This window comes from Erythrolamprus reginae, chromosome 2 (assembly GCF_031021105.1).
Source record: "Erythrolamprus reginae isolate rEryReg1 chromosome 2, rEryReg1.hap1, whole genome shotgun sequence".
Lineage (NCBI taxonomy): Eukaryota > Metazoa > Chordata > Lepidosauria > Squamata > Dipsadidae > Erythrolamprus > Erythrolamprus reginae.
The window spans coordinates 233,317,365-233,389,453 of NC_091951.1; the positions used below are offsets into that span (position 1 = coordinate 233,317,365).

The 72,089-nt window shown below is 42.6% G+C and overlaps 1 protein-coding gene across 1 annotated transcript; it reads left to right on the top strand.

Moving 5' to 3' along the window:
* The first annotated feature begins 14,767 nt into the window (after positions 1-14,767).
* Positions 14,768-54,220, top strand: LOC139159532 (uncharacterized). The gene is made up of 7 exons (XM_070736844.1): positions 14,768-15,620; positions 23,508-23,630; positions 27,620-27,696; positions 29,754-30,006; positions 33,731-33,918; positions 41,635-41,763; positions 53,804-54,220. The coding sequence occupies exons 1-7, from the start codon at positions 14,768-14,770 to the stop codon at positions 54,155-54,157; spliced, it is 1,977 nt and encodes a 658-aa protein (XP_070592945.1). The 3' UTR covers positions 54,158-54,220.
* The last annotated feature ends 17,869 nt before the right edge of the window (positions 54,221-72,089 follow it).

Below are 72,089 nucleotides of genomic sequence, written 5' to 3' on the forward strand. Positions count from 1 at the left end.
ATGGTCAGGATGAAGCCAGAGTCAGCACCCAGTTAAGGGTTTTTCAGTTGTTAGGAATCTTTGAATTATACTTTTTTCCATCTGTTTGCCAATCAGATATTTAAGAATTGCTACTAATCCATTTGAACACTTTTAATTATTCAATTTTTTCTAGTTTTTTTCTTACAATGCTTATAAACTCTTCGTTCTCATTATAAACCGTAGAACTATTTCTTTTTTTAATGGTAATTTCATTTAAGATTACAATTTGCAACAAAGTAACAATTTACAAAGTAGTGTATCTGTAGAGGAAGAAACTCTTAAAGTTAATTTCTAGGTTCATTGTTCAAAATATTTTTAGTATGTGCAATGTTAAAATATTTTGCTTCATTCTATATTTATAAATTGAGGGTGAGTGATTTTTTTATAATTGTAATATTTCATCTATTTTCCTTTAATGCCCAAATTTTAGACTTTTTTATTTTTTTATTTTTTAAATAATTCAAAATTATATTTTCCTATGAGAATGGGTCTTTATAATTAACTCCAAAATGTTATTTCAAATTTATCTGAACCCATAGCCATTTGAAACTTTTTAAAATAAAAAATTTAATACTCTTTCGCTATTTATTCCTTAAAGTTTGTCCTTCGTAACTTATTTCAGTAAGGATTGAAGGAAACTTCTTCAGTTCTGTAGAACATATTGATTTGTTACTTTGTTGTAAAATTGTAATCTTAAATGAAATTACCATTAAAAAAAGAAATAGTTCTATGGATTATAACGAGAACTAAGAGTTTATAAGCATTGTAAGAAAAAACGAGAAAAAATTGAATAATTAAAAGTGTTCAAATGGATTAGTAGCAGCGGGAGAAGAATCCTCGTCCCAGCACCCTGAGAAGCGAAACGTTTTATTCACTCTGGGCAGTCGAGAGAAAGGAAAATCAGGACTTTATTTACTTTATTTAAAAGGTGCCACCAAATCCCTGGTGTTTCCAAATCCCCAGTGGCTCGCTGAGCGCAGTTGTCCATGAGCGGCTGTAGGAGAGCGGCGGTGGCAGGGGAGGGTCAGGAGGGAAATAAACTTGGACAATGGCAGCATCTCCGTTTGGATGGGCCTGTGAGGGGGATGGCTGTTGCTTTGCAATTCTCTGCCTCTCATCGACAACTGCGGGAAAAAGCAATCACCTCCAGCGCTCCCACTCCAGCCTGTACTTTATTCATAAGGCAGTAAACCTGGACAATGAGGGAGTTTTCCAGCTGAAAGTGGTTGCTGCCCATCCCTAGGCACTGCTGAAGGTCTGCAGAGTCTGTAAGATCCTCTCCCCAAAATGACTTTCTGTGCATAGGGGCCTTCAGGGGCAAAAAGATGGGCAGGCTGACAGGCAAGGCTGAGAAAGGAGAGGCTCAGCTAGAGATGGATGTTTTTGACATGCCACCTTCTTCTTTTGGGCAGGACTGAAGGAGGAGGAAGAGGAGGAGAAGAGACACCTCCTGGAGTAAGTATGCTTCTGCAACGTGGCCAGTGGGTGGCCATTCCTCAAATCTGGGTGGGGAAAGGGTGGAAATCCCACTGGGGGGAACTTGGCCAGCCTAGAAAACTTAAGAAGAGCTCTTTGGATTTTTTTTACTTGCAGGTATCGATGGCTGGGGCTGCCAGGACCCCAAATACATCGAAGTCTGGCAGGGACCTGCCCTTCGTGGGGTGAGTGTCCTCTCATCCGAGGGACTCTGAAGCCCCCAAGAAGGTGGCTAGGAGTAAGGTTTACAAGAGGGGAGGCATCTCTACCCTCTGCCTCTACTTTGGCTAACAGAAGAATGACTCAGGCCCTTCGTTCTCTCCCCAGGATGGAGATCCCCAGAAGATGGACTCCAGGGCTCTCCTCTATTAAGGAACTGGTAAGGCCACTGGTAAGACCCCCTCCCCACTGTAATGGCAGACATCCTGCCAAGAAATTATGCCAATAGATTTAATATTTGCCTTCTTATTTCAGGAGCCACAAGATGAAGAAAATAGCCAGGGTTCAGGGTAGGTAAAAAAACGTGCAGAGGGGAGGCGTCTCTGCTTCTGCTGCTGCTGCTTGTGTCACAGGACAGGTGGCACAGGGCAGTCCCACTGGCAGGCCAAACCCCTTGTCAGGCCAGCTGGAAGGGCTCTTGGAGCGTCTACATGGCCACTTTTGCAAAATGGGCCATGGCTGATTTTGATCTTTGTCCCCTTTGTTTTCTTCCCCCAGAGACACCACCTATACGATCTGGCAGCGAGAGCCCTCGGAGGTAAGAAACCCTTGGCAGGGGGGCAGAGGGTGAGAGGGTTAGGGCGATGCCTTGACTCCTGATGGAAGGGGGAAAAATTATGGTAGATATCCTTCTAAGCTTAAGGCTTGGAAAGCTTTCTCCCCCTCCCATCAGGACTGAAGGCATCGCCCTAACCTTAAGGCTTGCTGTTGGCCCCTAGGGCCTGATGCGCCCTCTCCTTTCTCAATCTTACTGGGACGCAGAAAGCTTAGGATTTAGCCTCCATATCTTCATTTGCAGGATTCGATGACAGCTCAAATGGGGTCAGGGAGCAGCCTGGACCTGGCCTCATTTTTGGGATCCTCCAGCCCTTGGGTAAGTAAGACAAAGTGTTCTCAGTTGGGGAGGGGTGGAGTCCCCCTAGTTAGTTCTCCTAACCTGACCGAGCTGTGCTGGAGCGTTCTGGGCAGCGGAGCAGGGGGACACCCGGCCCTTGGGAGATGGTACTTAGGTTAGCCACATGCCCCCAAGCTCTGGTGCCAATGGCTCCTTTGCCACAAATCAGCAGGGACTGGTGTCCTTAATGGAGAATGGGATTATTGTCATCCACAGGATTCTCAGGACAGTTTCACTGATTTGGGCAGCCTGGACGAAGACACCCCGGACAGCTTGGAACGCCTCATCCAGGAATTGGAGGTATGTATTCTTTTTTCTTTTTTTTTAATAATTTTTATTTACATACAGTGGTACCTCGGTACTCGAACGCTTTGGTTCTCGTACATTTCGGATAACGAATAAAATTTTCAGCAAAAATTTGCTTCGGTATCTGAACCCACCCTTCCTGCAGCTTGGAGCTCTTATACAGCTCCTCGGCCCCCTGAAGCTGCTGGGATTGCAGCAGCCCCCACACTTCCTGCAGCTTGGAGTACCGAATTTATTTATCCCATTGGAAATAAAGAAAATAGATTTAATTGGTTCTTAGAGAGTTAACAGGGGCTGGGAACCAATTAAATCCATTTCCATTATTTCCTATGGGATAAATAAATTCGGTACTCGACCAAATCGGTTCTCGACCACACTTTTGGAACGAATTGTGGTCGAGTACCGTGATACCACTGTGTATATAATAAGACAATAACGACAAACAGTACATTTACATAAAATACAGAGAACAGAAAAAACAAGCAAGAGATATATTTCTTCTCTTCTCCTGTAGTAGAGACTGTTGACAGCGTCCTCTCTTTAAAAAAAAAAAAAAATTCTTGGCGGTGTTAAGACCAGTGGTTTGAGTTGTATGTTGTTATAGTTGAACTCTTATGTCGTAAGTTCTTATCAAATAAACCAAGCAAAAAACTATATGGACTTTTTAAAAAAAGATTGTTCTTTAAGTTGTTTCTTTATCTCGTAGCACTATAAAGACTTAAAGAGGAAGGCATAGTAATAGATTGGCTTCCATATTACCAAATTCAAAGCAGATATAAAAGGGACTTGGTAAAATTTGGAATATGTAATAAACAAAATGAAATAGACAAAATATTGACAGGATCTGACAAAAAATTTATAACCAAAATGTATATTTATCTATTAAACTACGAAAACATCGAAGAAATTGTTAAACCTAACATGATATCTTGGATGACTAACTTTGGATATGCAATTCAGCTAGAAGACTGGGAAAAACTATGGTCAGTTAATTATAAGATGACTTTGTCAACACCATATAAAGAAAATCTTTATAAAATGTTCTTCCGATGGCATTATGCGCCAGCACGCCTAGCCAAAATGAATGTAAATGTTGGAAGTGTAAAAAAGAAGTGGGAACATACTACCACATATGGTGGCAATGTAACAAAGCAAAAAAAATTTGGATTCAAATTAGGGCATGGATGGAAGAAATATTGGGCTATAAAATTGAAATAAAACCGGAAATGTATTTATTAGGCATAATTAGAGGCAAACATAGCAAAGAAAATTACTACTTAATAAATCACTTACTTACTGCTGCAAGATTAACATATGCACAAGTCTGGAAACAAGATAAGATTCCAAACAAAGAAACGGTAATTAAAAAAATATTAGACTGCGCCAAATTTAGCAAATTAACATACGAAATTCAAAACCAACAAAATAAGGACTATTACAAAATGTGGGAAAAAATTTACAACTGGGTGGAAATTAAGAAAAAGGTATAGTAAATAGAATTGTTAAAAAATAAATCTTGTAAATATATCAAGTGTAAATGTTTAATGTTGTATTGTTTGATGTCTAAATGTTTGTAAGTCATATAAAATAAAATAAAATATATATATATAAATATATATATATATATATAAAGGGGTGTTCTTTTATTTAACCAAATGTAAAATTATTCCCATATTTGGTAGTATTTTGTTTTTTCTTTTTCTTTTAGTTCCATTGTTAGTTTATCTGCTTCAGCACAATCTAACATTTTTTTAATTAAATTCCTTTCATTTGGCATGTTTTCATTCTTCCAAAATTGTGCGATAGCTATTCTCGTTGATGTTATTAGATGTTGTATTAGGTAATAATGTTCCTTATTCATCTGATTTTCAATAATGCCAAGCAAAAATATTTCAGGTTTCATTTCTAGTTCAATCTTAGTTATTTCCTTTATCCATTTCTGAAGTTTCTGCCAGATTCCTTTAACTTGTCTGCAGGTTCACCACATATGAAAATATGAACCTTGTTTCTCACCACACTTCCAACAGTTAGGCTTGAGGTTGGTGTACATTTTTGCTAGCCTTTCAGGGGGCACATGCCACCTATAAAACATTTTTATTGCATTTTCTTTGTATGCGGTGGATTTTGTGATTTTGTAATTGGTATGCCATATTTTTTCCCATTGGTCCAATTGTATTGTGTGACCTATATTCTTTGCCCAAGCAATCATATTCCCTTTTACTATTTCTTCCACGTTTTGGTGTTCTTGGAGTATTTTGTAAATGTTTCTTGTGGGGTCCTGATAAGATTTTATCTAATGGAGTGTAGTTTTTCTGTATTCCATATTTCTTTATGTCTACATGGAATCTAGATGATATTTGGTGATAACACCACCAATCCACTTTTATTCCTTCTTCATTTAGCTGTGTTCGTGTTTTTAATTTTGAGTCTTTATCTAATAAGTGTGAATAGTTTAATAGTTTTTGTCGACTTATAGTGTTTGGGTAAATTATTGCTTCTATGCTTGAGAACCATAGTGGTATTTTAAAATAATGTTGCTTCCTAATTAAGTTCCAGTTGTCTATTAATGACTTCCTTATCAGATGGTGTTTAAAATATGAGTGTGTAGTAGATTTGCTGTCCCAAATGAAACTGTGCCATCCGGACTGGATATCATATCCTTCCAAAGCTAGTAGTCTTGTATTTTGAAGTTTAACCCATGTTAGGGCTGCTGCTCGGTAATAGAGTTTGAAGTCGGGTAAGCCAAGTCCGCCTTGCATAGGGCTATCTTGTGTCCATTTAAGTCTAATTCTGGTCTCTTTTTTCCCCATATAAATTTGGATATTAATTTGTCTAATTTTTTTTAAAAAAGGTTCCTTCTAATTTAATTGGGATTGTTTGGAAGTAATATAGAAATTTGGGTAATATGGTCATTTTTATTGTGGCAATTCTTCCTAGTAATGAGATTGGTAATTTAGAATGGGATCATTGTCGTCCACAGGATTCTCCAGAGAACAGTCCGGCGAATTTGGGCAGCCTGGAAGGAAACACCTCGGACAGCTTGGAGCGCCTCCTCCAGGAGTTAGAGGTATGTATTCTACCCTGTTCAGGGATCAATGCCTTGCTTTGCGAAGCTCAATGAAGCAATGAGCTATGCTGTGCAGGGCCACCCAATCAGACAGGTCCTAGTGGGGGATGCTGGCACAATGTGGTCTACTGGAGAAGGAAATGGCAGCCTTCTCCAGTATCCTTAGTAAGAAAACCCCAAGAAAAGCATCAAAACAATGCCAGAAGATGAGCCCCTCAGATAGGAAGGAGTCCAATATGCTACATGGGAAGAGCAGAGGGCAAGTACAGAAAGAGCAAACTGGTACTAACAACAGCCTTTCCTTCCTTCCCCAGGAGCTGCAACAGAAGGAGGAAGAACCAGCTCCAGGCACCTCCAGAGGTGAGTTGGTAGTTGGCTGGGAAAAGCCTGCAGGGAATGCGGAACTCCAAAAGACTGCGCTACGTAGTAATGGGCAGGACCCAGAATGGTTGGAAACGCTATTCCGGCAGCGGCAATGGAGTGCATAGTCTCGCTCCACTGCCGCCGGTCTTGCAGGCGCAATGCACGCACAACCTAAGCAATTCTGGCAGCTAAAATCACTTGGGTTTTGATTCCATGCGTGCACAGAATTTTTGCTGCTGGAAGAACGTCTGCGCACGAGATTACGGTTGCTCCACATGCGCAGCATCCGGAATCTCACAGCAAGAAGATACAGCAATGATAAATAGCCAACCTACATAACACTAAAGAAAGATACAGCAATGATAAATAGCTAAGCTGCATAACACTAAAGAAACAAAGGCACAAAGAAATCTAATAGGATAATGAAATACTAATGAAATAGGACGGTCAGTAGTCCAAAATTTACAACTATAATAAGGATCTGAATATCAGTTGTTAAGGTACCACAGTCATAAGTTGAGTCACTATTTGATAAGATTTAATGTTACAACTGTTTTTATGACCATCCGTAAGCAAGTCATTGTGATTATTAAGCAAAACAAGTGGTCGTAAGTGCAAATCCGTTTTAACCAGTGGGCGGTTTTGCCATTGGCAAAAAGTGTTGCAAATGTGATGACATGACCATGGGCCATTGCAAGCTGTCATAAATGCAAGTTTGGCTGCCAGGCACACAAAATGCAATCATCTGACCATGCGATAACTGAGTACATTATAATTTTGAATGGCTATTAAACTGGTTGTAAATCAGAGACGACCTACACCAGGAAAGGAACCTACACCTTGGAAAAAAATAAAGTATAATCCCCAAAAGGGATAAATCTGAAAGAGGTTCATAAGAATACAAACATTTAATTCTTTGTGTTTACAACTCTGTAGAATGAAGAAAAATAAAAGAGCAAGACCTAGAATAATGATTAATTTTTTAATAAATCTAAAGGACAGGGTTTTTTTAAAAAAATAAAAGATTGCCCTTTTTAATAAAGGACAGATATGGTTACTATAAATTTATAGCTACCTTTTCTAGCATCGGCTTCTCTGGATGTTTTTAATTCTAGTTAACATAATTCTTAATCAACCTGATTGTGGGTTGTTAAAACCATTGTCTTTCCTAACACAATTTTCCTTATCTCCCATTCAGCAGTGGAAGAAGCTTTTGATTGCTTTTCGGAACTGTCAGTCAATGATAGCCCGCCTCTGCCTTTTCATGTTTTCATAGGTATATAAAGACCACTGAGGCCAGAAGTGGCTTTATCCTTGGCTTTGAGGTATGTATGACTAACCTGAGTTGCTTTCCTAACCCCCCCCCCCCCCGAAATGTGGTTTAAAGTTGGTCTTTCTGTTTTGTTTTTAAGTGACTCTGCAAAGCAAAACTAATAATTTAAGGGCGATCCGGAAGGGACCTCCGCATTGCGGCAATTGGAGCGAACACCCGCCCACCCTCCGCTATCAACAGTGTGTCATAAGGAGGTCGCCTTTGGGGCCGAATAGGAATTTTTTGCGGCCTCCCCTTTAGAGGCGGCCGTTTTTTCGCCTATTCCACACTGACGGTGCGGACTGGATTGGTTAGGGGGTGTGGCGCAATTAGTTATTTAGGAATTTCCGCCCCGTTAGTTTGGCTCTGCAGGTCCTTAGTTTGTTTTGAATTAAATATTCAAAGTTACGTATTTAAATTTATTTAAAGTTATTTAAATTTATGCTAATTAATAAATGACCCTTAATTAATCCACAATATATGTCTCAGCGTCTTTACTCCGCCTCCGGGGGGCAATTATATATAAGACAGCCCTAAACATGTCTTTTTCAAAGCCTGCAGTGAAGAAAAAAGGTTGGTGATGAGCACGTGTCTTATTTGCACAAGGAATACAATTTGAAATGTCATTACCCAACTAAACATGCTGAGGAGTATCAGATCCAGGGGCTTAAAGCACAGGTTTCAGTCTTCTTTAGAGGAAATGGAGTCAGAATATGGGGATGTGCTCTACTTCACCGAGGTACGTTGGCTCAGCAGGGGAAACATATTGAAGAGATTTTTTGAGTTGAGAGCGGAAGTGGAGAAAGATGGGATTGCTATTCCTGCGCCAAGTGATACAAAATGGCTTATGGACTTAGCTTTTTTTGTTGATATCAATACATGAGCTTACTGTACTGAACAAAAAGTTACAAGGCCAGGGGCAACTTGTCAGTGCTGCCTATGACAATGTGAGAGCATTCTCTACAAAACGTATGTTATGGAAAGCCCAGCTTTCTCAGACAAACATTTGCCATTTCCCAGCATGCAAGGCACTCATGGATGCAGGCACACCATTCAGTGGTGAGGAGTATGTGGATGTCATTTTGAAGCTACAGGAGGAATTTGATCACACATTTGCAGACTTCAAGATGCACAGAGCAACATTTCAAATTTTTGGGAACCCCTTCTCCTTTGATGTGCAGGATACCCCTCCTGTGCTTCAAATGGCGCTCATTGACCTGCAGTGCAACTCTGAACTCAAAGCCAAGTTCAGGGAGGTGAGTGGAAAAGCAGACAAGCTCGGGCAATATTTGACAGAATCGCCCCCCCAGCTTCCCTGAGCTTTCCCAAATGTTCAAGTGGACCATGTGTCTTTTTGGGAGCACATACTTGTGCGAAAAGCTCTTCTCTACCTTGAACTTCAATAAATCCTGTTATGTTTGTACTTTTAAATAAAGGTAACCGCTGATTGGCTTAAGTCACGGCCAAGGGAAACCTTGTTGCGAAAGTTTAAAAAAGAGGAACTCACGTCTGTTTTCCCTGCGCAGATGCCCCATTTGCGTTTTATTCTAAAACCCTTTCACCTGCAGAAAGGAATTACTCTCAATTAGATAAGGAGGCATTAGCTTTAGTTGCAGGCGTTAAACGCTTCCATGGATATTGGTTTGGCCACTCTTTTACATTGATTACGGACCACAAGCCATTGTTAGGCATTTTAGCAGGAGATAAGCAGACCCCCACATTTCTGTCTCCGAGAATAACCCGCTGGACGATCTTTTTAGCTGCTTATAATTATGTACTTAAGCACAGGGAGGGGAAAGGAAATTGGGCACGCAGACATGTTAAGTAGGTGTCCTCAGGCAGAATTAGTACACGACCCAACCCCAGCGTCCAATGTATTGCTGATAGAAATGCAAGAAAACCCATTAATAACGGCAGCGGAAATAGCCAGAGAGACAGAAATAGACCCTGTGTTATCCCGAGTAAAGCAATGGGTACTTAAAGGGTGGCCGGAGGGGGGGGGGAATTCCAAAAGAGACATGCCAGGTATTCAAGAACAGACAAACTGAATTAAATGTATTAAGAGATTGCATATTGTGGGGTGACAGGGTGGTAATTCCTAAACAGCTACAGAAGAAAGCATTGAAATTGTTACACCAGGGTCACCCAGGCATGGTAAAGATGAAAAGCCTGGCCAGGAGCCACCTTTGGTGGCCAGGTTTAGACCAGGACATAGAAATCTGGGTAGCCACATGTCACCCATGCCAACAAACTCGCCCAAACCCACCAAAGACCAAACCAACGGAGTGGGAGACACCAAAGGGACCATGGTCCCGCATACACATAGACTTCGCAGGACCTCTAGCGGGACAATCATTCCTCATTGTGGTCGAAGCATACTCCAAGCGGCTGGAGGTTGTCTTAATGACCTCAACTACAACAGCAGCTACAATAAAGGGGCTGCGGAGACTTTTCTTAACACATGGACTGCCGGATGTGCTCGTCTCAGACAACGGTCCACAACTAACCTCCAGGCAAATGGAGGTCTTCCTGGCCGAAAGGGGGATCCAACATGCATTAATATCTCCCCATTTCCCGGCCGCTAGTGGCCGGGTTGAACGCATGGTGAGGTTCACAAAAGAAGCCCTGCACCGGTCAGCACCTGGAGAATGGCAACAGCAGTTGGACGAATTCCTATTAGTCCAGCACATCACCCCGTTGGCCAGCACAAACAAAAGTCCAGCAGATCTTCTCATGGGGAGGAAACTCCGTTCCCAGCTGGACAGAATTAACCCAGAGTATTCCGAAAGGAAAGACAAGCATACAACGGAACCAGAACGGACTTTTAAAACGGGTGACCCAGCAAAAGACTTTGACTCAAATCTCCGCTGGAGAGAGGGGACAATTGAATCAAAAACCGGCCCCAAATCATACACGATCCAATCAGCCAATGGGAAAATCTGGCGCAGACACATAGACCAAATCAGAAAACGACACCCAAGTGAGTTAACACAAAGTAACAATGACATTTTTCCCATAGATAAAACGCTTGGGAATTACCAAAACCAACCAGACTACTCACCGCATCCTCTTCTGGCATCCAGCGGTGGCTGCCCTGGAACCCAGGCGGCTGGCGTTGGAAAGACCACTTCTACGTCCATAGGGCAAGACAATCTTTACCAGGACGGAGCAGCACAGGACCCAGCCGACCAGGAGGACAATTCCCTGCAAACTGAACTGCGCAGGTCTGTGCGAGTCGGCAAGCCACCAATCAGGCTACAAGACTACATCACATATCTAAATGATTGAGTTTGTTCAACCTATGGGGGAAAGTGTATTATGTTTGTATTTTTAAATAAAGGTAACCGCTGATTGGCTTAAGTCACGGCCAAGGGAAACCTTGGCGCGAAAGTTTTAAAAAGATGAACTCACGGCTGTTTTCCCCACGCCAGCAAGGTATATAAGGCGCGGCTTTAGCCGGTAGCCAGCAGTCACTTCCTACCTGCGAGCTGGTCACTTCAACTGTTCCTGATTGCCAATAAAGAGCTGTTAACCTTCCTCGGCCTCCAGCTTCTCATTTAACAAATCCAAGTACAGGTCCAGACTTACTGGTGAGCATCTTCAAGCCCTATGGAGGGTCTCAACTGCTTCCTCCCTTAAACCAAATGTGGCTTAGTTATGCAAGAGTAAGAGCTGCCAGATCTCTAGCAGCAAGAAGTAGGGAGAAGAAGCCACGTTCAAAACAGTTCATGTTCAATGTTCCATTCATGTTCAGAAAGTTAAGTATTAAAGAACTATTAATACAGACATTTGAATCTCAATAATACTAATTACATTTCTCTAGTCAGCAATTACAATATATGTGGCTTCTTCAGTCTTCTATATGTGCTGTATTATTGTTGTTGTTGTTGTTGTTATTATCATTTTGTTATCATGTTGTTATCATTTTCATTTAATTTATTTATTACTGATTTATTTTTATTTTTTGTATGAATTTGTTAATTTATTTTTATTTTTTAACATAAAACAAGATGAAAAAATAAAGACATTTGATAACATTGGAATGTTTTTGTAAGAGCTTTTTGGGGGGAAAACCTGATGTGGCCCAGCCTCACCCAGCCTCTACCTCCAGCGGCCCCCAGGTAAATTGAATTTGAGACTCCTGGTTTAAAACAATGCGTTGAGGTAGGACCAAATGTCTATACATCTATAATAATTTAAAACAAATGTTAAGCTAGACCTTTCAGATAAATAAGAATAAGATGGAGCAGCCACATCTATGTTAAACTCCTAATGAAATGTATAGTCTTTTAAGCCCATCAAATTTCCACAGAAACTGATTTTTAAAAGATTTTGACTTCTAAGCCCATATAATATGAAAAATCAAAATTAAGTTAAGAAAGTCCATAACTTTGTATTGAGAATCTGGATTTGCATGTCCAGCTGGTCTAACTAATCTAGCATCATGTGATGCTGCAGGTGAAACTTGAAAAATTAGAATATCCATGTATATGCCATGTATATGATATAGACCAGTCTAAATAAATAAAATTTGCTCCCAAATGGAAATATCTGGCGTAATCATTCCTTCCTGTTGCCTTGCTTTTTTTTGCCTTGGTATTTTATTGCCATCATAAACCTACTCATAGTTAATTATGGGCTTTTGTGTTTCTGTGTCTCTCTTCACTGCAAAAAGTGTACAAACCAGAGGTGAGTTTCTCCCAGTTCGTACTGGCTCACAAGAACCGGTAGCCACCCACTGGTGCCGTCATGATAATGTCACAAAATCGGATTGGTCAGTGCCGGTCCATGGGCACCACCATCTTTAAAAATAAAAAGGAATTCCCACCACATTTCAAAAATGTTTTTCCTCCTGAGCATGTGCAGAAGCCAAGTTCCTGTACTGTGCATATGGAGGCCATCTTTTTTTTTTTGGCTTTGGGGTTTTGGGGGGGAGGGGATTTTTTTCTTACTGTGCATGTGTGCCCACAAAGAACTGGCCCTCCCACGAAGCGCACCCATGCGCACCAGCAGCGAGGGAAGTTGGAACCTACCCCTGATGCAAACCATTGAAAACACTGGCTGTCTCATCCTGGGGGGAATTACAGGAGGACAAACAGCATGGACCACATCTCAACATCTCTCATCTCAGGCCTGATTTGGAGGCCTTGTGTTGGGAAAGGCCATTTCCTATTACCCACAAATTCAGTGAATGCTGATTGGCTCTTATAACCATCAATCAATAACACAGGGGTCCTCCTTCCTGTTTATATTGTTGGCTGGAAGAGAAGTTGGAAATTTGGGAGCTGGGAGTGGAAGGACAGACGGGAGGGAAAGCCTGGAATCTTAGCCCTAGGAAAGCTAATATGAGTTATAGAGGTGGTTCTCAACCTATGACCAGAATTGAACCCAAACTTTCAGTTCTTACCTGAGACATTTGTTAAGTGAGTTTTGCCCCATTTTACTATGGTTTTTTTGCCATTGTTGTTAACTGTAGGTGATAAGTTAGGGGCTTGAGCAAGTTTGCTAGCTCAAGAGCTACATTGAAATGCTTCTTGTCAAAAGTTGGAGGTATTGAGTCTGCCACAGGAAGAGTGAACTGCTTCTGAATGTTATCAATGAACAGCTGAGGAGCTGGAATAAGGGCCACTGTCTGGACTTGTTCAGCAATATATGGAATGGGAAGTAGAAGCTTTGTTTCCAGTTCCTGTGATAGGAGGCGTGGCCAGGCCAGAGGCCTTCTGGAGAAGTGATTTAAATAAGGCTGGTGGGAAAAGGCCTGCAGGAGTAGGCTGCTCTATTGGTAAAGCTTCATCAGGAGAGAGGGCCTCATCCTCTGCCTCTTCCATTGCTGAGGCTTGGCTCTCATTATCTGAGGTAGCTGAATAATTATGATCCTCTAATCCTCCAAAGATTTGTGTTGCAAAGAAGGCTGGTTCAGCAGAGGCTGGGCCTGGTTTTGTGGGTGACTAGAGCAAGCTCCGGTAATCACCATGTAGAGTGGAAAAACAGCCATTTGCTGAAAAGCAGCCATACACTGTTGTATAGTATTGGGCAATAATATTTTGAATATTGTTAGGATCCAATATTGGTGCCTGGGCTGTTTGGACAGTCCTTGGTTGTTGCCCTACCTGAATGCCAGGTGTAGTAGGCAAGGCTGTTATATTACTAACTAGCAGTAGTAACTGTGAAGCAGTTGCCATAGGTGGATTATTGGATCCAAAGGCTGAAGCCACCTGAGTGGGGGCACTTGCTGAGCTGGGGCTTTAAAACCTGCCTCCCACCAAACATTTGTGTTAATTAGAGACACACTCTCATAATCCAAAGCTGACTCACCTTGCTTGTTGAAGTTGAGGAAAAGTGAGGTGGTAAAGATGACCACTTTTCCACATTATTGTCAGGCTTGTGCAGTGTTCCCTCTAATTTTTTTTCGGTGTGGGCGGAAAAGTATAGTGTCTGAGCAGCAGTCCCTTCGGGACTGGGCGGCATAGAAAAATAAATAAATAAATAAATAAATAAATCCCTTCTTTTTTATTAAAAGAACCTCTTTATTTCTTCCTCTCTCTCACTCTCTTTCTTTCTTCCTCTCTCTCACTCTCTTCCTTCCTCTCTCATCTCTCTCTCTCTTTCTTCCTCTCACTCTCTTCCTTCCTCTCTCATCTCTCTCTCTTTCTTCCTCTCACTCTCTTCCTTCCTCTCTCATCTCTCTCTCTTTCTTCCTCTCTCTCTCTCTCTTCCTTCCTCTCTCATCTCTCTCTCTGTTTCTTTGTTCCACTCTTCCTTCCTGTTGTGTTTGTTTAAAAATATTCACAGAAATTCGGTGATTGGTTAAGATGCGGCTATTCGGAAAATTGCCGCGAAAGTTAAATTGTTGTCAGTTGAAAAAGCCCGCCGTTTTTAAGCGTATAAATAGGGCAACGGACTAGCCGTTGCATTCATTCGGATGACTACCGTTCCACTGCTTGTATTTTACCTCGTTATGAATAAACCAGTTCTGATTTAAGCTACCGGAGTCCTGACTTTTCAGTGGCGACGAGGAGGTCGAACACCCGCGAACGCAGCCATGAACTCGGCCATGGCTCCACCGCCGCCAGTATTCAACTCCGAGACAGAAGCCTGGACCTCTTACATGTCCAAATTCACATTTTTCCTCAAAGCCAGCAATCTACATGACGCCGATGATGAGAGGAAGAAAGCCATATTCCTCGCCTATTGCGGCACAGAAGTCTACAGCTTGGCCTCTACCCTCGTTGACCCAGACACTCTGGAAACCATTGCCTGGTCAGCCCTACAAGCAAAACTCGCCGCGCATTACCAGCCGACAACTCCTGTCCGTGTATACCGCCACCAATTTGCACAAATGCGGCAAGCAGACGGAGAATCTACCAACGACTTCATTACTCGCCTGCGCGCACTCCTTCCAAAATGCAAATACAAGGATCCGGAGGAACAGTTGATTGACCGCCTTATTTTCGGACTCACTAATATCACGCTACAGAAGAAATACTTAGTAGATGAGGCTGCCTCCCTCCAAGACATTCTCAAGGCAGCAAAAGCCTCCGAGGTATCTGAAACATCTGTTGCCGAGATTAAACGCGCAACCCCAACCGTTCATCACATCCCCGATGAATCCACTTGGCTCGCCTGCCCTCCAGATGAGAAACACTCGGAATCCACTACTCCAGATGACACCTGCCTCCAAATCCGAAGAGCTCCCGACCACGACGCCAGAGAGACACCCCGTTCAGACAGATGCGCCGGCTGCAACGGAAATCACCCACGTTTTCGCTGCCACTTCAAGGATGCCTATTGTTGCCGTTGCCAGTGCCGCGGCCACATCGCTGAAGTCTGCCGCGCCGCCAACCCAACTCCAGCAAACCCACAAAACCAGCGACCCTACTTTCCACCAAGGAATCGACGACCGCCGTTTTCACGCAACGTTTCCCGCCCGGCTGACAACTCTAACTCTTCGAACCAACGAGGTAACTGCCATTCTTCTGTAAACTTCAATTTCCCCACTGCGGAAAACAAACTATTTGTTTCTCTTTTCCTCAACGGCCGCCCCTGCGAAATGGAATTGGACACTGGCTCCAGACATTCCATAATGCCTTGGGAAAAACTTAAATTATATTTACCTCATGTAAAAGTGACTGACTTAGAACCGTGGGAACCGGGCTTGAGTGATTTTCAGGGACATAAGATTCCAGTAGTAGGATGTTTAAATGTGCCTATTGCGTTTAAGAAATTTCAAGGGTTTTTACCGCTCATTGACGGTCCTAAACACACACTATTGGGACTTAGATGGTTGCAACCCCTAGGCATTGAAATCTCAGGGTTTAACAATGTTTGTGACTCTTTTGACCCAACTGATTTAGTGAAAGAGTTTTCCGAAGTTTTTTCTAGTACACTGGGTAAATATACAGGCAGCCCCATTTCATTTAATCTGGACCCAAACATTTCTCCCATCCGTCTAAAGCCCTGCAGAATTCCCATCCCGCTTTTGCCTAAAGTGGATGAACAATTAGATAAATTAATAGCTCAGGGCATCTTGATTCCCACTGATCATGCTAAATGGGAAACTCCAATCGTAACCCCTGTTAAACCGGATGGATCTATTAGAATTTGCGCAGATTATAAAGCAACAATAAATAAAGCCTTACAGCATAATGCCTACCCAATCCCAGTTGTGCAACAGCTCCTGCACACATTAGGAAATGGGTCCATTTTCGCGAAATTGGACCTGGCCCAGGCATATCAGCAGCTCCCCGTTGATCAAGACACATCTGAAGCCCAGACCATTGTAACGCACAGAGGTGCCTTTAAATGCACCCGACTCCAGTTTGGAGTCTCCACCGCCCCCGGCATTTTTCAGGGTCTCATGGAACGAATTTTAAATAATATTCCGGGGGTCGTCCCATATTTTGACGACGTATTAATATCGGCCACATCCAAATCAGAATTGTGGGAGAGAATTAGGCGCGTTTTAACTAAATTTAAAGAAACAGGACTCCATTTAAAAGCGGACAAATGTTCCTGGGCAGTTCCCAAAGTAGAATTTTTAGGCTTCACCATAGACAAATTCGGAATTCACCCCACAAACGACAAAGTTGATGCTATAAGAAATGCTCCCACTCCTTCAAACAAGACAGATTTACAAGCATTCCTGGGACTCCTTAACTTTTATTCCGTCTTTCTTAAACAGAAAGCGACGGTGGCAGAACCGCTCCATAACCTTCTAAAGAAAGACTCTGCCTGGACGTGGGGACAAAAAGAACAAGCCGCTTTTACCGCAGTAAAAAATTTACTTTCATCCAACAGTGTTTTAGTACAATATAATGTAACCCTGCCCTTATCCCTGACTTGCGATGCCTCTCCATTCGGCATAGGAGCTGTCCTCAGCCATACCTTCCCAGACGGCACGGAAGCCCCAATAGCCTATTACTCTAAAACTCTCTCTTCAGCTGAAAGAAATTATTCCCAACTCGACAAAGAGGCGTTAGCCCTTGTAGCTGGAGTTAAACGATTTCATTATTATTTATGTGGCCGCTCCTTCACCCTCATTACAGACCATAAACCTCTTTTAGGTATTTTGGCGGGAAACAAACAAACTCCCGCCTTTCTTTCCCCTCGCATGATTAGATGGGCTATTTTCCTAGCCGCTTACAATTATACTTTAATCCACAGGGGGGGGAAGGATATTGGAAATGCCGATGCATTAAGCAGGTGCCCCCAAACAGAATTGGTCAGTGATCCTGCCCCTGCGTCAAGTATTTTATTAATAGAAACTAGTAAACAACAGTTATTAACAGCAATAGACATAGCCAATCAGACACAAATAGACCCAATTTTAAAAAATATTAAACAATGGATATTAAAAGGTTGGCCAAATGAACAGTATTCAAACCAATATCAACCCTTTAAGAACAGACAGCTTGAATTAAATGTGTTAAAAGATTGTATATTATGGGGAGACAGGGTTGTTATTCCCAAATCCTTACAAAAACAAGCATTGCAGTTATTGCATATAGGTCACCCAGGAATAGTCAAAATGAAAACTATTGCTAGAAGTCATTTATGGTGGCCTGGGTTGGATAAGGACATAGATGCATGGGTTGGTGGTTGTGCACCCTGCCAGAGAACAAGACCCAACCCACCAAAAGCCACACCATCTGAGTGGCCAACACCAAGAGGGCCCTGGTCTAGAATACATATTGACTTTGCGGGACCAATCAGGGGCCAATCCTTTCTACTAGTTGTGGATGCATACTCCAAATGGTTGGAAGTTGAACTCATGGCATCTAAAACTACTAGTGCAACCATAAAAGCACTAAGGAAAATGTTTGCCACACATGGCATCCCAGATATTGTGGTTTCTGACAACGGGCCTCAGCTAACAGCCCGTCAAATGGAACTATTTTTTTCGGACCAGGGCATAAAACATGTGCTCACCCCTCCTCACTTTCCCCAAGCGAATGGACAAGCAGAACGAATGGTTAGAACCACAAAAGAAGCATTAAACAAAGCACCATTAGGAGATTGGCAACAACAAATCGACGAATTTCTAACCATTCAGCACATAACACCATCAGCGTCCACAAACAAAAGCCCGGCGGAACTTTTAATGGGCCGGAATCTCCGCTCCAAACTAGACAGAATTCACCCTAATTACCAAAACGACCAAAAAGAAATTAAACTACAAAATGAGAGACAGTTTAATATCGGGGATTTAATTTACGCCAAAGACTATGATTCAAATGATAAGTGGAAAGAAGGAACTGTATTAGAGAAAACCGGGTTTAAAACATATATTATACTATTAACTGATGGGCGTAGTTGGCATCGGCACATCGATCAACTACGCAAAATAATTAAATCTAACTCAGACATTTTGCCTACTATAGAAAAACCAATACAGGACTTACCAGAACCACTTCGAGACTCCAGCGAAGGCTGCCTGATGCCCCTGGCGGCCGGCGGAGATCAAAATGCATCAACGCAACCAGGCCCGTCAGAGATTAGCTTTAGCGGAGCAACGGAGCCGGCCGTCCAGGCAAGCAGCTCCCAGCAAAATGAACTGCGCAGGTCCCAGAGAACTGTAAAGCCACCAATCCGCTTGCAGGACTACGTGACGTGGATTAACACGTAATCATGATCTCATCTAAAGAGGGAGGGGTGTTGTGTTTGTTTAAAAATATTCACAGAAATTCGGTGATTGGTTAAAGACGCGGCTATTCGGAAAATAGCCGCGAAAGTTAAATTGTTGTCAGTTGAAAAAGCCCGCCGTTTTTAAGCGTATGAATAGGGCAACGGACTAGCCATTGCATTCATTCGGATGACTACCGTTCCACTGCTTGTATTTTACCTCGTTATGAATAAACCAGTTCTGATTTAAGCTACCGGAGTCCTGACTTTTCACTTCCTCTCTCATCTCTCTTTCTTTCTTCCTCACTCTCACTCTCTTCCTTCCTCTCTCATCTCTCTTTCTTTCTTCCTCTCTCTTTTCCTTCCTCTCTCATCTCTCTCTCTCTTCCTTCCTCACTCTTCCTTCCTCTCTCATCTCTTTCTTTCTTCCTCTCTCACTCTTTTCTTTCCTCTCTCATCTCTCTTTTTCTTTCTTACTCTCTCTTACTCTCTCTCACTCTTTCCCTCTCTTGTTCTCTCTCTCTTGCTATCTCTCTTTCTCTCCCCCTCTTTCTCTCTCTCTCTTATTCTTACTTTCTCTCTATTTTACTCTGTCTGTTGCTCTCACTCTCTCTCGTTCTCTCTCCGTTTTTCTCACATCAGAGGCAGGTGAAGGGGATTTTCAATATCGGGCACGTGCGCTCCCCATCCCCTGCCAGCCCGCCCGGAACATTTAAAATAAGAAAAACCTTCGCCAGCTCTAAGTTCTCATGCTCGAGGAGGGGGTTCGACTATAGGACCGCCAATGTATTTTTCTATATTCTGGTTGCTTCTCTGCTTCCTGGCTGCGGAGGAAATCAAGCACCCTTTCTTGCTTCCAGCCGCTCCTCCGACCCGTCCTCAACTCACCCACCAGCTGCTGCTGCGACTCTCAGAAGCGCCCAGAAGATACTCGGTGATCCTCCCGTTCTCTCCCCTTTCTAGGAATGCAGTACTTGATGGTTTTAACCCCTTAAAGGTTAAAAAAAAATAAGGACACTCGGCGCGGCGAGGCGAAGCGACGTTAAGGGGATGACTCGAGCCCCCGCCCCCAGGACACTTGGCGAGGTGAAGTGGCGTTAAGGGGATGGCTCGAGCCCCCCCACACGCACTTAGCCATGGCGCACTTAGCTGCGTCTTTCAGTTTTTGAACCTGGCCCAGGAGCCAATCGCCAAATGTAGGCTTTTGCAAAAAGTAGGTGATTGGCTCCTGGGCAGGGTTAAAAAAAATGCGCGCTGACAGCTGCAGCTAAGCGCGCTATGGCGCATAACTCAGCTTACAGGGATCTATGGGCTTGTGCACTCATTCACGCTTTTTGTCACTCCACTCTCCCACTCTGGGTGACAACAGGCAAAGAAGCCTTCCACTCAAAATGTGATGCCTTTGCTTTTGTTGTTGTTTTGTTTTGTTCTCCTTGCATGGCATCGGCTGCTGGGAAATCTCCTGTGAATCCGCCGTAGAGACTCTCCTCAGCCCAGTAAGTGAGGGAATCTGCTGACAGGCTGGATAACACAGTCTGAAGCCATTGTTTTTGTTTTTTGGAGGGTTTTTTTGGCACGGCTGCAAGCCCCAGCGCCTGTAATATGGTGGACAAGAGCAGGAAATTTAAAATCTGGTGACTGTAGCAAGCTCTTGTAATCACCTTGTAGAGCAGAAAAACAAATACCAGCTAGAAGATAGTATAAAATGATCGGGCAAGCCCTTTGTGATCAGCATGGCTGGATTACTGTCCTGAGCTGACTTTGAGAAATACAGTATGTGACAAGCGGTCCGGTTACAGAGGTAAAATATTGCAGCCAAGTTAAAAATACAGTAAATTTTGATGAGATAACAGCAGAAGAAACTCTTGTAGTGTTAAATTTTCTTTTCTACCTATTAATCAGCAGTCAGATAGGAATTCCACGACCTCCCTCATGACGGACTGAGTGACAAACTGGAGATATTACATCGTAGGCGGATATGTATATCAGTCCTCAATGTGATTGGACAAGGAAAACCCTACCTGAAGTCTGACTCCAATTATCATGGAGAATTGTATGGCGCCCCTCTCCAAAGACTCGGAGCAGATCACAACATGCAATATACAGAGTACAAATCCAATATTAAAAACAGTATTTAAACCCCTTATAATAAAACAACAACCATGCAACCCACATAAACCATACATAAATCATAATAGCTGAGGGGAAAGGCAAGGAGGGTGGGGGCAGTCCTGATCTCCGGGGGGAGTTGATTCCAGAGGACTGGGGCCGCCACAGAGAAGGCTCTTCCCCTGGGTCCTGCCAGACGGCATTGCTTAGTCGATGGGACCCGGAGAACGCCAACTCTGTGGGGAAAAATTGGCCGCTGCGATTCGTGCAGCAGAAGGCGGTCCCAGAGGTAGTCTGCTCTGATGCCATGTAAGGCTTTATAGATCATAACCAACACTTTGAATTGTGACCGGAAACTGGTCGGCAGTCAGTGCAAGCGGTGGTGTATTGATGAAACATGGGCATACCTAGGGAAGTCCACGACTGCTCTCGCGGCCGCATTCTGCACGATCTGAAGTTTCCGAACACTTTTCAAAGATAGCCCCATGTAGAGAGCATTGCAGTAGTCGAACCTCGAGGTGATGAGGGCATGGGTGATTGTGAGCAATGACTCCCTGTCCAAATAGGGCCGCAACTGGTGCACCAGGCGAACCTGGGCAAACGCCCTCCTCGCCACAGCTGAAAGATGGTTCTCTAATGTGAGCTGTGGATCAAGGAGGACACCCAAGTTGCGAACCATCTCTGAGAGGGTCAATAATCCCCCCCCCCCCCAGGGTAATGGACAGACTGATGGAATTGTCCTTGGGAGGCAAAACCCACAGCCACTCCATCTTGTCAGGGTTGGTCCTTTTTTCAGTGCCATTGTAACTTTCAACAGTCACTAAATGAACTCTAAATTAACCCTAATGACTACTTGTCCTAGGTCTACCCAATCCAATTTCCAATATTTTGAATTCTCCCATTGCAGGAAGGGAAAAAATATAGTTATATAAAACAATTAATATTTTAGAACTAAAAATGCAAACTTGGATTTAAAAGAAAGTAAGAAATAGTTGGGTTTCCATGAAGCATGTGGTTTAATATTTCATTGTTTCTGACTTTGTACAAGTTGTGAAACTGGTTATTTTGAACTGGATGTCTGTTTTTGTTTTTATTTTGTTCCTAGGGTATATTTGGAAATTTAAAATAGAATATATTTGCTACTATCAAACCCATTCCTAAAGAAAGAAGAAATGTCTATATTTATTAGGGCAGTGAATGCTTCAAAATTTATTTGGAAGATATTTCAGTACAGCATTTCTCTAATGTGAAGTCACATTATCGGTAAGAGTGGTCCTTGTAAGTTGTTGCAGTCCTAAATAGAGGCATCACATGGATTCCAGAATGCTGCAAACAGTGACAAATGTAAGGCAATGGCCGAGCATCCAAATGTCGTCATGTAACCATAGAGGTAGGGGTATGCAGCCACCATAACTCATAAAATAAGTGGAGGGAGAGAGTTGGACTAAAAGTCACTTCTGCCATAGGATGCCATGATTCCCTCTGTGCTTTGTGCCACAATGATGGTGCTTCTCTGTTGTTCATGAACAGACAACTACCCACAGAAAACATAGAGGCCAAATGTCACCAAAAGAGTCAGCCACCAGCCACCCTTAGACCCAGGTGAGCTGCCCTCCTTGTGTAGGCATAGATAATGACCATTGTTTACCTGGATGTTGACAGTTGCCCTGAAAAGCCACTACCCGGAGCTTAGCTGCCCATTCTCACTGGGTGAAGTCTCTAGACTGCTACCTTTCACGATGGCAGTGAGAAAGTGGTTTAGGGTAAGTGTGGCTATCTCAAATGCGAAGAAACTGGCAGTAGGGGAGAAAGTTCATGCTTCCCAACTCTTCTGCCATGTCTTTTTTTCTTCACAGAGAATTTGGAAAAGATTGCAGATATTTTTTTGCTGTGCAAGCGAAGAAGAAGACCTTCCCAGGACTCCTCGTTCTTCTGCTCCCAGGTACCACCTCCCCCTTCTCCTTAAACCCTGGGCATGGTGGGACACCACCAATATAGGGCAGCCAAAATTTTTACTGGCTTATTTTGTGGGTGGGGCTTGATGGTCATGTGACTGGTAGGAGTGGCTTGCTGGCCATGTGACCAGGTGGGAGTGGATTGATTATCATGTGACTTGGGACTGGCTTAAAGCTCATGCTACCGGATGGGAGTGCCTTACCTACCATAGTGGCTTGCCAGCCATGTGATGAGATGTCATGTGACCGGATGGGAATGGTTTGAAGGTCATCTGACGGGGTGGGCGTGGCAAGTCATGTGATTGATTACCAAGTGGGGTCCCCAGAGGCAAATCAAACCTAGGTAGTCCAGAGGAGCACTCAGAACAATAAAAAAATAATTTTTTATTAACTTTTTAACCGCATCATCACGGGGGGGCCACACCCCACAGGGGGGCAATTTGATTTTTAATGGGAGTGATTGGAACCTTGTCTAAACCAAGTTAATGTCCTTTTAGGCTTCCTTTGGCTGAGGAGTTCTCTTTTGAATAGACTACCACCTTTCACGATGGCAGAAAGAAAGTGGTGCAGGGTAAGTGTGGCTATCTCAAATGCGAAGAATCTGGCAGTAGGGGAGAATTTCATGCTTCCCAAGTCTTCTGCCATGTCTATTTTTCTTCATAGAGAATTTGGAAAAGAGTACAGGTTATTTTTTGCTGTACAAGCGAAGAAGAAGACCTTCTCAGGACTCCTCGCTCTTCTGCCCCCAGGTGACCACCTCCCCCTTCTCCTTAAACCCTGGGAATGGTGGGATTTTGTGGGAAAACACACGACAATATTTATGTAATCTAAAAGCTTAGAGATAATTTCTACTTCAAGGGAAATGGGGGACTTCTCTGAAGAGTTGGAGTCACCAATTATCAAACAGGAACCGAGCCCTATATTGTCTTCAGACTTGCCTGGGCCATCCCACGAGGTTCCACAGATATATATAAAAAGGTAATGATTTTGTGCACTTACTACTTAAATAAGAATAACATAAGTACAGAAAACAATAAACAAGCCACTTACAAAAGGAAGATGAAAGTCCTGCTGGTCTCCACTGCTGGTCTTGAACAGTTGGCCACTCCAATGATCTGCGAGTTTAGAGCTCAGGGAGATGAGGGAATTACCATCTTGATCAAACCAGAGACAGCACCTTTGAAACAATATGTACTTTCTATTTAATCACTTTTGAAAAGTCCCTGTAAAGAGTTTTTCAGTTGTTAGGAATCTTTGAATCAATATGTTTTACAGAACTCAAGGAGTTTCCTTCAGTCCTTACCGAAGGAAGTTATTAAGGACAAAAATTAAGGAATAAATAGCAAAAGAGAAATTAAATTTTTTATTTTAAAAAGTTTCAAATGGCTATGGGTTCAGATAAATTTGAAATAACATTTTGGAGTTAATTATAAAGACCCATTCTTGTAGGAAAATATAATTTTGAATTATTTAAAAAATAAAAAATAAAAAAGCCTAAAATTTGAGCATTAAAGGAAAATAGATGAAATATTACAATTATAAAAAATCACTCACACTCAAATTATAAATATAGAATGAAGCAAAATATTTTAACATTGCACATACCAAAAATATTTTGAACAATGCACCCAGAAATTAACTTTAAGAGTTTCTTCCTCTACAGATACACTACTTTGTAAATTGTTGCTTTGTTGTAAATTGTAATCTTAAATGAAATTACCATTAAAAAAATAGTTCTACGAATTACAAAGAGAACTAAGAGTTTATAAACATTGTAATAAAAAACTAAAAAAAATTGAATAATTAAAAGTGTTCAAATGGATTAGTAGCAATTGTTAAATATCTGATTGGCAAACAGATGGAAAAAAGTATATTTCCAAGCACATCTAGTTTGCTGTTCTGAGATCATACACAAACACACAAACATACAAATGTACATAATACAAAAGCTACTGAAGTAGTAATTCTTAAAGAACATCTAAACAGCTACCAATTTTACAGAGTTTTTTAAAAAAAATATTTCCTCATGTCAGGGATAAAAGCTGTATTATCTCATTTCAAACATTCTATACCAATGATGGTGAACATATGGCACAGGTGGCACACGGAGTCATATCTGCTGGCACACGAGCCCTTACCCTAGCTCAGCTCTAGCACACAGGCACGCATCGGCCAGCTGATTTTTGCCCCATACAGAGGCTCTGGGAGGACATTTTTGGCTTCCGGAAAGCTTCGGAGGGGAATCGGGTAGGGCAAAATTGCCCTCCCCAGGCTCCGGGGAAGAATCTGGAACCTGGGGAGGGTGACAAACGGGCCTACCGGGCCCAGAAGAAGTTGGGAAATGGGCCTCCAGAGGGCCTCCAGGGGGGCAGGCAAGGCAATTTCTGAACTCTCCAGGCATTGAATTATGGGTGTGGGCACTCACACAGGTGCAATAGCACTATCGGCACCAAAGGGAAAAAAGGTTTGACATCACAGTTCTATATGATTTCTTCAAACGGAATGACAAAGAACCAGTTCCAGGCACCTCCAGAGGTGAGTTGGTAGGTGGCTGTGAAAAGCCTGCAGGGAATGCGGAACTCCAAGAGACCGCTACGTAGGGATGGGCAGGACCCAGAATGGGTGGAAACACTATTCCGGCAGCAGCAATGAAGCGCGTAGTCTCGCTCCATTGCCGCCGGTCTTGCACGCTCCCCCCTTGGAAAAAAATAAAGTATAATCCCCAAAAGGGATAAATCTGAAAGAGGTTCATAAGAATACAAACATTTAATTCTTTGTGTTTATAACTCTGTAGTATGAACAAAAATGAAATAGCAAAACCCAAAATAAGAATTAATTTTTAAAAAAATCTAAAGGACAGGGTTTTTTTTAAAAAAGTAAAAGATTGCCCTTTTTAATAAAGGACAGATATGGTCACTGTAAATTTATGACAAATTTCTCATTTAGCAACATAAATTTTGGGTTCAATTGTGGTAAGTTGAGGCCCACCTGTAATTCTCAGAAATGCCAACAATTTCTGATTACTTTGAAAGAAAGTTATGCTGATAACTGTAGAATCAGGATTAAAACATTTGCTTTGTTGAGGGTGTAAGTCTTTTGTTGAAAACACCCGAGCTATTGACTTGTAAATAATAAGAATCAAAATCTGAATAATTTGTACAAACACAGCTAGTTGGCAAAAGTGCAAGAATAAAGATCAGCCCAAAGCAAACAAATCACATTACAGTAAGCTAAATGTATGGAATCAAATACTGTAATACCTCATGATACGCACTTATTTGGTGCAAGGAGGAGGTTCGTAAGACGAAAGGTTCGTAAGACGAAACATTGTTTCCATAGGAAACAATGTAAAGTCAATTAATCCGTGCAACGAACCCCCCCCCCACATACACACACAAAAAACCGGCTTTCGGCGACTGCTGGGAAGCCGCGCGGCTGTTTTAAAAGGTGACAGCTGGCCTGGGGGGCTTCCCAGCTCCCCCCCGAACCCGGGTTCGGCGTTCGGGGGGGTGCTGGGAAGCCCCCCAGGCCGGCTGTCATCTTTTAAAACAGCCACGCGGCTTCCCAGCTGTCTCCTGAAGCCGAACGCCAAAGCCGAACTTCCGCGTTCGGCTTCAAGAGACAGCTGGGAAGCCGCGCGGCTGTTTTAAAAGGTGACAGCCGGGCTGGGGGGCTTCCCAGCAACATCCCGAACCGAACCCGGGGTTCAGAAAAATTTTGCCTCTTCTTACGAACTTTTTTCGAGTTACGAACCGGCGTTGGGAGACTGCTGGGAAGCCGCGCGGCTGTTTTAAAAGGTGATAGCCGGGCGGCAGGGATTCCCAGAAGCCTCCCGAATGCCGGTTCGTAACTCGAACAAAGTTCGTAAGAAGAGGCAAAAATTTTCTGAACCCCGGGTTCGGTTCGGGAGGTTGCTGGGAAGCCCCCCAGCCCGGCTGTCACCTTTTAAAACAGCCGCACGGCTTCCCAGCTGTCTCCCGAAGCTGAACGTGGAACCACTTTTCGTGGGAAGGTAACGGTGTGCCTCTGGTGTTTAGTCATGCCGGCCACATGACCACGGAGACATCTTTGAATAGTGCCTGGTCCTTGTTTGCAATATAGTTTCTGATCTTTATTAATTGAGAGTGGGCGGGAGAGGGGAGAGAATCTTCTATTACTGATTAACAAAATTCTCCCCTTTCGTGTGTATCTTGCAATTTACGGTATCTCAAAATCCAAGAGAAACCAGAACTTTTCCGAGACTGAGTTCCCTACTTTCTACTCTCTGGGATTAAAGTTCCGGGGTGGGTGGGTGTGAAGAACAATACAGACCTATTACAAGACCATGGACAAAACAGATGAATTACTGTAGCTTAGTACAATTAAAAAAAATTAAAACGTTCCAGAGATTGTGATGTCTATTGCTTTCCGCAGAAGCCAAGTTTCCGGCACTGCGCATGAGCCGCCATCTTGTTTTTGGCTTTAAAAAAAATATATTTTGCAAATTTTGGGCCCCTGCGCTTTGCGCGCACACGCCCACATGGCGCAGGAGGAAGCGAATGGCAACGAGGTAAGTTAGAACCCACCCTTTACCTAAATGAGTGCATAGCATTGCAATCCCACCTTTATGTGATTGCTTTCCTTTATCATTACACTTCAGCATAAAACAATATAGGCCTTTTGTAAATTCTAAGTAGCATAAAAACCAAATGCAACTAGAATCCAGTTGTTGAACATAACTGGGAATCTTTTAAGTAATCAAATCTTTTTTTCATCCTTACTGTTTACAGTTTCTTTTGCAAATATGTTTGCCTGTAGGAATCTTTACAGGCTACAACACAAATATCCTATTATGCAACAGACGGTGGACCAGGTAATCACTTGACCTTCCATAATATTAGATTGACTGCAGTGTATGCATGGTTCTTTTAGGATACTGTTTTATTATATTATTGATTTTAATCTGATTGTTCTATTTCCCTATTTTACTATTGTTGTATTTATCTTACGTGTTAGCAGCTCTGACTCCGTTTTGGAATAAGTAAGTAAATATGTAAGTAAATAAATATAAATATCATAAATATAAATATCATATCTATCTGTGTAGATTCATGTAACCAACATGTGACATTTTACATTTCATTGAATTTCAAACTCCCAACGTCCTTAGGACAGGGAATGTGAAGGATGCAGGGCACTGTAATTCAGCAAGACTTAGAAGACCACAAATTCTCTTTCTCTCTCTACCGTAGTCAGTACAACAGATAAGTGATCAACTTCATGAGAATGGATTTCAGACATAGCTGTTATCAGCAGGTGCTGAACCAACCAGGTCATGCTGAAATGCCAACCAGCCTTTTCTTCCTGTGGGTGGAAAAAAAAGACATTTTATTTTCTCCTTTAAATATTTCACCTTCCAAATTTTTGGACTAGTAGGATTCCTCCAGCAAACATTTTAAAATGCTTTTTTGCCTTTTTTATAAAAAATGTAAAACAGCCCCTTATGTTTAGTAGGGTCTATGTGAGGGTAAAACGTTTGGGCTTGGCATGTCAACATTTTGGAAAACAGTTAACGTTTTTATTTTATTTATTCACATTTCTGAATTGCCTATCTCCATCAGAGGGGGACTCTTACGTGTGTGTGTCACACAAAAAACACATGAGAAAGAATTTTTTACATATTTTGAAAAGTATCAAACAATTGTGCGATTCCTCAGAATCTGCCATGTCATTTACCTTCAGGTGGTGTTTTTTCTGTTGACAGGTCTCTGAGGCAGCTCCAGGTCACACGAGGCCTCACATTCTTTTTTTGTGTAGGTTCTGTGGCTTCTGAAAACTATCTGATACTTGCCTGATTTTTAGAGCCTCCAGAGGTTGTGCAAAAGCGTGGCCCCCTCGCACAACCTCCAGAGGCTGCATGGCAACGCACACATACCCCCATTCTCATGCAGCTCCCAAGATGTCACATAATTGCATGAGAACAGCATGTGCTTTTGAGAATAGTTGTTAGGTGTTGGTAAACACTGGTGTGTTACCCAAAACATGCCATATTTGACATGCGCTCCCTAGGTTCAGCAGCATCATTACTCCTATTAGCAGGGTAATTGAGTTCCAGATTTATAAAGCATTTCACTGGCTTTGCGGGTATTTTCATAAATAAAAGTTTTTTCTTGGGAATCTTTGTTTCATTTCTTACCCTGACCCATTTCTCAGTAATCTTAGAACATGCTAATCAATTTGGTTTGTGCACAGATAGTCCTCTACTTAACAACCATTCATTTAGTGCCCATTCCAAGTTAATAATGGCACTGAAAAAAGTAGCTTAAGAGGTTTTCACAATTAATGACCATTATAACATCCCCATGGTTGCATGATCAAAATTTGGGTGCTTGGCAATTGGCATGTATAGATGACAGTTGCACTGTGTCTTGTGTGATCACAATTTCTAATCTTACCAGCTGACATCTAACAATGTCATTGTCAGTTTCACTTAACAACTACATAATTTGCTTAACTTTTATGGCAAAAGATTTAAAATGGGACAAATCTCGCTTAACTGCCTTGCTTAGCTAATGGAAATGTGGGCTCAATTGTGGTTGTAAGTTGAGGACTATCTGTATATTTGTTATTGTTGTTTTTTAAAGGTAATTGCTGCACTAAAAGCAAACTGAACAAATAAAATTCAAATTGGATGCAAAAACGACACATACCCTGTTTTCCCCAAAATAAGACATCCCCTGATAATCGGGATTTTGAGTGATTGGCAATAAGACCAAATGCTTATTTCAGGGTTCAAAACAACATAAGACAGGGTCTTACTTTGGGGGAACACAGTAACCCAAATTTAGAGAGGAAGATACAGTATATATGCGCTGGTGCTTAATTCTGTCGATTTTCTTCATTCTTCTGTTTTTGGATTTTCACTGCCAGATCATGACAAATGCCATTGAATCTATTTATACCAAATTAACTGAAGTAAAGGACATTATGGATACCATGCTAGATATAAGCATTGAAGCTGCCGCGGAGAGCATGGAATTAACGTTGTGTTCAGCGAGGAGTGCTGTGGACACCATTATGGATATCGACATGGCACAGATGATGGCGAGTAGTGTTGACAAGATTATCTTCAAATCGGATGACTTATTAGAGCACTTTCTGCCAATCACGGATGAGGAATTTTGTAAGACTATGCGGTTCCCTCTCTTGATTATCCACATTTTAATAAGTTTGACCTCTAAATTTATTAACTTCTTTTATTTCTACAGCTATCTATCTCTGCCAAGTGACCCTGGATGGCATATAATTCTAAAACCGTAAAACAGTTAATTTTTTAATCCAAAAGTAAATGTATACAATAGCTGAGATAGTTGCCTATTTGCCGATGATTCTAAAGTGTGCAATAGGGCTGATATTCCTGGAGGGGTCTGTAATATGGTAAATGATTTAGCTTTACTAGATAAATGGTCAAAGCAATGGAAACTGCAGTTTAATGTTTCCAAATGTAAAATAATGCACTTGGGGAAAAGGAATCCTCAATCTGAGTATTGCATTGGCAGTTCTGTGTTAGCAAAAACTTCAGAAGAGAAGGATTTAGGGGTAGTGATTTCTGACAGTCTCAAAATGGGTGAGCAGTGTGGTCGGGCAGTAGGAAAAGCAAGTAGGATGCTTGGCTGCATAGCTAGAGGTATAACAAGCAGAAAGAGGGATATTGTGATCCCCTTATATAGAGCGCTAGTGAGACCACATTTGGAATACTGTGTTCAGTTCTGGAGACCTCACCTACAAAAAGATATTGACAAAATTGAACGGGTCCAAAGACGGGCTACAAGAATGGTGGAAGGTCTTAAGCATAAAACGTATCAGGAAAGCCTTAATGAACTCAATCTGTATAGTCTGGAGGACAGAAGGAAAAGTGGGGACATGATCGAAACATTTAAATATGTTAAAGGGTTAAATAAGGTTCAGGAGGGAAGTGTTTTTAATAGGAAAGTGAACACAAGAACAAGGGGACACAATCTGAAGTTAGTTGGGGGAAAGATCAAAAGCAACGTCAGAAAATATTATTTCACTGAAAGAGTAGTAGATCCTTGGAACAAACTTCCAGCAGACGTGGTTGGTAAATCCACAGTAACTGAATTTAAACATGCCTGGGATAAACGTATATCCATTGTAAGATGAAATACAGGAAATAGTATAAGGGCAGACTAGATGGACCATGAGGTCTTTTTCTGCCGTCAGTCTTCTATGTTTCTATGTTAACCAACTAACAGCATTTCTTCTTTCATTCATTCAGTTTTTAAAACTTCTTCATTTGAGTAAAGTTTAAAACATCTGAAAGGCATTAGCTAGGAAAAGTAGACCAAGAATGCATATGCTGGCCTAGTAAAGATATACAATATTGAAAATATGTCAGAAGTAAGCATGGGGAGGTATTATTATTATTATTATTTATTAGATTTGTATGCCGCCCTTCTCCAAGGACTTAGGTATGCTAAACAGATTAGATTAGTTATTTTTAAAAACCATGGAATCTAATATTTTGTAGGTAATTTTTCTTAAAATTGAGCGCTGTTAATTTTGATAGGGAAAATCTCTTGCCTAGAGAGCTCTTGCTTGTCAGTGAGTGATGCGAAATCTGAAAGACCCAACTGATATGATGAGCCAGTAATTGTGGCTTATTCAACAAACCATATTCGATCATCCATGACGTAACCTAAGCCCATTGTGTGTGATTTTATTTAGCCTATATAGAGGAACTGAATGATCTTATCTAAGATAAAAGCTGCTTACACAGATAGCCCTTGACTTACAACTACAATTGAGCCCGAACTTTCTGTTGCTAAGTGAGTTTTGCCCTATTTTATGACTTTTCTTGCCGCTGCTGTAAGTTCATCATTGCAGTTGTTAGATTAGCCACCACGTTGCTAAGTGAATCTGGCTTCTCCATTGATTTTGCTTGTTTAGGCTGCAGTGGTCGTAGGTTTGAAAATGGTCATATGTCCCTTTTTTCCAGTGCCATTGCAACTTTGAACTGTCACTAAATGAACTGTTGTAAATTGCATTTCCAGCAACAGGTAGATCTTTGTGCCAAAGGACATGCAGTGTGCAGCATTGACACGAAATAGATCAGTGATGGCAAACCTTTTTCTAATTTTGTCCCACAAACACCATCCCATGCACACCAAATACATGCCATGCATGCTCCTAATGGGCTGTTCTTCAACCTTAGGTTTCCTAAAGCTTCTGGAATGCAAAAAACGGCCCAATGGACAAACTAGAAGTTCAGATAAACGAACTTCCAGTTTGTCTGTTCATGGAGGGCCTCATGTGCCCTCAGCTATGGCTCCATGTGCCACCTGTGGCATGCGCTCCATAGGTTCTCCATCACAGGAATAGACAGGGGAGGAGACCATATATGTAAGAGAAGGCGGGTGCCCTCAGTCAGTTGCATAGAAATGAACTAGGACAAGTAGAGGCGTGGCTAAATGTACTTTATTAGAGAATAAAGTATTCTAAGAATCAAATCCAGGCATCCAATGCATAAACTCCTGAATAGAACCAATTTTACTTTTTTAAAAAATGGGTCACATTTTAGCAAATCAAAGTACAGGCTTATCATCTTATAAATTTTCTTTCAAATCCCTCTGTCGATCCTCTTTCCAGCTGATCTTCCTTGCTACAGCTGATTTTAAGACATATGCAAAGGTTAGGTTGAAGACTTAACTGAAAAGGGTATCTGTTATTTCTCCTCTGTTGTGGAGACTATTGAAAACTTATTGTCACCTAACCTAAATGAAAGGCATGGGCCTTTCTACCCCCTTAAAGCAATACATTAAAATTAATTGCTATGTAAGGAGGGGAAGATAAAGGGATAGAGAGAGAGAACAATTCCTCAAAGCCAAAATAAAACCATACTTTCCACGTAGATCAGGACTGGCTGATTTCTTTGTGCTGGTATTCTTTGGCAGGAGAAATTGGTAGCCTATTGGGCATTGCAGATTCAACCAATCTAAAAATTTCAAAGCCATAACAAGTCATCACTATCATTATTACTCATTGGCCATTCAATTTTGGTGTAAGGTCACCAAAAATGAAATGCTTTACTTAAAAAAAAAAATTGGGTCACATTTTAGCAAACAAAAGTACAGGCTTATCAGGCTTATGAAATGAATGCTCTGACTTTACGAAAAACATTCTAAAGCAGTGTTTCTTAATCTCAGCAATTTTTACGATTGTGGACTCCATTTCCCAGAATTCCCTAGCTAGCATCCCACAGAATTCTGGGAGTTAGAGACCACACATCTTAAAAGTTCTGAGGTTGAGAAACACTGTCCTAAAGTGTGGCAGATGATTGATGGGGAGCCTGGTACATATTATTTTATTTATTGATCAAATGTATATACCTACCCATCTCCACCAAAAGGGTTGTATTTTACCATCTTGCCCTCTTTCACAAAATCTAACTGAACAGTTTCACAAAGCCTATGGATCTTATTTTTACACAGCATAAAGGTTAGGTTCACTACACTAAAATGTAATAATAGTGTAGTGCTGGGGAAGGGAGGGCAGTGAAAAGGAGTCTGGGCCAACGCTGATCTCTTTTTGTGGTTCCTCACCAAATTGTAGTATATGTGGTAAAATAATCCCCTCACTTCCTCAATTAAATATTATTAACAATGAGGGAGAGGAATTGAAATCTTTTTTTTTTTAGTTATTCGAAGTATAGCTCAGATTTCCCCAAAGCTTAATCAAGGGGGATTTATTTGAGGAATAAAGTGACTAATAGCTAAAATTTCTCGGAAACCTAGTTGTGAGGAATGTTATTTGTGAAATGAACGGACTGATAATATTAGCTCAGGGATTGTGAATGGGGATCTCTTTTGATCTAATTGTTGTTTGTTTAGTTGCCATTGCATTTTCGGACCGCTCTGGAGCAGCCTCTCTTGAAAATCAGGAAGGAGAGCCAAGTTACTACAGGCGCCTGAGTTCCTTGTCGATGAAGCTCTGTAGTCGAGCCTACCAGCATTCTCGGATAAAGATCAAACTGGGTGCAGAGCAGGTATTGCTCCAGCTTGAACAGCTCTTTTACTTGGTAAGAAACTCAGTCATTCTGTGCTATGTTTGGGAAATAAAAGGAAAGGGTGAATAGTGAGACCTTGGGTGAGAAACAGCATCCTTGTTGGACCATGTAAGTTGCTGAATGGTCTCTTTAGCAAATAGCCCAAGCAGCTGAACTCGGGGACATTGATTCAGCCATGGAATGGAGGCAGACTGTTTTCTATAAAGCACTGATGGCGAACCTTGTTTCCCTCATGTGCCAATAGAGCATGCGTGCGCGTTATCGTGCATCTGTGAGTGCCCACAACCATAACTCAATGCCTGGGGAGGGCGAAACGCCTTCCCCCACCCCCTGGAGGCTGGAAATGGCCTGTTTCTCAACTTCTGGTGGGCCCAGTAGGCTCATGTTTCACCTTCCCCAGGCTCTAAAGGCTTCTCTGGAGCCAGGGGAGGGTAAAAAATGCCCCCCCTCATCCCCCTGCAGGCTTTCCAGAAGCCAGAAATGCCCTCCCAGAGCCTCTGTGCTAGCCAAAAATCATCTGGCCGGCACACACATACACATTGAAGCTGAGCTGGGGAAAAGGCTCGCGTGCCAGCAGATACTGTTCTGCATGCCACCTACAGCACCCGTGCCATAGATTCGCCATCACTGCTATAGAGTCATTTGCAGGTTCACAGAGGTGTTATTGAAGAAGCTGACATTTAATATACTGTACAGTGGAACCTCAACATACGAGCAGCTCTACTTACGAGCTACTCGAGATAAGAGCTGGGAGGGGAGAGACATTTTTGTTCGTCTCCCGAGCTCAAATCCGGGATACGAGCTGAGAAGAGCCGGGCTGTTTTGCTTTCCTTCCTTCCCGCGCTGATGCAGAGCAAAGCGTCACGCCCCCCTGACGCTTTCGGCGGCTTCCGAAGCGACGCTGGGCTCTTTTGCCGCCAAAAGCGTCAGGGGGGCGTGACGCTTTGCTCTGCATCAGCGCGGGAAGAAAGGAAAGCAAACCAGCCCTGCTCTTCTCAGCTCGTATCCCGGCACTTGGTGAGTGGAGAGGCGGTCGCCTCCCCTGCCGCCCCACTCTGCGGGTCCTTGGCTTCTGCTGGGGGTGGGGGGATCTGAACGCTCTCTGCTGGGGGTGGGGGGATCTGAACGCTCTCCCTGGCTGGGAGCGCATTCGCTGCGAGGGCTTTCTCCGTCACTTTCGGGAAAGCGCGCCGCGCCCCTCTCGCAGCTCGGAACTGACAGGGCTGTGAGAGGGGCGCTGCGCGCTGCACGCTGCGCGCCTGTTTTAAAGGATCGCAGCCGGTCTGGGGGGGCTTTCCAGCCCCCTACCCGGGCTCGGGGGTAGCTGGAAACCCCCCCCAGAGCAGCAGCGATCTTTTAAAAAAGACGCGCATCTTCTCCGCTGACTCCTGGCGAACTTCCCCGCTTTAGGAGTCAGCGGAGAAGCTGCGCGCCTGTATTAAAAGATCGCTGCTGCTCTGGGGGGGGTTTCCAGCTACCCCCGAGCCCGGGTTGGGGGCTCGGGGGTAGCTGGAAAACCCCCCCAGAGCAACAGCGATCTTTTAAAACAGACACGCAGCTTCTCTGCTGACTCCTGGCGAACTTCCCCGCTTTAGGAGTCAGCGGAGAAACATAGAAACATAGAAACATAGAAGTCTGACGGCAGAAAAAGACCTCATGGTCCATCTAGTCTGCCCTTATACTATTTTCTGTATTTTATCTTAGGATGGATATATGTTTATCCCAGGCATGTTTAAATTCAGTTACTGTGGATTTATCTACCACGTCTGCTGGAAGTTTGTTCCAAGGATCTACTACTCTTTCAGTAAAATAATATTTTCTGATGTTGCTTTTGATCTTTCCCCCAACTAACTTCAGATTGTGTCCCCTTGTTCTTGTGTTCACTTTCCTATTAAAAACACTTCCCTCCTGGACCTTATTTAACCCTTTAATATATTTAAATGTTTCGATCATGTCCCCCCTTTTCCTTCTGTCCTCCAGACTATACAGATTGAGTTCATTAAGTCTTTCCTGATACGTTTTATGCTTAAGACCTTTCACCATTCTTGTAGCCCGTCTTTGGACCCGTTCAATTTTGTCAATATCTTTTTGTAGATGAGGTCTCCAGAACTGAACACAGTATTCCAAATGTGGTCTCACCAGCATTCTATATAGTGGGATCATAATCTCCCTCTTCCTGCTTGTTATACCTCTAGCTATGCAGCCAAGCATCCTACTTGCTTTCCCTACCGCCTGACTGCACTGTTCACCCATTTTGAGACTGTCAGAAATCACTACCCCTAAATCCTTTTCTTTTGAAGTATTTGCCAACACTGAACTGCCAATACAATACTCAGATTGAGGATTCCTTTTCCCCAAGTGCATTATTTTACATTTGGAAACATTAAACTGCAGTTTCCATTGCTTTGACCATTTATCTAGTAAAGCTAAATCATTTACCATATTACAGACGCCTCCAGGAATATCAACCCTATTGCACACTTTAGAGTCATCGGCAAATAGGCAAACCTTCCCTACCAAACCTTCCCCTATGTCACTCACAAATATATTAAAAAGAATAGGACGCAGAACAGACCCTTGTGGCACACCGCTTGTAACCTGACTCTGCTCAGAATACTCGCCATTAACAATAACTCTCTGATGTCTACGCTTCAGCCAGCTGCAAATCCATTGAACTATCCAGGGATTAAGTCCAATCTTCACTAATTTATCTATCAGCTCTTTATGTGGAACCGTATCAAAGGCTTTGCTGAAGTCCAGGTAGGCAATATCCACGGCGCCACCTTCATCCAACACCTTTGTGACATAGTCAAAGAAATCAATGAGATTAGTCTGACATGATTTGCCTTCAGTAAAGCCATGCTGATTTGGGTCCAATAAGTTATTGTTTTTTAGGTGCTGATTTATCCTCTTTTTGAGTAGAGTCTCCATCATTTTAACTACAACTGATGTCAAGCTAACTGGCCTGTAGTTACCAGCTTCTTCTCTACTGCCCTTCTTGTGAATAGGCACAACACTGGCCATTCTCCAATCCTCAGGAACTTCTCCTGTTAACAAGGAGAAGCTGCGCGCCTGTATTAAAAGATCGCTGCTGCTCTGGGGGGGGGTTTCCAGCTACCCCCGAGCCCGGGTTGGGGGCTCGGGGGTAGCTGGAAAACCCCCCCAGAGCAGCAGCGATCTTTTAAAACAGACCCGCCGCTTCTGAAGCCAAACGCCAAACGCGAACTTCCGCGCCTGAGGAGTTAGCGGCGAAGTAACGTGAAGGATTGGAAGCTCACCAATCGTCCACGTTACTTCGCTCCTGTCCTGGCTAAATCGTGTGGCAGCAAACATGCTTTGGGGGTTTGGTTGGGGGGGAGGGAGATAGGAAGGTGCTACTTCTCCCCCCTAGCCAAACCCCCAAAGCATGATTGCTCCCACACGATTTAGCGGCGAAGTAACGTGAAGGATTGGAAAGCTGAAACCGCACGGCGTTCGGAGGCTTCCGAAACACAGGGAAGGTTAGTGAAAAGGTGCGATGCTTTTCCGGAGAAGCGAGCGATCCGGGAGTCCAGGAGGGGGAGAGAAAGAGAAAGAGAGAGGGGGGAGAGAGAGAAAGAGAGGGATAGAAAGAGAGAGAGAGTGAGAGATGCTTAGTGAGCCTTTCTTTGAAGTTGAGTTTCTTTATTGCTTTCTTTCTTGCTCTTTTTCTTTCTCTCATTTACCTTCCCTTCCTCTATTTCTTCTTTTCTTTCTCCTTCCCACCTTCTACCCTCCCTCCCTCCCTTCACTCATTCCTCTCTTACTCTCCCCTTTCATAAGTTCCAGGGATCGATCGTGAAGGAGAAAGAGAGGGAGAGATCTGGATCCCCCCCTCCCCCGATCGTGTGCGTGTTTTGCAATCCGAGGCTACGGCGCATTTTCAGAACTCGGTTAGCTTGCGCGAAGGTGGCCGGCCGCACGTGATGGAAAAAGGTCTGGGAAGGCTTTGAATCTCCATAGGAGGGAGGGAGAGCGTAGTTAGGATTCTCGAATAGGCACCTCTGATTGGGTTTAATTTGACAGATTGATAGATGAAGCCCTCTGCCCTCTCCAAACGCATCTGGCTAACGGGGCGATTACCTCCCGGCTTCTTACACCCGCCGGAGTTCAGGATGGGGTGGGACGGAGAGACCGGTATGAAGCGAGTGACCTATTCCAGGACTGCAGAGGCGTTTCGCCCGCCCCCCCCCAAGACTGTCTCGTCTTAAGGTTTTAAGGGGAGGCTTTTTATTTCTCTTTCATTCTCTTTCTTGCTTTCTTGCTTTCTCTCTTTTACCTTCCCTTCCTCTATTTCTTCTTTTCTTTCTCCTTCCTACCTTCTTCCCTCCCTCCCTTCCTTCAGTCCTTCCTCTCTTACTCTCCCCTTTCATAAGTTTCCTTGCTTCCTTCCTCTATTCCTGTCCCTTCCCCCTTTCTTTCTTTCTTTCTTTCTTTCTTTCTTGCTTTTTCTTTCTCTCTTTTACCTTCCCTTCCTCTATTTCTTCTTTTCTTTCTCCTTCCCACCTTCTTCCCTCCCTCCCTCCCTCCCTTCACTCATTCCTCTCTTACTCTCCCCTTTCATAAGTTTCCTTGCTTCCTTCCTCTGTTCCTGTCCCTTCCCCCTTTCTTTCTTTCTTTCTTTCTTTCTTTCTTGCTTTCTTTCTTGCTCTTTTTCTTTCTCTCTTTTACCCTCCCTTCCTCTATTTCTTCTTTTCTTTCTCCTTCCTACCTTCTTCCCTCCCTCCCTTCCTTCAGTCCTTCCTCTCTTACTCTCCCCTTTCATAAGTTTCCTTGCTTCCTTCCTCTGTTCCTGTCCCTTCCCCCTTTCTTTCTTGCTTTCTTTCTTGCTTTTTCTTTCTCTCTTTTACCTTCCCTTCCTCTATTTCTTTTTTTCTTTCTCCTTCCCACCTTCTTCCCTCCCTCCCTCCCTTCACTCATTCCTCTCTTACTCTCCCCTTTCATAAGTTTCCTTGCTTCCTTCCTCTGTTCCTGTCCCTTCCCCTTCTTTCTTTCTTTCTTTCTTGCTCTTTTTCTTTCTCTCTTTTACCTTCCCTTCCTCTATTTCTTCTTTTCTTTCTCCTTCCCACCTTCTTCCCTCCCTCCCTCCCTTCACTCATTCCTCTCTTACTCTCCCCTTTCATAAGTTTCCTTGCTTCCTTCCTCTGTTCCTGTCCCTTCCCTCTTTCCTTCCTTCCTTCCCACCCTCCGTCCATTCATTCACCCATTCCTCTCTTGATCGCTTAAAGCCGGTCCCTGGTGCAAAAAGGGTTGGGGACCTCTGTCCTACAGGATTGGGTGGCAGAGAAGTTGAACATATGTAAAATTAAAAGTTTAACAAAGTTTACAAGTTAAGTGAAAGAAACTTCATTATTCATTTATATGTACATGTACATTTCTTCATTAAAAACCAATTAAAATTATTTACATTAATTCCTATGGGGAAAAGTCGTTCGAGATAAGAGCTGCTCGACTTAAGAGCCCAGGTCCGGAACGAATTAAACTCGTATCTCGAGGTACCACTGTACATAGCAAAACTCTTAAAAGATATTTGATTTAAAATATATTAAAAGATAAATTGGGCTGATGATGAATGATGGTTACAATAACCTAACTGTAATAGCCACTACTCATTTGGCTGAATCACTTTGGGCCATACCCACACTGAGCCCAATCCACCTCACAGGGTGATGGTTGTAGGGAAATGAGAAGAAAGTATTGGGTATGTTCACTGCCTTGAGTTACTTATGAAAAGGACAAAGGCAGGATATAAATATTCCTGTGTCTAAATCTTGTTCTACCATTAGTATCCAGTAAAAGGTTAATGAGCAGCTGGATTGAGTTATGTAGATTTGGATTTGGTCTAAAAACAAGGGCTTTGCACAATGTATATGTTAACCAGGTAGTCTGCCTGCAGTGCTGTTTTTAGGGACTGTGCATTGTGTCTTCCACTTGGATTCTTGCTTAACAGTCTATCTACAGCAATCTTTCTTAGCGTTGAAGATGTTAAGAAATTTAACTTCCAGATAGGATGGCCTTTGCTAAGAATTGTAGAAATTGAAATCCAGAGAATCAAGTCAAAGTTTCCAAGGTTGAGAAACACAGACCTACGTTATCCATTAATCAGATTCAGAATGGGGGAGAAAACATCAACATTTTCTTGTATTATAGCAAATCTGCTCATCTTTTGTGCATAGGTTCTTCCTGCTTGACTTCATGTGGATTCAACCTTTTCATTAATAAAAAAAATTGTGCTACGTTCCCCAATTTGATGCTTTCCAGATGTGCTGGATTGTAATTATACAGTATAATCTCCATTTGACATGGCCATTTTGTCATGCAACAATGTAGTGCAGTGCCTTGTATGCTCTGATCTTAAGTGAGTGCATAATACTCACCTGGAAGGATTAATGGCAAATTCAGGCTGGTGACTTTTTGATTAGAAAGCAGTGTTGTTCAATATTGCTTGTTAATATAACTCCAGAATAATTGCTTGTTTGGAACTCTTCACACAACCTTAGTACATTTTAATGGTCTGATTTCTATTCGAGGAATAGGCAGGAGCGTTGGTAGAAACTTTTGAAGCATTCTTCCAAAAATAGTTTTCCAGCTTTTCTAATCTGGCCGTGTCTGGGAGAGGATGAGAGATGTGGTGTAAGATACTTGCAAGATACCAAGTTGAGACTGCTTTAGGGCAGTTCACTACTGTAAAGAAAAATTCAATTCTAAGGGACTTCAGTAAATCTCTGACCCCAGGACAGATGAAAATCCATGTATCTCTGGAATATGAGTGGACATATGCCAATTTTTTTTAGGGGGGGTGTCATTTATGGGGCTTCATGAATGGAACATCCAAAGCTGAAAGAGATTTAAGTATTTTCTCTCACTGGAGGAATTTTAAAAGGTGAGGTGGATGCTTTAAACATCTGCCAAGCTTGAAGTTCCAATTTGTTCCTTTAATCCTCTGTCCAATAGTAACCTCCCCCCCCCACGCACACACAAATATTCACTACAACTACTTTGGTCATGTTAGAAGATCACTAGCAATGCCCTCTGAGGTTCCCAGGCCAAAATGAGCCTTGTTTATTAATGCTAATGTGAAAGGCTACAGCAATTATATAATGAAGAAAAAATGCCCAGCTGATTGTGCACTGGTTCTTTTTTATTTTGTCTGTTGGGGGAAAATATTTTCTTTTTTTTTTAAGAAAACTATTACATTTCAATAAGAGATCATATATAAAGAAAGAAAAAGTATTACAGAAGCATAGAATGACTAGGAAAGAATGGTTCAGAAAAAAGTCAAAATAATGCAGAAAAACAAGAAAAAACGGAGTAATTTCTGACTTTCAGTGCTGTTGTAACTTTGAACAGTCACAAAATGAATAGTTATAGGTCAAGGGCTACCTATACTTCCTGAATAAACGTGATGGAAGTTCCTTAAGAGATTTTTCTGAATAATTGAAGATAGCAATAGCTATTACTACCCTCAGAATTTTGCCCCGCAAAAAACTAGGTCCTCATTTTACCAGCTTCACAAGCAGCCGTCAGAAATAGCCTGCAGTTCTAGATTCTAACCACTGCGCCGCTGTGGCTCTTATGATAAGAGTAGGGAATGTATAGCTCTGGCCTTTGAGCCAAAACTGTAGTTATGATGCCAAACGCAAAACACTAGGCTTGAGTGCGTGATTTTTTTCTTTCCCTTTTCCTTTTTTTTTTTTTGCTTTTTTGTAGCTAAAATATACCAAGGAGGAATTGGACTACAAAGTTCACAGAGGTCACGAAAAAATGTACCAGATGTGGAAGGAATGGTACAAAGGAGAACCTAAGCAGGACCAGAGCAATGGAGCAAATCAGACAGAGGTATCTCAGCATGAGAATGATTCATCTTTTGAAGATACTAAAAAAATAGGGAATGGCCATTGCTCAGTGAAGATTCACTGAGGAGAGGACGAAGGAACACCGAGTCACTGCTGAGGGGGTGTCGAGGGTGCCGAGGGAGAGCGGACAGAGAGCCCGGCACCGGAGGAACATCTTGTCAAGATTAGGAGGGCCCCTACCTCATCAAGGTGCTCAGCTTCAGAAGAATGAGCCAGGACCTTCCGGAGGTGATGAATATTGAAGCACAGACAAAGCATGTTCGAATGAACAAACTAGTTTTATTTTAAAAAAATATAAAAATAAAAATGTCTACGGAGAGACAATATGGCACATCTTATAGCTACAAAGATGAACCGCAAGATGAACTCTAAACTTAGAGACCGCCCTTCTTCTTCAGTAGGGCAGGAAGTGAGCAAACAGGTTACATCACACAGGAGGAGCTACATTACTAGACAGAGTTAACTCTCTAACTACTGGATGTTTCTCAATGTGTATGAAGGCTGGCAATTCCCAGCGCGACACCCCTTCTTTGTCAGTCATCAGAGACATAAGGGACATCAGGACATCAAGACATCAATTCACTTGAGGCACATTTTGTTGGTGAGGTATTCATGTTGATCAGCTGGCAATGGCTTATTCAGCAAGTCAGCGATCTGCTCAGTAGTAGGTATGTACTGAATTTTCACGAATCCTTCTTTCACCTTCTCTCTGGTATTTTGATACCGGATGTGAATGTGCCGTGAACGAGCTCCAACAAATTCAGTTTCAGCAATGAATGCAACTGAAACATTATCCTCCATAATAAAAATTGGTAACATCGGGTTTTCCCAAATACTATTAATGAGAGGAAAAAGAGACATTAATGCATTACAGCAATCAGAAACACATGCATATTCAGATTCAGTTGAAGAGCAAGAAATGAACTTCTGCTGCCTAACTTTCCAAAAGAAAGGACAACCATTTAAAAACATGATATAACCAGAAGTACTTTTACGTGTTTCCGTGTCACTTGCCCAGTCAGCATCAGCATAACAAATCACTTCAGGGTACTCAACATGATCTGGCTCGAGGTACAGCTTTTTGCCTTTTGTGAGCTTCATGTATTTCAGCAACTTCTTTATGCAAGACCAGTGAAACGTGGTTGCTCTCCCAACGTATCTGGACAGTAGATTCACACTCAGTGAAATGTCAGGTCTTGTCCAACTGCTGATGTACAATAGCGATCCAATCACTGACCGGTACAGCGTTTTGTTCTCAAAATCAGGATACTCTCCTCGGGTTAACCTGTAAAAATCAGTCTGCATAGGAGAACGACAAGTATTTGCATCAGACATGTTACAATTTTGCAAAAGCTGGTCAACCTTGCTTTCTTGTGAAAGAGAGAACCCCTTCTCAGTTTTCTCAAACTGAACACCTAGATAATCATTAATATGCCCTAGGCTTTTCAAGGTGAAATGTTGTTCAAGGCCCTTAGCAAAAGTTTGACTAGTGCTTTCATTCAGACCCACATAAACAATATCATCAACATAAACAAGAACAACTTCATAAGTCTTACCTTGCCCTTTTGTGAACACGCATCCATCAGATTCGGACTTAATAAAGCCCATTGAATTTAGCTTTTGGGATAACAATTTGTACCAGCAGAGGGCGCTCTGCTTGAGGCCATATAAAGACTTGCTCAGAAACCAGACTTCACCTTCTCGGTCCTGGAATCCGGGAGCACCTTTGACGTAGATCTCTTCATTCAGATCAGCGTTCAAATAGGCAGTCTCTACATCAAATTGAAAAACTTCTAAGCCCAAAGCAACAGCAGTGATCAGGGCAATCTTGACACTCTCATTTCTGACTGTGGGTGAATATGTGTCAGTGTAGTCATCTGGATAAACTTGAGAGAATCCTTGAGCTACAAGTCTAGCTTTGTACAGCTTTCCTTCATTAGGATTTTGTTTGACTTTATACACCCAGCGTGTGCCAATGACTTTCTTCTTGTTAGGCGGCTCCACCTGCTGGAACACTTTAAGTTTCTTTAAACAGTCCAGTTCGCGTTCCATAGCCTCATACCATTTTTCTTGTTCAGAGTCAGGTAAAAGTTTGATCTGGTGAAAATGATCAGGTGGAAGTGTAAGGTTATTACACATGAAAAGATAAGGAGATTCAGATACTTGCTGTGTAAATCTCTTTGGAGGAGTTCCTTTGGTGGTTCTTTTGGAACGCCTTGGAACGCTGGTCCATCCTTCATCATCATTTCCGCCTTCAAGTTCATCACAAGAGGTTTCCTCTGCGACTGTTGAAGGTTGTTCATCACTTGGGATGTCAGGAACATCTGGCACAGCTCCCTGGTCATCAGGTGTCACCATACCATCCTTGGGAAAATAAACTGAAGTATCATTACTATGTATACTGGACCAATTTGTGTCTTCCTCAAATTTAGCTGAATTGGAAATGTAAACTCTGTGATGAGAGTCAGCAAATTTGTGGTATTTGGAGACTTCATCAAAGCCGATGAATCTCATTCTTTCAGACACGGGACCTCCTTTTCTTCTCTGTTCAACTGGAATGTTAACAGTGGCATAACAACCAAAAATGTAAATGTTCTGGACATCAGGCTTCTTGCCATGAAGCAAGTAATAAGGAGTGTCTTGTATGACGCTACTCCATGTTCTGTTAACAATGTAATTAGCATACCTTAATGCTTCGCCCCAGTATGAAAAGTCCACGTTCGCATCCTCAATGAGACAACGGAACATCGTCTGCAAAATACCGTTCCTCCTCTCACACACGCCATTATGAGCGGGAGTCCCAGGTGATGAGGTCTGCTGGCGGATTCCATTCCTGGCCATCCATCCTTGGAACTTTTGCGACATAAATTCTCCTCCACGGTCACTTTGAATCCGCTTAATCCAGACGTCGTGTTGGGTGAGTATTTCTGCAGCAAAGCCTTTAAAAGCCTCAAACGCCTCTGATTTATGTTTTAAAAGAAAAACATAGCCAAATCGTGAGTAACTGTCAACTACAGTTAAGAAATACTTACGTTTACCAACAGTAGGCCGAAATGGACCGACAACGTCGGTATGGACCAATTCAAAGATGCGTGTACACAGTCGGACAGCAATTTTTGGAACTGGGGAGTGCCGGGACTTGGCTGAGTTACAAATTTTGCAATCTAAGTAAACTTTGCAAGCCCCATCAATTTTGAAACCGTCAGCATATTCAGACATCTTTGCTAAGATGGGGTAAGAAGCGTGCCCCAAGCGACGATGCCATCTGTGAATACACCTGGAATGAAAAGATTTGTTTGTTAACACATGTTTAACATTTGCAATAGCATTTGGAACCTCAGGAGTTTCATTGGCTTTAGGAGCCTTTGAACTAGCGGTGGCACCAGGGTTTCTCTCTGGACCTGTGCTAACGCCCTTTGGAACGCTTATACTTACACCACCTTTACTGGCAGGTTTTGGTTGCAAATAAAAAACACCTTTGATGGGGATGGCAGTAGCAAGAAGTTTGCCATCCTTGATAATGTTAGTGTCAACAAGTTCATAGTTTATTACAACCTTCAATTCTTCTCTCAGGCAATATCCGCTGAGGATGTTGTTCTTGGCAGTAGGAACGTAGAAAACATTTGAGATAAGGGAGTCCAGTTCTTTGACGAAGACTTTTCCTTTTCCTTCCACCTTGGAACGAAGATTACCAACTCCGTATACTTCCTTGACATCAGTCGGGTGTAGCTCAGAGAAGGATTCCTTCCGGCATGCGATGTGTGCCGCTGCTCCGCTGTCCAGGGTCCATAACTCACGAATGTCGTAGAGTGGACTCTTCTCAGAGACGGTGCTGAGGCGGATGATACCAACATAAGTAGGTTTCTCATCTTTTGAGTCTTTGGGAGTTGACTTTGCAGCCCCAGAACTCTTTCCTCTGGATCCTTTCTTGTGCGCGCTCTTTGGCTGAGTTGGATAAGGTGGACTGTCAGTTTCGCCAGGTTTCACACTCTGCACATCAGGAGACTTGCGAGTGTCATCCTTCTTAAAAGGTTTCTGGCGTGGGTACTTAGGAGTACTTGTTTTCTGCTGACCGCCCTTTGCCAAATTAGGTTTAAATGCTGCTGACATGGGCCTAAGTCCAGTGTTCAGCAACTCTGCTTCTTCAGTTAGCATGTTACAGAGTCTTTGAGTAGATTTCTGGGCCATTGGGAGTATGCTGAACTTGTAAACAACTTCCTTCCATTCAGGACCAAGGGAAGTTATAATAGCCGCATTTACTTGATTGTCATCATAGCGGTATCCTCTTTCTTCTAAGTCTTTATGCATTGTTAAAATCTTAGATAAGTGTGGTGCAAGTTCACCCCCAGTTGGAAGTTTAGTGTTATTAAACTTGGCTATCAGTATATAGTTGCCTTCTTCTGATATTGGCCTAAACATGCCATCTAATGACTCTAATATCTGTGCAGAAGTAAAGTCATGTGTGTCATATCTTATTGACAATTGTGAGTCCATGCTCATGAGAATGAGTAGCTTGGCTTTTATGTCAGCTTCTCTTTCTTCTGCAGTCCAGCGCCTTACTGGGGGATTATGTGCAATCCCATCTATGTCATGAGCCAGTAGGTGCAAATTTATTCTGTGAAGCCACTTCCGATAGTTATGTCCATTAGGCAGCAATATAAACTCACCTTTCAGAACAGAAGAGGTGATGGTTTGCCTTGTTGGTGCACCCATCTGAGGTGCTGGGAGTGGTTGGAGTTGAGCCCCAACCCCTCCTGGCAAACCTTGTAGCTGTCCAACTTGGGGAAGTTGTGCTGGCATCTGTGGAATATGGACTGGAGATCTCTGTGGTGAAACAGAAGGACCTGAGACAAATGCATTTTGTTTCTGCATCCTTGCAGCCATATCTGCCTGGGAAAATCCCTGCTTGGTTTCAGGTAATGCCTTTTCCTTTCGGGCATACCATCCACTAGTGGCCGCTGTTGCGTAACTTGCTTCAGTGGGGGAAATCCTCCCTCCTTCTCGGCTTGCATTTGCTAAAAGTTTTTTCTCTTTGGGCTGATAGCCTCCCCCTTCCTCTTTTGGAATGTCTTCTATGTTAGATAAGGCAGGAGGGAAAAAGTGCGTGATCACTGGAGAATGGCTAATGTGCGCATGTCTATCTTCTTTAGAAGAATAGGCATACGTGGCATCTCTCAGGGGCATTTCCTCCATTTTTTCTGTAAGAAGTTTAAGCTGAAGTTTTTTTAAAGATCTTAGCTCCGTTCTGGCATCATCTGCCTTTTGTAAATAACTGGAGTAGATCTGTCTCTGCTCATTAGTTTTCAAAGTAGGAAGGTTATCAAAATGAAGACAGTGGGATTCTAACGAATCAATTTCCTTTTCATCTCTTTCTATCATTTTCTCAATCATCTCCAGAGTTAGGGATGTCCCCTTAATTCTATCAGAAGTGAGAGAACTCAAGTCATCTAGGTGCTTTGTTTTGGCTGACGCCTTTACATGCAAAACAGATGATTGAGATGGGAATAGAGTTAACGTTTGATCCTCAGATTCTTCATCATCACTAGGTTGATTTGAAACACTGCCGGAGCCACCCCCTTGGGCAGATTTACATTCTTCCTCCCGAATCCCAACATCATCATCAATCACGTAATGGGAACTTACGGTTTCGTGAGTGTCGGCAGCTGTAGAGGCTTCCTTCTCAGAATACAAAGACATCGTAGGATTCCTTTTACTATCGGCAACACGAACAGTCTCTCTTAGCTCGGCGAACTGCTGGCTGGAGAGGGAATCTATGAAGGATTGACTGAGAGGATTTCGCTTTCTTTTAGCTGGCATTAGGAGTAATCGCTAGTGAGCTTACGGAGTGTAAGCGGGGTCTGTTTCTTCAATAAAAACCATCCTCTGCTACCATGTCAAGATTAGGAGGGCCCCTACCTCATCAAGGTGCTCAGCTTCAGAAGAATGAGCCAGGACCTTCCGGAGGTGATGAATATTGAAGCACAGACAAAGCATGTTCGAATGAACAAACTAGTTTTATTTTAAAAAAATATAAAAATAAAAATGTCTACGGAGAGACAATATGGCACATCTTATAGCTACAAAGATGAACCGCAAGATGAACTCTAAACTTAGAGACCGCCCTTCTTCTTCAGTAGGGCAGGAAGTGAGCAAACAGGTTACATCACACAGGAGGAGCTACATTACTAGACAGAGTTAACTCTCTAACTACTGGATGTTTCTCAATGTGTATGAAGGCTGGCAATTCCCAGCGCGACACATCTGGCCGGCGCGGAGAATGGCGGCAGGACCGGACAGAGGTTGGAGGCTCGCGGCGCCGGTGGAGAGGTGATAAGAGGTGATAGGAGGAATTGTGGGGAGCAAAGGGAGTTGAATCCCCCACTGAGATGGCTCCCCAGCCCGACTCCAGAGGTGAGAGGTCCGGTGCCGAGATGGTGATGATTGGGAACGGCAGAAACAACACGAGGGAGAGAGAGAGTGACAGTGGGGAAGAAATGGAGTCAAGTGCCGGAAGTCAGCTGTAACACCAACAGACGAACGAGGACGTTCAGGGGAAATTAAGTTAGCCCCCTCCCGTTGGCAACAGTAGGTGAGAGCTACTGGGGGCCAAGGGGAGTCAAAAAACTAAGGACCATTCTATCTACTCCCTTCCCCCCACTCCCCTCCTTCCCCTCTTAACCTTAATTTTTGTGATCTATGTATATTATTGCTGAAAGACTATGCCCCCTGCGGACTGTGGATGAATTGAAGAACACTGCCCCCCTGTGGACTGATTTAAAAAGACTCCTAGAAAGAGAGGAAATTAAGATCAAGCCTTTTTAAATTAGACTAAGACCTAAGACCTTCGAAGACCAGAAGAACATCATGCCTGGACTGACTGATTACTGATGATTGAAGAATATAAGATCTGTTTTATACCATCAACGAAATTAATTTTTATATTTATATTAACTTGAAATTTTAGTATATATTGTATATAGTTATATTTTAATGGTTTTAGTGTTTTTAAATTGTTATTAATTGCCATTTTATACTATTATTAATTTAATTGACTTTTTAAAGTAATCAGGGTTCTAAGTAATGGATGACTGGGATAAATTTGCTTGTGGCTATGAATGGAATGACTGGTATGATGGAGTGTATGGGGGTGTGGGGGGTGTGGTATGGATGAGTTTATTGATAGTAGAGTGAATGATAGGTCTGGCCCACCTGATGCTCGGGAGACAGGAGAGAAAGGGGCGCCGATCTCTGGGGGGGCAGAGGGTCGAAATATCCCTGTGTTGCTGGGGAGAGGCAGATATGGCGGGGGCCACAGAGTTAGCCGTTCCAGGGGAACGAGGGACCGTTGCTTAATAACGGTCCCTTGTTCTGGCTCTGTGAGCCCAACCTTGGGTGCTGGTGGTGAGTGTAACTCTGGCCCTACGCTCAGGTTGCTGCTGCTGAATGCCAGGTCGGTAGTAAATAAAGCTCTCCTCATCCGGGATTTGATCCTGGATGAGGAGGCCGACCTGGCATGTATTACTGAAACCTGGCTGGGCCCGGAGGGAGGTGTTCCTCTCTCTGAAATTTGCCCAGCCGGGTTTCAGATATGGCATCAACCTCGACCCCAGGGAAGGGGGGGAGGAGTAGCTATTGTAGCCAGGGAGAGCCTTTGCCTGCGTAGACTCATTGCACCGGAAATTGCGGGTTGCGAGTCTCTCTTGATGAAGTTGGACTTAGGGGTTCAGGTGGGCTTATTTCTCACGTACCTGCCTCCCAGCTGCGTGTCAAAAGCCCTGCCTGTGCTACTCGAGGAGGTAGCCGGGTTGGCGGTGGAGTTCCCCGGACTCATCGTCCTGGGGGACTTCAACCTGCCGTCACTCGGCGAAACCTCTGGGTTGGCACAGGAGTTCATGGCCACCATGACAGCCGTGGACCTGACTCAAGTAGTACAGGGTCCAACTCACGAGGGAGGGCACGCACCTGACATGGTATTCCTTTCCGAGCAATTGAGTAATGGTCTGAGACTAAAGGGCTTAGAAGTATTGCCTTTGTCATGGTCAGACCATTTTCTACTACGGCTTGACTTCCTGGCTCCAATCCTCCCCCGCAGGGAGGCGGAACCAATGAAGATGTTCCGCCCCAGACGCCTGATGGACCCAGAGGGCTTTCAAACGGCGCTTGGGGTTATTCCAGAGGCACTCGTCCACAGTTCGGCGGAGTCTCTCGCGGAGGCCTGGAACAGGGCTGCGACGGGGGCTCTTGACCGGATTGCGCCTTTGCGGCCTCTCCGTGGCGTTAGACCCCGTAGAGCTCCATGGTTCAACAAGGAGCTCCGGGAGTTGAAACGCCAAAAGAGACGTCTAGAGAAGCGATGGAGGAAGAGTAGGTCTGAATCCGACCGAACACTTGTAAGAGCTTTTATTAAGACTTACAAAGTGGCGCTCAAGGCGGCAAGATGCGCGTATCATGCCGCCTTGATTGCATCAGCGGAATCCCGCCCGGCCGCTCTGTTTAGGGTGACCCGCTCCCTTCTTAACCAGGGGGGAGTTGGGGAGCCCTTACAGAGTAGTGCCGAGGATTTTAACACGTTTTTCGCTGATAAAGTCGCTCGGATCCGGGCCGACCTCGACTCCAATTGTAAAACAGAGTCGACTGACAACGAGTCAGTCGAGGTGACTGGGGCACGTACTTGTCCACCTGTCTGGGAAGAGTTTGATCTGGTGACACCTGATGAAGTGGACAAGGCCATTGGAGCTGTGAGTTCCGCCACCTGTTTACTGGATCCGTGTCCCTCCTGGCTGGTTTCGGCCAGTCGGGAGGTGACGCGGAGCTGGGCCCAGGAGATTACCAATGCTTCCTTGGGGAGGGGAGTTTTTCCATCACTCTATAAAGAAGCGCTCGTGCGCCCCCTCCTCAAGAAGCCCTCCCTGGACCCAGCTGTGCTTAACAACTATCGTCCAGTCTCCAACCTTCCCTTTATGGGGAAGGTTGTCGAGAAGGTGGTGGCGCTCCAGCTCCAGCGGTCCTTGGAAGAAGCCGATTATCTAGGTCCCCAGCAGTCGGGTTTCAGGCCCGGTTACAGCACGGAAACCGCTTTGGTCGCGTTGATGGATGAGCTCTGGCGGGCCCGGGACAGGGGTTTATCCTCTGTCCTGGTGCTCCTTGACCTCTCAGCGGCTTTCGATACCATCGACCATGGTATCCTTCTGCACCGGCTGGAGGGGTTGGGGGTGGGAGGCACTGTTCTTCAGTGGTTCTCCTCCTACCTCTCTGGCCGGTCGCAGTCGGTGTTAGTGGGGGGTCAGAGGTTGACTCCTAGGTTTCTCCATTGTGGGGTGCCTCAGGGGTCGGTCCTCTCCCCCCTGCTATTCAACATCTACATGAAACCGCTGGGCGAGATCATCCAAGGACATGGGGTGAGGTATCATCAATATGCGGATGATACCCAGCTTTACATCTCCACCCCATGCCCAGTCAACGAAGCGGTGGAAGTGATGTGCCGGTGCCTGAAGGCTGTTGGGGCCTGGATGGGTGTCAACAGACTCAAGCTCAACCCGGATAAGATGGAGTGGCTGTGGGTTTTGCCTCCCAAGGACAATTCCATCTGTCCGTCCATTACCCTGGGGGGGGGAATTATTGACCCCCTCAGAGAGGGTCCGCAACTTGGGCGTCCTCCTCGATCCACAGCTCACATTAGAAAAACATCTCTCAGCTGTGGCGAGGGGGGCGTTTGCCCAGGTTCGCCTGGTGCACCAGTTGCGGCCCTATCTGGACCGGGACTCATTGCTCACTGTCACTCATGCCCTCATCACCTCGAGGTTCGACTACTGTAATGCTCTCTACATGGGGCTACCTTTGAAAAGTGTTCGGAAACTTCAGATCGTGCAGAATGCAGCTGCGAGAGCAGTCATGGGCCTACCTAGGTATGCCCATGTTTCACCATCACTCCGCAGTCTGCATTGGTTGCCGATCAGTTTCCGGTCACAATTCAAAGTGTTGGTTATGACCTTTAAAGCCCTTCATGGCATTGGACCAGAATATCTCCGAGACCGCCTTCTGCCGCACGAATCCCAGCGACCGATTAGGTCCCACAGAGTGGGCCTTCTCCGGGTCCCGTCAACTAAACAATGTCGGTTGGCGGGACCCAGGGGAAGAGCCTTCTCTGTGGCGGCACCGGCCCTCTGGAACCAACTCCCCCTGGAGATTAGAACTGCCCCTACTCTCCCTGCCTTCCGTAAACTCCTTAAAACCCACCTTTGCCGTCAGGCATGGGGGAACTGAAACATCTCCCCCTGGGCATGTTTAATTTATATATGGTATGCTTGTGTGTATGTCTGTTAGTATATGGAGTCGTTTTAAATCTTTGAATTTTAAATTTGTTAGATTATTTATGATTTGTTTCCATGTGTTGTGAGCCACCCCGAGTCTTCGGAGAGGGGCGGCATACAAATCTAAGTAATAAATAAATAATAAATTCTGCCTTGACCATGGTTTGTGGCTAGGCATACTGGGTAAACCTAGACAATTATGATTTATTTGGTAATTATTATTCATTATTAAATGGATTAAATCAGGGATGGCGAACCTATGGCACATGTGGTGGCATGCGAAGCCATTTCTGAAGGCACGTGAGGCATTGCCCTCTGTCAGCTCGGGCCCACTGGTCTGCTGATATTTATAGTTTATACTTTATCAGATTTGTCTGCCACCCCCTCCGAAGACTCGAGGCGGCTCACAGCATAACAGTAGTACAATACATTACCAATCCAATAATAAAAATTAAATCAATTTAAGCAAGTATTAATAACATAATAAAATCCCTAACTATGCAATCACACACATTCAACCTACTCTATCATACAGTAAGGCCAAAAACATAATTAAAAAGAGGGGGAAAGGTGGTAATTATCCCCACGCCTGGCGACAAAAGTGGGTCTTCAACATTTTATGGAAGGCGAGGAGAGTGAGGGCTGGTCGAATCTCTAGAGGGAGTTGATTCCAGAGGGCCGGGGCCACCACAGAGAAGGCTCTTCCCCTGGGTCCTGCCAGCCGACATTGTTTGGTCAACGGGACCTGGAGAAGGCCACCCCTGTGGGATCTAATTGGCCACTGGGATTCGTGCCTTCTTTATGGCCGTTTTTGCTCTCCCCAGAGTTCAGGAAAGCCTCCTGAAGCCATTTTGCTCCAGCAAAAACTGGAACAAAGCCTCCTGGCCTGTTTTTTTGCCATCTCCAGGCTTCAGGAGGCTTTTCTGAACCCTGGGCAAGGGCAAAAAAAGTCCCTAAAAGCCTATTGGAAGTCCGGAGGCTTCAGTGAGGCCTGTCCGCATGTGTGGAAGGGCAACGTAGGGGGGGTTGTGTGCATGCGGGTCTGGAGGGGAGAGCATTGCGTTACAGGTGTGGGTACACACACGCGCCCTATCACCTGCAAGCGCATCCTTTTGGCACCCGGATCAAAAAAGTTTCGCCAACACTGGACTAAATCTTTATCCCCAACGCAAATTGGATCTTGCAACATTATTAAACAAACTATATATTTATGCAAAAATTATTCCCAGAGCCAGAAGAGAGTTGGTGTGTTTCTCAGGATGTATGAAAAGGCTGAGATGAAGAGCTGGGTCAAAGATCCTTTATAGAACATACACAACATACAGAAAATTGCTTGGGGAAGAAAAGAGGGAGGAGATTTGAATTCTGCCACCTGGCATGTACTGCATGGCTGAAATCAAGGGAACGGCAATCAACAATGGTGTCTCCATGCATAAACAAGAATATTCAGTTGCCCTATGTCCGTCTGTCAACCTCTCTCCCCACCCCCTCCCTCCCTTCAGATAATCCCATAGATCAGGGGTAGGCAAAGTTGGCTCTTCTATGACATGTAGACTTCACATCCCAGAATGCCTGAGCTAGCATGATTGGCTCAGGAATTCTGGGAGTTGAAGTCCATAAGTCACAGAAGAGCCAACTTTGCCTACCCCTGCCATAGATGAACACCTATGATGTTCAATTAACAGATCTTTTTGTTCATTTGTTTCATAACAGATGGAATCCCATTCTCTAGCCACATCCTACACTGTTGCACAGAAGATGCAGGAGGTCTGCCAGAATGTCTTAACCAACCTGCAGAGCCTTCCTGAACATCTTCAACAAAAAGTCCAACAGGCTCAGTGTGATTTAACAGAGGTACAAGCTGTCCTCTCTACTGCCACATCCTTCCAGGATCTTCCCAGTGGCTTCATGAAAGAGACCACAGAGAAAATTAACAAGGCCAGAAAGGCTCTGTTTGAAGTCATGGAATATATAGCTAAATACACTTGTCAGCCATGGGTAGAGGGACCCTATTGTCCTGCTGAATATTCAGCAGAGGAATCCATAAAACACAATAACGTATATTAGTTCTTTACTCTTAATAATTTATGAAACAAATAACATATATCAATTCTTCCTATTAATAATATTGAGAACAGAATTAAAAAACATGATAACTTACAACCACTTACTAAATACAGAAGGAAATATAAAAACAAAGGAAGAGCTAACAGAACAGAACATAACTTTGGACTGCTGGCCATACAGGCTAATATTTTCAAAATGGCAAAAAAACATCAAAAACGAAGGAATATTGGCACAGGACACACCCCTTGATAAACTAATATTAGGAAGGGAAAAATTTTTTATAACAAGAATATATAGCTACTTAATAAATTATGAAGTGGAAACTGAAATATCAAAAGATCCAATGACCAGCTGAGCAAGGAACTTTGGCTACAATATCCACATAGACCAATGGGAGACAATTTGGAATAAGAACTACAAAATCACTAAGTCAGCAGCATACAAAGAAAACACTATAAAAATGTTCTAAAGGAGGCATTTGTCACCATCAAGACTAGCACAGATTTTCCCCAAAACTAGACCAAACTGTTGGAGATGTTCAAATCCCTCTGGAACTTTCTTCCATATCTGGTGGAGCTGCCCAAAAATAAAAAAATTATGGAGCAAAATAAGGTCCTGGATATTCGAAATCACGGAAACCAATCTCTCATTCAAACCAGAGATCTTTTTATTAGGAATAATAGACATGAAAATAAAGAAAACAGTTTACTATATAATCCAACACATTATAATAGCAAGTAGAATATCAATAGCTCAAAACTGGAAAAGGGAAGAGGTACCATCAGACAGAGACCTGATTAAAAAAATATTTGATTGCGCCGAGTATGACTCCTTAACACAAAAACTGAAAGACAACAAGGAAACAAAAAATATAACCACATGGGACAAGTTCTATAACTGGATCAATGAAAGGGAGAGAGTTATGGAAGGGAACAGAAACAAAACACAATAAAACAAATTATAAAAAGATCAAGAATAAAAGGAGAGAAGGAGAAAAACAAAACAAAACAATTTATTTGCTTGCTCGCTGACTTTTTTTTTTCTTTTTTAGGATCGAAATCAATTATAACTATAACAATCATAATATTAAATACATCATTTAGAAAAGGAAGTTTTAGACTAACGATTAAGCAAACTTTAAGAAATACGATTTCGCTGACAGAATAGCCGGGAAAATAAAAACAAATATAGCTGCAGATTGGCAGCGGGGGGGGGGGGGGGCTGTTTTATGTTCAATGTTATTGTTGAATGTGGTTTGTTCGACCCTATTGGAAACAATGAACAGATGCTTATGATATGAACACCTTGTCCTGTCAACACTGTTTTGTATTGTGAACTGGGGTCTTCAGATGCATTCCTTGGACAAGACTTAGGTGGCTGGGCTCTTAGAAAATGAGAGAAATTAGTAAATGGATTGACCTTTTAAAAGTAATTATTAGCCACTTCCATATTATGCATGATTCTTTTAATATTATATACAGTGATCCCTCGAGTTTCGCGATCTCGATGTTCGCTAAACGCTATATCGCGAGTTTTCAACCCGGAAGTAAACTCCACCATCTGCGCATGCGTGCCCTTCCACGCATGCGTAGATAGTGGAGTTTCCCCACCGGGCAGAGGCTTCCCTGGGTCTTCCCCCACTTGCCCCGGTAAGACAGCGGCGGTGCGAGCAACGGGGCGGGCGGGCGGCACGCGCGGGGGAAACCCCTGCTCCGCTTCCCAGCTGAGAAGCGGAGCTAGGGTGTCCCCAAGCGCGCGCGCGCTTCGGGACACCCCCGGCTCCGCTTCTCAGCTGGGAAGCGGAGCTGGCAATGGCGGACGCCACGCGCGAGCACGGGGATACCCCAGCTCTGCTTCCCAGCTGAGAAGCGGAGCTAGGGTGTCCCCAAGCGCGCGCGCGCTTCGGGACACCCCCGGCTCCGCTTCTCAGCTGGGAAGCGGAGCTGGCAATGGCGGACGCCGCGCGCGAGCGCGGGGATACCCCAGCTCTGCTTCCCAGCTGAGAAGCGGAGCTAGGGTGTCCCCAAGCGTGCGCACGCTTCGGGACACCCCCGGCTCCGCTTCTCAGCTGGGAAGCGGAGCTGGCAATGGCGGGCGAAGGGCGGGCGGCGGTGGAAGTAAAAACACCATCTGCACATGCGCAGATGGTGTTTTTACTTCCGCACTGCTACTTCGCGAAAAATCGATCATCGCGAGGGGTCCTGGAACGGAACCCTCGCGATGATCGAGGGATCACTGTAGTTGTAAGTGTACTTTATGTTGACTACTAGCCAAATACTCAACTGTATAACTTAAGAATTTTAATTACTATAGAGATCTAGGTTTTTAATAAGTGAGAGGCAATTGTACATTTGTTTACACAAATAAAATTGCAATTAAACAGCTGTGATGTGGCAATGTGTAAGTGGCTTGAAATAGCGGGTTCTAATATTTGATCTGGTTCCTGAAGGTTGCAATTTATTATATTCCATTTTAGAGGTTAGATAGGTTGTTTGATTCATTCTTGCAGGCAACTTCAAAAGAAGTCTCTCACAAGGATCAGTTTCTCTGCACGTATGCAGCTCTATCAAAAACCTAACTGCCCAAAAATAGTTTAATTCCTTTTTATAAAGGTTCACTGATGTTAGACTTGCCTCCTGCTGTGCCCAGTCTCAGAATTACTAGACATAGCTTATTAAACATGCTAATATTTATTTATTTATTTATTCTTTGTCCAATATACAATACATATGAACTAGAATAGACATTAAGTAATATAAATAAAGATAGAAAGTAAGAAAGAAGAGAAGTAGAAGAAATGGAGAGAAAATATATGATATATGAGATAAGGAAAGACAATTGGACAGGGGACGATAGGCACATCAGTGCACTTATGTACGCCCCTTACTGGCCTCTTAGGAACCTGGAGAGGTCAATCGTGGAGAGTCTTAGGGAGCAATGTTGGGGGCTGGGGGCTGACACCACTGAGTCCGGCAATGAGTTCCATGCTTCGACAACTCGATTGTTAAAGTCATATTTTTTACAGTCAAGTTTGGAGCGGTTAATATTAAGTTTGAATCTGTTGTGTGCTCTTGTGTTGTTGCTGTTGAAGCTGAAGTAGTCGTTGACCGGAAGGACGTTGCAGCATATGATCTTGTGGGCAATACTTAAATTGTGTTTTAGGCGCCGCAGTTCTAAGCTTTCAAGATCCAGGATAGTTTGTCTATTTTCGTAGAGTATTCTGTTTCGAGTGGAGGAGTGAAGGGCTCTTCTGGTGAAATACCTTTGGACGTTTTCGAGAGTGTTGATGTCTGAGATGTGGTGTGGGTTCCAGACAGATGAGCTGTATTCGAGAATGGGTCTGGCATAGGTTTTGTAGGCTCTAGTCAGCAGTGAGAGATTGCCAGAGCAGAAGCTACGTAGGATCAGGTTAACAACTCTGGAAGCCTTTTTGGCGATATTGTTGCAGTGGGCTTTAGCACTTAGGTCATTTGTTATTAGTATTCCAAGGTCTTTTACTGAGTGTGGGTTGGCTGAGAGAATTTGTTTATTCAGTTCATATATGTGGTTTGGATTCTTTTTGCCGATATGGAGGGTAGAGCATTTGTTGGTTGATATTTGAAGTTGCCAGGTGTTAGACCAATCTGAGACAAAGTCGAGGTCTTTTTGGAGAGTGAGTGTGTTGTCAGTGGTGTTGAAAAGTTTCACATCGTCGGCAAAAAGCACACAGTTGCTTGCGATATTATCGCAGAGGTCATTGATGTACAGGATGAAAAGAGTAATAGAAATAAAAGTTCAGAAAGGACCAAACAGAAGGAGAGGAGAATTGGGTTCTTGCTCAAGTCTCTCATCAAAATAGTGCAGTGATGGAGGTTTTTGTGAAAGAGGTAGGTGAGGAGGATTTAGAGGGGGTTTTCAGGGACAAGGAGGAAATGAATGGCTAAAGAGGTCAGAAAGAACAATTAACAGAAAATCAAAGGGTGGAACTACAACAGAATCAATGTGGCTGCTGCATGGAGGAGAGATATGCTTAGTAAACTACAGACAACCATTAGGTTTTAACTCTAGGTGTCAGCCTTCCAGAAATCCCAATAGGAGATTCCAGGGGCGGAGATTTGACGTCACGGAGACGTCCTTCCTGGACGGCCGAAACGGGGACTCCAGGAAGGATGTCTCCGTGACGTCAAACCTCCACCCCTGGAATCCCCTATTGGGATTCCCCACCTCCGTTTGCACCTCCTGACTGGCCGACAGCTCCCCGGCTCTTCTGGGAAGGTGACAGCTGGCCAGTGGCGCTTCTTGGCATTCTCCTGAACCTGAACCCGAACTTTTGCCGAACTTCCGGGCTTGGCATTCGGGAGAATGGCGAGAAGCGCCCCTGCTGTTTCGGAAGGTGACAGCCAGGCGACGGCGTTTCTCGGCATGCTCCCGAACCCAAACTTTTGCCGAACCTTTGGAAAAGTTCGGGTTTGGGTTCGGCATACCGAATTTCGCAAAGTTTGGTACGAACCCGAACTTTGCGATTTTGGTTCGCCCAACACTAATTATGGCCATTAACTCACAGAGCTTGTTGCTCAAGCTTCGAGCATTCGTGCACATTACCCTAAGAACATTATTATCATTATTAGTTTTCCCCTTATCATCAGCAACTACATCTATTTTATTTACAGCTCTCTTTTCATAAACTTCAAGCAACTGATTTATCATCATTGATCCGGGACAGAAATCATCCACGTCAGTTACATCTCTGTCCCCTTTACCTAGTTTAAATGCCTGTCCAAAAAAGTTCTGAACTCCTCACTGAGCACCTGGGTCCCTCTGTATGAACCTAGAACTTTCAATTAGTAAGAATAAGATGGAGCAGCCAAATCTATGTTAAACCCCTAATGAAATGTCTGGTCTTTAAATGTATGGTCTTTTAAGCCCATCAAATTTTCACAGAAACTGGTTTTGAAAAGATTTTGACTACTAAGCCCATATAATATGAAAAATCAAAATTAAGTTAAGAAAGCCCATAACTTTGTATTGAGAATCTAGATTTGCATGTCCAGCTGGTCTAACTATAATCTAGTATCGTGTCATGCTACAGGTGAAACTTAAAAAATTAGAATGTCGATGTATATGCCATGTATATGATATAGACCAGTCTAAATAAATAAATGTACCCGTATATACTCGAGTATAAGCTGACCCGAGTATAAGCCGAGGCACCAATTTTTGCCACAAAAACTGGGAAAACGTATTGACCCGAGTATAAGCCGAGGTTAGAAAATGCAGTGGCTACTGGTAACTTATAAAAATGGAAAACAATAAAATTACATTAATTGAGACATGTTTTAGAATATTTATTTTAAAGAAAACCAGTAAACTAGCTCTGTAAATTTAAAAGAGGGTAAACAAATTAACAATATTAACAATAAATTAAAAAGTAAAAAAAGTAGCTCGATCAGCAACAAAGCTAAAACCTAAGAGTTAAAATCCTTCAAAACTGGATTCCTTCTCATCATTAATTGGATTTACATTATTGTTCTGTTTTTATATATGCTGTGAGCCACCCTGAGTCCTTGGAGAGGGATGGCATACAAATCCAATTAAATAAACAAACAAACAAACAAACAAATAAATAAGTGTATCCAAAGAAGAGCTTCAGCATTAGCTGCTGTGAGGTTATCAGCATAGAAAACCAAATAGATAGATAGATAGATAGATAGATAGATAGATAGATAGATAGACAGTAGATAGAAAGATAGATAGACAGTAGATAGAAAGAAAGATAGACAGACAGACAGAAAAATAGATAGATAGATAGATAGATAGATAGATAGATAGATAGATAGATAGATAGAAATAGATACAGATAGATAGATAGATAGATAGATAGATAGAAATAGATACAGATAGATAGATAGATAGATAGATAGATAGATAGACAGACAGACAGATAGAAAAATAGATAGATAGATAGATAGATAGATAGATAGAAAAATAGATAGATAGAAAAATAGATAGATAGAAAGATAGAAAACTAGATAGATAGATAGAAATAGCTACAGATAGATAGACAGACAGACAGACAGACAGACAGATAGATATAGATAGAAAGATAGATAGACAGACAGACAGACAGACAGACAGACAGACAGACAGATAGAAAAATAGATAGATAGATAAATAGATAGATAGAAAGATAGATAGATAGAAAGATAGAAAAATAGATAGATAGATAGATAGAAATAGATACAGATAGATAGATAGATAGATAGATAGATAGAAAAATAGATAAATAGAAAAATAGATAGATAGAAAGATAGAAAAATAGATAGATAGATAGATAGATAGATAGAAATAGATACAGATAGATAGATAGACAGACAGACAGACAGACAGATAGATATAGATAGAAAGATAGATAGACAGACAGACAGACAGATAGAAAAATAGATAGATAGATAGATAGATAGAAATAGATACAGATAGATAGATAGATAGATAGATAGATAGAAAAATAGATATATAGAAAAATAGATAGATAGAAAGATAGAAAAATAGATAGATAGATAGAAATAGATACAGATAGATAGATAGATAGACAGACAGACAGATAGATATAGATAGAAAGATAGACAGACAGACAGACAGATAGATATAGATAGAAAGATAGATAGACAGGCAGACAGACAGATAGAAAAATAGATAGATAGATAGATAGATAGATAGATAGATAGAAATAGATACAGATAGATAGATAGATAGATAGATAGATAGAAAAATAGATAGATAGAAAGATAGACAGATAGAAAAAGAATTCCTGTCTAGCTCTGCCTCACAACACATTATTAGATCCTATCCAAGCAAGGACAGCAACTACCACAAAATACCATTTTTTAAACAGTTTAAATCCTTTCAAAGGAGGGGGAGGAGAATCTGACAGCAGGGGGCCTTTTTAATCCAACTAAGGGCAATGCAGAGAGAGCAAGGAATAGTTACTGTAAACCTGTTGACAAATACACACAGGGAGTAAAAAAAAAAAGCCACTGGGTTTCAGCAAGAGGTAGCTGGCTTTTTTCACGGTGGGGGGGAGAGGGGGCATGCACACACGCACACACGCACACACACACACACACACACGACCTCACCAGAGGGGACAAAAGCTGGTGCCTCCTCGCTCTGGCTCAAGCAATGGCGCCCTTGTGTGGTGACTTTGTCAATGACCCGAGTATAAGCCGAGGTTGTGTTTTTCAGCCCATTTTTTGGGCTGAAAAACTCGGCTTATACTCGAGTATATATGGTATATGACACAGAGCAGGCTAAATAAATAACATTTGCTCCCAAATAGAAATATCCGGTGTAACCATTTCTTCCTGTTGCCTTGTCTTCTTTTGCCTTGGTATTTTATCGCCAACTGGGTTTCTCCCACTTCGGACTAGTTCACAAGAACCGGTAAGCACTCGCTGGTGCCATTACAATAATGTCACAAAACCGGATTGGTCAGTGCTGGTCCATGGGCTATAAAGATGATTCTCGACTTATGACCAGGATTGATCCCAAACTTTCAGCTGTTAAGTGAGACATTTGTTAAGTGAGTTTTGACACATTTTACTACCTTTTTTTGGCCATTGTTGTTAACTGTATGTGATAAGTTATTAACATGGTCGCTAAATGAATTTGGCTTCAGCATTGATTTTGCTTTTCAAACGGTTGCAGTAGATGATCAGATTTATTTATTTATTTATTTAATTGGATTTGTATGCCGCCCCTCTCCGAGGACTCGAGGCAGCTCACAGCATTTACAAAAACGAGAACAATCATATAAATCCAATTAATACTACATTAAAAACAACCATTAAATTCTATTAAAAGAAAGTAAAATCTATCAAACCAATTATTCAACACTCATACTTGAAACATTCATTGATCAGGGGGAAGATGTAAATGTCCCAAGCCTGGCGGCAAAGATGAGTTTTTAAGCTCTTTTGGAAGGCAAGGAGGGTGGAGGCAGTGAGAATCTCTGGGGGGAGCTGATTCTAGAGGGTTCCCCTAGGTCCCACCAGCCGACATGGTTTGGTTAACGGGATCCTAAGGAGGCCAACTCTGTGGGATCTCACCGGTCGCTGGGATTCGTGCGGCAGAAGGCGGTCTCGGAGATAATCTGGTCCTATGCCATGAAGGGCTTTATATGAACTTGGGAGACAGCAGTGGTCATAAGTATGAACCAATTGCCAAACATCTCAATTTGATTACATGATCAAGGGATTGATACAAGTTTGAAAAGTGGTCATAAGTTCCTATTTTCAGTGCCATTGTAACTTTCAACAGTCACTAAATGAACTTTAAATGAAGCCTAATGACTACTTGTCCTATGTCTACCTAATCCTGTTTCCAATATTTTGAATTCTCCCATTACAGGAAGAATAAAAACTATAGCGATATGATACAATGGATATTTTAGAACCAAAAATGCAAAATTGGATTTAAAAGGAAGTCAGAAATTGTTCAGTTTCCGTGAAGCGTGTGCTTTCATATTTCATTGTATCTGATTTTGTACAAATTGGAAAACTGGTTACTTTAAACTGGGTGTCTATTTTTATTTTTATTTTGTTCATAGTGTATATTTGGAAATTTAAAATAGAATATATTTGCTACTACCAAGTCCGTTCCTGAGGAAAGAAGAACTGTCTCTCTATATATATTAGGGCAGTGAATGTATTTCAGTACAGAATCTCTCTAATGTGAAGTCCCATTATCAGTAACAGTAATCCTCAACTTAAGACTGCAATTGAAGCCAGAATTACATTTGTAAGTTGTTGCAGTCCTAAATCGAGGCATCACATGGATTCCAGAAGGATGCAAACAGTGACAAATGTAAGGCAATTGCCGAGCATCTAATTGCAATTATGTAACCATAGATGTAGGGATACGCAGCCCCCATAACTCATAATATAAGTGGAGAGAGAGAGTTGGACTAAAAGTCGATTCCGCCCTAGGATGCCATGATGCCCTCTGTGCTTTGTGCCACAATGATGGTACTTCCCTGTTGTTCATGAACAGACAACTACCCACAGGAAATGCAGAGGCCAAAGGTCACCAAAAGAGTCAGCCACTGGCCTCCCCTAGACCCAGGTAGACATAGACAATGGCTATTGTTTACCTGTTGCCAAGGGAACCAGATTGTCAGTTGCCCTGATAAGCCCCTCCCCCCCAGAGCATTCTAACCGGGTGAAATCTAAGGATGGCAGCCAGAAAGTGCTGCAGGGTAAGTGTTGGTATCTCAAATGGGAGGAATCTGGCAGTAGGGGAGGAAGTTCATGCTTCCCAACTCTTTTAACATGTCTATTTTATTTCACAGAGATTTTGGAAATATTTGCGAAGAAGACTTTGCTGCTGCACAGGAGAAGAGGAGGTCATTCCCAGGTACCACCTCCCCCTTCTCCTTAAACCCTGGCCATGGTGGGACAACACCAGGATAGGGCAGCCAAAATTTTTACTAAGGCCATGGTTCCCAACGTGGGGCCCACGCCCTACAGGGGGGCAATTTGATTTTTAATGGGAGCGATTGGAACCTTGTTTAAACCAAGTTAATGGCCTTTTAGGCTTCCTTTGGCTGAGGAGTTCACTTTTGAATAGTAACAATTATATGTCAGGGGGGTCACAATTTTAGAGATGCTTAGGTGGGGTATGGTCAAAGAAAGGTTGGGAACCACTGTCCTAAGGGCATTGCGTGAGGGTGCAGATGGTCAGGATGAAGCCAGAGTCAGCACCCAGTTAAGGGTTTTTCAGTTGTTAGGAATCTTTGAATTATACTTTTTTCCATCTGTTTGCCAATCAGATATTTAAGAATTGCTACTAATCCATTTGAACACTTTTAATTATTCAATTTTTTCTAGTTTTTTTCTTACAATGCTTATAAACTCTTAGTTCTCATTATAAACCGTAGAACTATTTCTTTTTTTAATGGTAATTTCATTTAAGATTACAATTTGCAACAAAGTAACAATTTACAAAGTAGTGTATCTGTAGAGGAAGAAACTCTTAAAGTTAATTTCTAGGTTCATTGTTCAAAATATTTTTAGTATGTGCAATGTTAAAATATTTTGCTTCATTCTATATTTATAAATTGAGGGTGAGTGATTTTTTTATAATTGTAATATTTCATCTATTTTCCTTTAATGCCCAAATTTTAGACTTTTTAATTTTTTTATTTTTTAAATAATTCAAAATTATATTTTCCTATGAGAATGGGTCTTTATAATTAACTCCAAAATGTTATTTCAAATTTATCTGAACCCATAGCCATTTGAAACTTTTTAAAATAAAAATTTTTATACTCTTTCGCTATTTATTCCTTAAAGTTTGTCCTTCGTAACTTCTTTCAGTAAGGATTGAAGGAAACTTCTTCAGTTCTGTAGAACATATTGATTTGTTACTTTGTTGTAAAATTGTAATCTTAAATGAAATTACCATTAAAAAAAGAAATAGTTCTATGGATTATAACGAGAACTAAGAGTTTATAAGCATTGTAAGAAAAAACGAGAAAAAATTGAATAATTAAAAGTGTTCAAATGGATTAGTAGCAGCGGGAGAAGAATCCTCATCCCAGCACCCTGAGAAGCGAAACGTTTTATTCACTCTGGGCAGTCGAGAGAAAGGAAAATCAGGACTTTATTTACTTTATTTAAAAGGTGCCACCAAATCCCTGGTGTTTCCAAATCCCCAGTGGCTCGCTGAGCGCAGTTGTCCATGAGCGGCTGTAGGAGAGCGGCGGTGGCAGGGGAGGGTCAGGAGGGAAATAAACTTGGACAATGGCAGCATCTCCGTTTGGATGGGCCTGTGAGGGGGATGGCTGTTGCTTTGCAATTCTCTGCCTCTCATCGACAACTGCGGGAAAAAGCAATCACCTCCAGCGCTCCCACTCCAGCCTGTACTTTATTCATAAGGCAGTAAACCTGGACAATGAGGGAGTTTTCCAGCTGAAAGTGGTTGCTGCCCATCCCTAGGCACCGCTGAAGGTCTGCAGAGTCTGTAAGATCCTCTCCCCAAAATGACTTTCTGTGCATAGGGGCCTTCAGGGGCAAAAAGATGGGCAGGCTGACAGGCAAGGCTGAGAAAGGAGAGGCTCGGCTAGAGATGGATGTTTTTGACATGCCACCTTCTTCTTTTGGGCAGGACTGAAGGAGGAGGAAGAGGAGGAGAAGAGACACCTCCTGGAGTAAGTATGCTTCTGCAACGTGGCCAGTGGGTGGCCATTCCTCAAATCTGGGTGGGGAAAGGGTGGAAATCCCACTGGGGGGAACTTGGCCAGCCTAGAAAACTTAAGAAGAGCTCTTTGGATTTTTTTTACTTGCAGGTATCGATGGCTGGGGCTGCCAGGACCCCAAATACATCGAAGCCTGGCAGGGACCTGCCCTTCGTGGGGTGAGTGTCCTCTCATCCGAGGGACTCTGAAGCCCCCAAGAAGGTGGCTAGGAGTAAGGTTTACAAGAGGGGAGGCATCTCTACCCTCTGCCTCTACTTTGGCTAACAGAAGAATGACTCAGGCCCTTCGTTCTCTCCCCAGGATGGAGATCCCCAGAAGATGGACTCCAGGGCTCTCCTCTATTAAGGAACTGGTAAGGCCACTGGTAAGACCCCCTCCCCACTGTAATGGCAGACATCCTGCCAAGAAATTATGCCAATAGATTTAATATTTGCCTTCTTATTTCAGGAGCCACAAGATGAAGAAAATAGCCAGGGTTCAGGGTAGGTAAAAAAACGTGCAGAGGGGAGGCGTCTCTGCTTCTGCTGCTGCTGCTTGTGTCACAGGACAGGTGGCACAGGGCAGTCCCACTGGCAGGCCAAACCCCTTGTCAGGCCAGCTGGAAGGGCTCTTGGAGCGTCTACATGGCCACTTTTGCAAAATGGGCCATGGCTGATTTTGATCTTTGTCCCCTTTGTTTTCTTCCCCCAGAGACACCACCTATACGATCTGGCAGCGAGAGCCCTCGGAGGTAAGAAACCCTTGGCAGGGGGGCAGAGGGTGAGAGGGTTAGGGCGATGCCTTGACTCCTGATGGGAGGGGGAGAAATTATGGTAGATATCCTTCTAAGCTTAAGGCTTGTAAAGCTTTCTCCCCCTCCCATCAGGACTGAAGGCATCGCCCTAACCTTAAGGCTTGCTGTTGGCCCCTAGGGCCTGATGCGCCCTCTCCTTTCTCAATCTTACTGGGACGCAGAAAGCTTAGGATTTAGCCTCCATATCTTCATTTGCAGGATTCGATGACAGCTCAAATGGGGTCAGGGAGCAGCCTGGACCTGGCCTCATTTTTGGGATCCTCCAGCCCTTGGGTAAGTAAGACAAAGTGTTCTCAGTTGGGGAGGGGTGGAGTCCCCCTAGTTAGTTCTCCTAACCTGACCGAGCTGTGCTGGAGCGTTCTGGGCAGCGGAGCATGGGGACACCCGGCCCTTGGGAGATGGTACTTAGGTTAGCCACATGCCCCCAAGCTCTGGTGCCAATGGCTCCTTTGCCACAAATCAGCAGGGACTGGTGTCCTTAATGGAGAATGGGATTATTGTCATCCACAGGATTCTCAGGACAGTTTCACTGATTTGGGCAGCCTGGACGAAGACACCCCGGACAGCTTGGAACGCCTCATCCAGGAATTAGAGGTATGTATTCTTTTTTCTTTTTTTTAAATAATTTTTATTTACATACAGTGGTACCTCGGTACTCGAACGCTTTGGTTCTTGTACATTTCAGATAACGAATAAAATTTTCAGCAAAAATTTGCTTCGGTATCTGAACCCACCCTTCCTGCAGCTTGGAGCTCTTATACAGCTCCTCGGCCCCCTGAAGCTGCTGGGATTGCAGCAGCCCCCACACTTCCTGCAGCTTGGAGTACCGAATTTATTTATCCCATTGGAAATAAAGAAAATAGATTTAATTGGTTCTTAGAGAGTTAACAGGGGCTGGGAACCAATTAAATCCATTTCCATTATTTCCTATGGGATAAATAAATTCGGTACTCGACCAAATCGGTTCTCGACCACACTTTTGGAACGAATTGTGGTCGAGTACCGTGATACCACTGTGTATATAATAAGACAATAACGACAAACAGTACATTTACATAAAATACAGAGAACAGAAAAAACAAGCAAGAGATATATTTCTTCTCTTCTCCTGTAGTAGAGACTGTTGACAGCGTCCTCTCTTTAAAAAAAAAAAAAAATTCTTGGCGGTGTTAAGACCAGTGGTTTGAGTTGTATGTTGTTATAGTTGAACTCTTATGTCGTAAGTTCTTATCAAATAAACCAAGCAAAAAACTATATGGACTTTTTAAAAAAAGATTGTTCTTTAAGTTGTTTCTTTATCTCGTAGCACTATAAAGACTTAAAGAGGAAGGCATAGTAATAGATTGGCTTCCATATTACCAAATTCAAAGCAGATATAAAAGGGACTTGGTAAAATTTGGAATATGTAATAAACAAAATGAAATAGACAAAATATTGACAGGATCTGACAAAAAATTTATAACCAAAATGTATATTTATCTATTAAACTACGAAAACATCGAAGAAATTGTTAAACCTAACATGATATCTTGGATGACTAACTTTGGATATGCAATTCAGCTAGAAGACTGGGAAAAACTATGGTCAGTTAATTATAAGATGACTTTGTCAACACCATATAAAGAAAATCTTTATAAAATGTTCTTCCGATGGCATTATGCGCCAGCACGCCTAGCCAAAATGAATGTAAACATTAGTAACAAATGTTGGAAGTGTAAAAAAGAAGTGGGAATATACTACCACATATGGTGGCAATGTAACGAAGCAAAAAAAATTTGGATTCAAATTAGGGCATGGATGGAAGAAATATTGGGCTATAAAATTGAAATAAAACCGGAAATGTATTTATTAGGCATAATTAGAGGCAAACATAGCAAAGAAAATTACTACTTAATAAATCGCTTACTTACTGCTGCAAGATTAACATATGCACAAGTCTGGAAACAAGATAAGATTCCAAACAAAGAAACGGTAATTAAAAAAATATTAGACTGCGCCAAATTTAGCAAATTAACATACGAAATTCAAAACCAACAAAATAAGGACTATTACAAAGTGTGGGGAAAAATTTACAACTGGGTGGAAATTAAGAAAAAGGTATAGTAAATAGAATTGTTAAAAAATAAATCTTGTAAATATATCAAGTGTAAATGTTTAATGTTGTATTGTTTGATGTCTAAATGTTTGTAAGTCATATAAAATTATATATATATATATATATAAAGGGGTGTTCTTTTATTTAACCAAATGTAAAATTATTCCCATATTTGGGAGTATTTTGTTTTTTCTTTTTCTTTTAGTTCCATTGTTAGTTTATCTGCTTCAGCACAATCTAACATTTTTTTTATTAAATTCCTTTCATTTGGCATGTTTTCATTCTTCCAAAATTGTGCGATAGCTATTCTCGTTGATGTTATTAGATGTTGTATTAGGTAATAATGTTCCTTATTCATCTGATTTTCAATAATGCCAAGCAAAAATATTTCAAGTTTCATTTCTAGTTCAATCTTAGTTATTTCCTTTATCCATTTCTGAAGTTTCTGCCAGATTCCTTTAACTTGTCTGCAGGTTCACCACATATGAAAATATGAACCTTGTTTCTCACCACACTTCCAACAGTTAGGCTTGAGGTTGGTGTACATTTTTGCTAGCCTTTCAGGGGGCACATGCCACCTATAAAACATTTTTATTGCATTTTCTTTGTATGCGGTGGATTTTGTGATTTTGTAATTGGTATGCCATATTTTTTCCCATTGGTCCAATTGTATTGTGTGACCTATATTCTTTGCCCAAGCAATCATATTCCCTTTTACTATTTCTTCCACGTTTTGGTGTTCTTGGAGTATTTTGTAAATGTTTCTTGTGGGGTCCTGATAAGATTTTATCTAATGGAGTGTAGTTTTTCTGTATTCCATATTTCTTTATGTCTACATGGAATCTAGATGATATTTGGTGATAACACCACCAATCCACTTTTATTCCTTCTTCATTTAGCTGTGTTCGTGTTTTTAATTTTGAGTCTTTATCTAATAAGTGTGAATAGTTTAATAGTTTTTGTCGACTTATAGTGTTTGGGTAAATTATTGCTTCTATGCTTGAGAACCATAGTGGTATTTTAAAATAATGTTGCTTCCTAATTAAGTTCCAGTTGTCTATTAATGACTTCCTTATCAGATGGTGTTTAAAATATGAGTGTGTAGTAGATTTGCTGTCCCAAATGAAACTGTGCCATCCGGACTGGATATCATATCCTTCCAAAGCTAGTAGTCTTGTATTTTGAAGTTTAACCCATGTTAGGGCTGCTGCTCGGTAATAGAGTTTGAAGTCGGGTAAGCCAAGTCCGCCTTGCATAGGGCTATCTTGTGTCCATTTAAGTCTAATTCTGGTCTCTTTTTTTCCCATATAAATTTGGATATTAATTTGTCTATATTTTTTTAAAAAAGGTTCCTTCTAATTTAATTGGGATTGTTTGGAAGTAATATAGAAATTTGGGTAATATGGTCATTTTTATTGTGGCAATTCTTCCTAGTAATGAGATTGGTAATTTAGAATGGGATCATTGTCGTCCACAGGATTCTCCAGAGAATAGTCCGGCGAATTTGGGCAGCCTGGAAGGAAACACCCCGGACAGCTTGGAGCGCCTCCTCCAGGAGTTAGAGGTATGTATTCTACCCTCTTCAGGGATCAATGCCTTGCTTTGCGAAGCTCAATGAAGCAATGAGCTATGCTGTGCAGGGCCACCCAATCAGACAGGTCCTAGTGGGGGATGCTGGCACAATGTGGTCTACTGGAGAAGGAAATGGCAGCCTTCTCCAGTATCCTTAGTAAGAAAACCCCAAGAAAAGCATCAAAACAATGCCAGAAGACGAGCCCCTCAGATAGGAAGGAGTCCAATATGCTACATGGGAAGAGCAGAGGGCAAGTACAGAAAGAGCAAACTGGTACTAACAACAGCCTTTCCTTCCTTCCCCAGGAGCTGCAACAGAAGGAGGAAGAACCAGCTCCAGGCACCTCCAGAGGTGAGTTGGTAGTTGGCTGTGAAAAGCCTGCAGGGAATGCGGAACTCCAAAAGACTGCGCTACGTAGTAATGGGCAGGACCCAGAATGGTTGGAAACGCTATTCCGGCAGCGGCAATGGAGTGCATAGTCTCGCTCCACTGCCGCCGGTCTTGCAGGCGCAATGCACGCACAACCTAAGCAATTCTGGCAGCTAAAATCACTTGGGTTTTGATTCCATGCGTGCACAGAATTTTTGCTGCTGGAAGAACGTCTGCACACGAGATTACGGTTGCTCCACATGCGCAGCATCCGGAATCTCACAGCAAGAAGATACAGCAATGATAAATAGCCAACCTACATAACACTAAAGAAAGATACAGCAATGATAAATAGCTAAGCTGCATAACACTAAAGAAACAAAGGCACAAAGAAATCTAATAGGATAATGAAATACTAATGAAATAGGACGGTCAGTAGTCCAAAATTTACAACTATAATAAGGATCTGAATATCAGTTGTTAAGGTACCACAGTCAAAAGTTGAGTCACTATTTGATAAGATTTAATGTTACAACTGTTTTTATGACCATCCGTAAGCAAGTCATTGTGATTATTAAGCAAAACAAGTGGTCGTAAGTGCAAATCCGTTTTAACCAGTGGGCGGTTTTGCCATTGGCAAAAAGTGTTGCAAATGTGATGACATGACCATGGGCCATTGCAAGCTGTCATAAATGCAAGTTTGGCTGCCAGGCACACAAAATGCAATCATCTGACCATGCGATAACTGAGTAGATTATAATTTTGAATGGCTATTAAACTGGTTGTAAATCAGAGACGACCTACACCAGGAAAGGAACCTACACCTTGGAAAAAAATAAAGTATAATCCCCAAAAGGGATAAATCTGAAAGAGGTTCATAAGAATACAAACATTTAATTCTTTGTGTTTACAACTCTGTAGAATGAAGAAAAATAAAAGAGCAAGACCTAGAATAATGATTTATTTTTTAATAAATCTAAAGGACAGGTTTTTTTAAAAAAAATAAAAGATTGCCCTTTTTAATAAAGGACAGATATGGTTACTATAAATTTATAGCTACCTTTTCTAGCATCGGCTTCTCTGGATGTTTTTAATTCTAGTTAACATAATTCTTAATCAACCTGATTGTGGGTTGTTAAAACCATTGTCTTTCCTAACACAATTTTCCTTATCTCCCATTCAGCAGTGGAAGAAGCTTTTGATTGCTTTTCGGAACTGTCAGTCAATGATAGCCCGCCTCTGCCTTTTCATGTTTTCATAGGTATATAAAGACCACTGAGGCCAGAAGTGGCTTTATCCTTGGCTTTGAGGTATGTATGACTAACCTGAGTTGCTTTCCTAACCCCCCCCCCCCAAATTTTGGTTTAAAGTTGGTCTTTCTGTTTTGTTTTTAAGTGACTCTGCAAAGCAAAACGAATAATTTAAGGGCGATCCGGAAGGGACCTCCGCATTGCGGCAATTGGAGCGAACACCCGCCCACCCTCCGCTATCAACAGTGTGTCATAAGGAGGTTGCCTTTGGGGCCGAATAGGAATTTTTTGCGGCCTCCCCTTTAGAGGCGGCCGTTTTTTCGCCTATTCCACACTGACGGTGCGGACTGGATTGGTTAGGGGGTGTGGCGCATTTAGTTATTTAGGAATTTCCACCCCGTTAGTTTGGCTCTGCAGGTCCTTAGTTTGTTTTGAATTAAATATTCAAAGTTACGTATTTAAATTTATTTAAAGTTATTTAAATTTATGCTAATTAATAAATTACCCTTAATTAATCCACAATATATGTCTCAGCGTCTTTACTCCGCCTCCGGGGGGCAATTATATATAAGACAGCCCTAAACATGTCTTTTTCAAAGCCTGCAGTGAAGAAAAAAGG

Bases quoted from the DNA above. Each gene is read 5' to 3' on its own strand.
- LOC139159532 (XM_070736844.1), top strand. From the start codon at position 14,768: ATGTCCAAATTCACATTTTTCCTCAAAGCCAGCAATCTACATGACGCC. The intron at 15,621-23,507 runs GTAACTGCCATT...TTTTCTTCATAG, and splicing joins TAACTCTTCGAACCAACGAG to AGAATTTGGAAAAGAGTACA. The intron at 27,697-29,753 runs GTAATCACTTGA...TTTCACTGCCAG, and splicing joins TGCAACAGACGGTGGACCAG to ATCATGACAAATGCCATTGA.